Source organism: Larimichthys crocea, chromosome XI (genome assembly GCF_000972845.2).
Source record: "Larimichthys crocea isolate SSNF chromosome XI, L_crocea_2.0, whole genome shotgun sequence".
NCBI classification, from domain to species: domain Eukaryota; kingdom Metazoa; phylum Chordata; class Actinopteri; family Sciaenidae; genus Larimichthys; species Larimichthys crocea.
Window position 1 is genome coordinate 19,638,235 of NC_040021.1, and position 62,458 is coordinate 19,700,692.

At 45.0% G+C, this 62,458-nt stretch overlaps 3 protein-coding genes and 1 pseudogene across 3 annotated transcripts in view; 3 read left to right on the forward strand and 1 right to left on the reverse strand.

Moving 5' to 3' along the window:
- The window catches only part of cped1 (cadherin-like and PC-esterase domain containing 1), a 24,616-nt gene extending 16,489 nt beyond the window's left edge, over positions 1-8,127 (forward strand). Inside the window, exons 13-20 of the mRNA XM_027284301.1 lie at positions 30-1,451; positions 5,276-5,529; positions 5,633-5,769; positions 5,855-6,075; positions 6,150-6,251; positions 6,520-6,607; positions 6,691-6,837; positions 7,341-8,127. Coding sequence (XP_027140102.1) covers positions 30-1,451; positions 5,276-5,529; positions 5,633-5,769; positions 5,855-6,075; positions 6,150-6,251; positions 6,520-6,607; positions 6,691-6,837; positions 7,341-7,565 — 2,596 coding nt within the window. The 3' untranslated portion in view covers positions 7,566-8,127. The remainder of the gene's footprint in view (positions 1-29; positions 1,452-5,275; positions 5,530-5,632; positions 5,770-5,854; positions 6,076-6,149; positions 6,252-6,519; positions 6,608-6,690; positions 6,838-7,340) is intronic.
- Positions 8,128-8,433: 306 nt separating this feature from the next.
- On the forward strand, positions 8,434-11,678 carry wnt16 (wingless-type MMTV integration site family, member 16). The gene is made up of 4 exons (XM_010750253.3): positions 8,434-8,772; positions 10,094-10,320; positions 10,659-10,948; positions 11,041-11,678. Exons 1-4 carry the CDS (start codon positions 8,681-8,683, stop codon positions 11,494-11,496), a joined length of 1,065 nt encoding a protein of 354 aa, XP_010748555.1. The 5' UTR covers positions 8,434-8,680; the 3' UTR covers positions 11,497-11,678.
- A 2,484-nt stretch (positions 11,679-14,162) lies between these two features.
- Positions 14,163-52,924, forward strand: stab2 (stabilin 2). The gene is made up of 69 exons (XM_027284302.1): positions 14,163-14,240; positions 15,026-15,150; positions 15,282-15,397; positions 16,134-16,219; positions 16,561-16,627; positions 16,705-16,800; positions 16,955-17,077; positions 17,204-17,400; positions 17,520-17,647; positions 17,730-17,863; positions 18,006-18,085; positions 18,230-18,379; positions 18,467-18,610; positions 18,684-18,746; positions 19,169-19,285; positions 19,371-19,424; positions 19,535-19,615; positions 19,736-19,888; positions 19,961-20,020; positions 20,099-20,203; positions 20,293-20,379; positions 21,986-22,097; positions 22,187-22,367; positions 23,377-23,470; positions 23,547-23,705; positions 24,093-24,188; positions 24,267-24,359; positions 24,438-24,485; positions 24,618-24,754; positions 24,836-24,938; positions 25,065-25,142; positions 25,217-25,306; positions 25,411-25,518; positions 28,052-28,183; positions 28,327-28,455; positions 28,545-28,607; positions 29,235-29,333; positions 29,408-29,603; positions 29,684-29,779; positions 29,920-29,977; positions 30,094-30,167; positions 30,279-30,404; positions 30,709-30,782; positions 30,879-30,950; positions 31,263-31,382; positions 31,456-31,500; positions 31,576-31,668; positions 31,901-32,056; positions 32,154-32,282; positions 32,464-32,523; positions 32,656-32,832; positions 32,968-33,057; positions 33,130-33,276; positions 33,701-33,760; positions 33,837-33,960; positions 34,598-34,747; positions 34,830-34,934; positions 35,483-35,590; positions 35,783-35,976; positions 36,269-36,410; positions 36,659-36,792; positions 37,046-37,211; positions 37,724-37,830; positions 37,910-38,029; positions 38,112-38,258; positions 38,460-38,570; positions 52,414-52,543; positions 52,628-52,739; positions 52,867-52,924. The coding sequence occupies exons 1-69, from the start codon at positions 14,163-14,165 to the stop codon at positions 52,922-52,924; spliced, it is 7,647 nt and encodes a 2,548-aa protein (XP_027140103.1).
- A 1,610-nt stretch (positions 52,925-54,534) lies between these two features.
- Positions 54,535-57,108, reverse strand: LOC113746885 (transmembrane protease serine 9-like; annotated as a pseudogene).
- Positions 57,109-62,458: the final 5,350 nt, after the last annotated feature.

Genomic DNA, 62,458 nt, shown 5'->3' on the forward strand with positions numbered 1-62,458 from the left:
CTGACCCCTGATCTGGTTTGTTTTTTCAGGATGGCGAACTACCCGGTAGGCCTTGGCAACAGCAAGATCAGCATCCTGGTGACGGACGATGCCGAGCTGGAGCCTGTTGTCATGACGATCTACACGGTCCACATGTACCGCGAGAGCCGGCCCATTCTGCCCATGTTTGGAGATCACGTCATGTGCAGCTTCCTACAGGTAGGTCAGCTGTTTTCCTATTGGCTGCTGGGCTGTGGAGAGGCAATCCACTGCATGGACGTCTACAGTCACTGCGAGGATGTTTACTGTCACTGCAAGGACATCTACAGTCACTGCAAGGACGTCTGCTGTCACTGCAAGGACGTCTACAGTCACTGCGAGGACGTTTACTGTCAGTGCAAGGACGTCTACAGTCACTGCGAGGACGTCTACAGTCACTGCGAGGACGTTTACTGTCACTGCAAGGACGTCTACAGTCACTTCGAGGACGTTTACTGTCACTGCAAGGACGTCTACAGTCACTGCGAGGACGTTTACTGTCAGTGCAAGGACGTCTGCTGTCACTGCAAGGACGTCTGCTGTCACTGCAAGGACGTCTACAGTCACTGCGAGGACGTTTACTGTCAGTGCAAGGACGTCTACAGTCACTGCGAGGACGTCTACAGTCACTGCGAGGACGTTTACTGTCACTGCGAGGACGTCTACAGTCACTTCGAGGACGTCTACAGTCACTGCGAGGACGTCTACAGTCACTTCGAGGACGTCTACAGTCACTTCGAGGACGTCTACAGTCACTTTGAGGGCGTCTACAGTCACTGCGAGGACGTCTACAGTCACTGCGGGGACGTCTACAGTCACTGCGAGGACGTCTACAGTCACTGCCAGGACGTTTATTGTCAGTGCGAGGACGTCTACAGTCACTTCGAGGACGTCTACAGTCACTGCGAGGACGTCTACAGTCACTGCGAGGACGTTTACTGTCAGTGCAAGGACGTCTACAGTCACTTCGAGGGAGTCTACAGTCACTGCGAGGACGTTTACTGTCACTGCGAGGACGTCTACAGTCACTGCGAGGACGTCTACTGTCACTGCGAGGACGTCTACAGTCTCTGCGAGGACGTCTACAGTCACTTCGAGGGCGTCTACAGTCACTGCGAGGACGTCTACAGTCACTGCGAGGACGTTTACTGTCACTGCGAGGACGTCTACAGTCACTGTGAGGACGTCTACAGTCACTGCGAGGACGTTTACTGTCACTGCGAGGGCGTCTACAGTCACTGCGAGGACGTCTACAGTCACTGCGAGGACGTCTACAGTCACTGCGAGGACGTTTACTGTCACTGCGAGGACGTCTACAGTCACTGCGAGGACGTCTACAGTCACTGCGTGGACGTTTACTGTCACTGCGAGGACGTCGCCTGTCGCAACAAACTTGTGCTTTCTGGTCACTTGAAGTTGTCTGTTGGTTTGTTGTAGGTTTGTTGCTGGTTAGAGTCGGCTCTGTCAGCAGACATGTTGTTGACTTGAATACTGACTTTAATGTGAAACACACTTCATCTGGTTTGAATGAGCTCCATCTTGTTTTTGGCCGTGAGGGCATGAATCCTTTTCAGAACCTCTTCAGAACCTCTTCAGGACTGCCTCTGATTCTTTGATTCTTTCTGTTTCCAGCTCGCTCGTGCTGAGAGCAGTCATCTTTCACCTCTTTTTCTTCTGCTGCTGCATATTTTCATGTCTCCTCCTCACCTGTCCTCTGATCTACCTGTAGGAACAGAGTAGGTGTTGTCTCATGGTGCTGGGGGGTCGTGGGGCCCCTGATGGGCCCCTGATGGTGCACAGAGGGTTCATTGATGCGGTGTGGCGTCGCCTCTTTGAGGTCGTTCATGTGAGGATGAGATGAAAGCAGCTGTTGTGACTGAACTTTGACCTCCTGTGATCACATGATCACATGACCACTTTGGTTTGTACCTGCTCATGTTCAAGCAGCTCTGGGATCTGTTTGTTTGTTGTCAGGTCACACGCGTGTGAACACGTGAACATCAGAGCTCTGAATGTTGGTTTCAATCAGTTTTTTACAGACTCCAGCTTCTTGTGTAAACTTAGTTTTTTCAAACTTGAACCACACTGTGACAGAATGCTGCTCTCTGATTGGCTAGACGACGACGATGATGGATCTCGTCCAGCACTCTCGAGCGTGAAGAATCAAATCTCTCTTTGGTTTCTGCCGTTGTCATGGCAGCTCGACGTGACTTCACAGCGGCACAGAGAGGGTTAATGAGGCGTGGTTTCTATGGTAACAACACCACGGGTTCAAGTCAGGGATCGGATCTGAACACTCTGATGACAAGAAGACAAGTTCATAACATTAGCATTTCCTCCGTCACAGTAGATGATGTGCAGCTGCAGCACATGTTGAACGGAGACAGAATCGGGTCCGACTGGACTGTTGGCCTGAACCTCTGAATCATGATCTAATCTCTGCTGATGATGATCCAGAGGAACCCGGTCCAGATGGACCCGGTCCAGAACCTCAGGTCGCTGCAGCCTTCATCCTTCACCTCAGATAACTTCTGTCCTTCAGACTGTGTTCACTCTGACTACAGCTGTTAGCTCTGCAGACCCTGTTAGCCTGAGAAGCTAACACTGATGTTACCCTGCAGCGTCCTCGTTACCCTGCAGCGTCCTCGTTACCTGCAGCATCCTCGTTACCCTGCAGTGTCCTCGTTACCCTGCAGCGTCCTCGTTACCTGCAGCGTCCTCGTTACCCTGCAGCGTCCTCGTTACCTGCAGCGTCCTCGTTACCTGCAGCGTCCTCGTTACCCTGCAGCGTCCTCGTTACCTGCAACGTCCTCGTTACCTGCAGCATCCTCGTTACCCTGCAGCGTCCTCGTTACCCTGCAGCGTCCTCGTTACCTGCAACGTCCTCGTTACCTGCAGCGTCCTCGTTACCTGCAACGTCCTCGTTACCTGCAGCGTCCTCGTTACCTGCAGCGTCCTCATTACCCTGCAACATCCTCGTTACCTGCAGCGTCCTCGTTACCTGCAGCGTCCTCGTTACCTGCAGCGTCCTCGTTACCTGCAGCGTCCTCGTTACCTGCAGCATCCTCGTTACCCTGCAGTGTCCTCGTTACCCTGCAGCGTCCTCGTTACCTGGAACGTCCTCGTTACCTGCAACGTCCTCGTTACCTGCAACGTCCTCGTTACCTGCAGCATCCTCGTTACCCTGCAGTGTCCTCGTTACCCTGCAGCGTCCTCGTTACCTGCAACGTCCTGCAGTGTCCTCATTACCCTGCAACGTTCTCGTTACCTGCAGCGTCCTCGTTACCTGCAGCGTCCTCGTTACCTGCAGCGTCCTCGTTACCCTGCAACGTCCTCGTTACCTGCAGCGTCCTCGTTACCTGCAGCGTCCTCGTTACCTGCAGCGTCCTCGTTACCTGCAGTGTAACTGTAAACTTTTTGATTTGAAGTTTTTAGTTTTTAGTTTCTTTTCTTTCTTCATCTCTCATCAGGTTTCTTCTCTCAGATATTTTCTCAGTCAGTCTGATGTTTCTGTTTCACAGTTTGTTTCTGTCTCTCTGTCCTGAGGAATCAGTCTGATCTGATCTGATCTGATCTGATGTGTTGATCCGGATTATCAGCTCTGGTTTACTCAGACGGTCTCATCAGATCTGAGATCAGTTCAGCTCTTTGTTCAAACTCATTATTTCTCTGTTAACTGTCTCAGAGATTGAGATCAACTTTATTTTTAAAGTTTAAATCAAAATGAATCAAAATGAAAAGAATTACATTTCAAACAAAAGAGAAAGATTAAAACATGGAAATAAAAGTTTCACTTCGTTATTAATTTATAAAATGTTTCATCATTAATTATTAGTTAATTTATATTAACTTTAAAATATTAAAAATATGTTTGTGTGTCAGTTTGACTTCAACAATAAACACATGAACTGAAACTTGTATTTACTAATACTAATGATTTTTTGTTCTCCAAAGTTTGTTTATAAAAACATTTATGAAGTCAAATTTTCCTAAAAAACAAATATATTTATTTATACAACTTCCTCAAACAAAGATCAAATAATGTGACATAATGAAATTAAAAGAATTTAACTACACTAAAATAAACAATAAGGAGTTTGATTAAATCAAATAAAGTCATTTTGTTTCAACAGGAAGTCTACTGAACATCAAAGTCTGATCCTAAAAACAAACTCATTTAATATTTAATATTATTGTTATTATACAACATAAATACAATATAAATATTAAACTTTTTAAATAAAATCATCACAATTTTACACAATTTGAAACAAAACTTCTGGAAGTTTAAAATTAATTATTATAAACTATTTACTGCAGAGACTTTATTAATTTACAAAGGTTTTAAATAATTTTAGCACAAACTTAAAACGTTTGTGTTTATGTGAAAAATACAGATTTTTAAAGTTTAATACAGGAAGAATTATATTTTTATTTGTCTGTTTGCTGATTTTTGTCACAAATATTTGTGTTGTTTATTTATTTTATACATTGTATGTGTTCATAGTTTGTTTCTGTTTGTTTTCAGCTCATGTCCATGTCTGTTTGAACACTGAGAGTGAAACTAAGTCAGATTCAGATCAATGATCCTGGTTGTAATTCTGGTTCTGGTTCTGATTGTTTAAACTCAAACAATCAGACAAAAGGTTTCCAGTCGTCGACGTGGCAGCGAGCTCTGAGCCGGCTGCTTGTTGCAGGATGAAAGGTGGCGGCGTGTTTGGTGTTGCTCAGTGGGTGTCGTGTGTTTTCATGGTCGGCGGCGGCGGCTGTTCTCAGAGCAGCGTCCCGTCTGTTTGAGCGTTTACACTGAGCTCAGGTACGAACAAGAAAATCCCTGTTAAGTTTTCTTGTTGCACTTTGTCGTGAGCTGCAACGCCGGCGTGCAGAATGTGACGCCACCGCGACAAAACCTGCAGCCGAAGAAGAAGAGTGTGTGTTTGTGAGGACGTGTGTGCGTGCGCGCGATGGCGGCCGCTCTGAAGTCAAGGCCAGACGTGGCGGCTCCCACGGGGCCCCTGAACCGGGCCGGGCAGGTTTGTTTGACCTCTGACCTCTGAGACCAGCAGAGGATGATGGGACGACGCTCACCAGAGATCTGAGACGAGAGAGAAGACGAAGACGAAGACGACGTTTGACTGTGGCTTGCTGTGTCCTCGCTGTGTTCCTGCTGCATTCTGGGAAATCTCTTTACGTTTCTATGACGACACATTAAAAAAAGCTTTCATCATCACTAAAAAACATCAATCAGTTTAAACAGATTCATCAAAACTGACCAATCAAACTTCTTTTCTTCTTTTAATATAAAGATCCACCTTAAATCACAGAATAACAAACGTGAACACGTCAGCTCGTCTCTGTTCACTGGTTCTGGTTCTGACCTGACCCCCTTCCTGTTCTGGTCTCTGTTTCAGGACTGTGGTCTGCAGGTCCAGCCTGGTCGGTCCTGTGGTCTCCAGCCTTTCATCGAGTCCCAGAATTCATTTCAGACCTGCAGCTCAGGTCACGAACCAGGTGTGATGTCACTTCCTGTATCTCACCTGTGATCACCTGACTGCTACTACCTATACTTCTATACCCCATGTCTCACCTGTCTCACCTGTCTCACCTGTTTCAGGTCGGTGGGTGGTTCCGTGTCTCAGCTGTTCTGACAACAGGACGTGTGATTGGAGAGAGGTTGCCTGGCAACCAGACGGTTGTTATCACCCGTTAGTGGACCGCCCCCTGCTGCAGGACTGTATGACAGACAGGAAGGTGAGGTCATGGTACCTGTCCATGTTTCCTCTCACCCTCTGTCTGTCTCCTCTCACTTCCTGTCTCTCCTCTCACTTCCTGTCAGGTGTTGTTCATCGGCGACTCAACCAATCGTGGGATGATGTACTTCCTGATGGAGCGAGTGAACTCCAGTCTGGAGGACTGGGGCAAAGCCCACGACCTGCTGGTCTACAGGAACCTGAACCTGGGCCGGACTCTGGTCAGCTACTCGTACTATCCTCAGTTCTGGTTGGAGAAGAAGCTCCGCCCGACGTTCAGACAGGCTCTGATGCAGCTGCTCAACAGGTGACAGGAAGTGCTCTGATTAAGGTGTGTTTGATCACATGACCTTCACGTGCTGACGAGTTTCCTCTGTGAAGGTCACGACCTCTGCTGAACTCCAACCGGACGGTTCTGGTGGTCGGAGGAGTTCAGTGGCTCAACACCGCTCACCTGAGGACAGTCAGAGAGGTTCTGCACAGGTGAGCAGACACATCATGAATACATCACATCACGTGTTTCTACATGTCATGTGTCACATGACCAGTCTGAACGATTACATCAGTTATATATAAGTAAAGACAAAGAGCAGCTGAGGCTGATGGGAGTGTTTGTAGTCCAAAATCAAAGAGGATCAATAAAGTTTGAAACCTGAGCCTGACTTCATAGATCAGTGTCATCAGCGTACAGGTTTACATCACTGTCCGGTCTGTGGTTACTATGACAACACGTGTTGACTGTCGCCCTCAGAGAGTCTCTCAGTGAAGTTCTGGTTCTGGTGAAGTCTTTGGGGATGGGTTTCCATCTTCCTGTGGACGGGATCCGATCTCTCAGTCTGGTAAGTTTCATTTAATGACCCGATTAATGAACTGACGAGCAAAACGTCATTCTAACATTTGTTTTTGGTTCTCTGTCCTTCAGAAAGCGATCCAGGAGCTCTACAGGGAGAACCAGAACATCATCACCACTGCAAAGCACTATGGATATGAGGTGATCGACACGTTCAGCATCACGATGGGTCGATACAAAGAGTTCCTGCAGGGTCGATGCGCCTGCCACTTTCACGAGGTAACTTCACACAACACAAAGTGTTTTAGTGTTGAGCCTGACGTCTGATCATCACCGAGGTTTGTGTGAACCTGAAGAGGTCTGTGTTTGAAGATTCATTTAAATGTTAATTCATTATTTGAACGTTAATTGAACAGCAAGCAGCTCAGTTTGAATGAACAATGTTTAATCATGAATTCATTTAAAAAGAATCTGAACGTTTCAGTTTGAGGATGAAAAAACATTCTGATCTGTGATCGTCGGTGTCGGTGTTCCTCCTGGAAACATTCTGGATCTTCTTTTGTTTACGTCACCTCTGGAAACATTGACAGTCACATTATGTCACTTTATGCAGACGATGCTCTCCTCTATGTCACAGACTTTTTACATGCATGTTAAACATGTATATAAAACACGTATGAACGTATGTGAAACACACAGATGTTAACAGTGTCTTCATGTCATGATGTCAGGATCGACCAATCAGAGGTCTTCTTTTGTTGGTGTCTCTTCTTCGTTCACAGGTGGAAAAGCTTTGGTCTTCTACGGTGTCCACAACCAACAGAACCCGAACCACCAGGACCGGACCTGGACTCAGCAGCCAATCAGCCGTGCTGGACACGGACCAGGAGGCGTGGCCTAAAGCCTTGTCCTATCACGTGAGAGGACCAGTGAACCAGGTGTACTCTGAGATCCTGTTGAGCCGCCTGTGTTCCAGAACCAGAAAGACTGAAGACAACAGTCTTTAAAGACTGGTCTTTAAAGACTGTTGTGGTCTTTCTCTCCTGGACTGAACCAAGTGAACAGGAAACAACAATGAACTTAAAGTGACATAAAAGAAAGAAAAACTTATAAAAAATTATACATATATAATAACTTGAGCTGTTTCTAAAGAAATCAACAAAAATTTCAACATTCTCACGAGCTTGAGTCTGATGATGTCATGCATCAGTCTGATGATGTCATGCATCAGTCTGATGATGTCAAACATCAGTCTGATGATGTCATACATCAGTCTGATGATGTCACTCTCATATATATTGATATTTATATACCTCAGTCTTTGACTCTATCGTGTATATCAGCTCATATTCAGCACCAAAGACTCGATGATGACTTCATCACGTGAAACAAACGTCTTATTTCGTTCTTTGTTCATATTTTTATATTTTTCTACAGATGATCTCTGAACTCGTTTACACGCTGGACACAGAATATATGAATATTTATACAAATGTTATAAAATATAAAATGTGAAAACATGAAATCTCTTTTTATTTCAAACTTTTTTTTATTCCACAGAAATGTAAAAATATTTTTTTCATAAATTTGTATAAATCTGAATTTTCTGTATTTTTGTCTTTGAAATAAAAGTTTCATCAAACTGTTTGAACTCTTTTTCTGTTAGATGTGATAATATTTCATGTTGAACTGATGGACCGGTTCGGCTTTCTGGGCTCGGCTCGGTCCGCTCAGGTCCAACATCCTCAGCACCAGCTCAGTAATGAAACATTTGTGACGTCAGCGCAGACAGACACTCTGTTTGTCTTTTTCAACCTCCCGATCGTCCAATAAGAGTCCAGCTGTGACGTCATCTTCTGAATATGAATCCTGTGCTGGTCCAATCAGGATCCGGGACTTGGACTGGTCCACTCGGCCCCGCTTCTCCTCCTGCAGAACTCCAAGTGGAGTGAAGCTGAACTAACTCCTCCAGGAGGGTCTTCATCACGTCATCAGGGCCGTCGCGTGCTCCTCTTCACCCTGACCAGGACCGGACCAGGACCGGACCAGGACTAACCGACGTGCTCCTGGACCGGATCTTGAGACAGAGTCCTGCTGATGGTCAGACTGAGATGAAGAGGCCATGGAGAGACGGATGTGTGGAGTCCGACACATGTGCACCCTGACCCTGCTGCTGGTCTCCGTGTGTCCGCTCTGCTGCAGAGCCAGCTGGATGTGAGTATGAGTCCGGGTCACGGAGTCGAACCGAGCCCCTTTTCCTCACAGAATCAAACAATCAGATGAAGTTTAAAAAGTGGACAGCTGGAGGAGACCGAACCGAACCGAACCGACCTCTGTTTAAAAGCAGTTAATTTAAGGCTTCACGTGTGTCTGTATATAAACATCCGAATCAGGTCCGGTCCGGTACCAGAACCTCGGTTAAACGCCGTTTTAAAAACTGAATTTAAATCGGTTCTGTTTCTGCAGGCTCGACCCGCACCAGGTCGTTTAGTCCCGTTTTTAAGTGACGGGGTCCACTCTGATCCGGGTCTGAAATGCGAACCTTACATTCGGTACCATCTGTTTTTTATTGAGAGGAGGACGGTGACTCAGTGGGGCGTGAAGTCCGGGACGAGGAATGCAGAATTTCAGCGCCTGGAGCCAGATCCAATAAACCCAATTACCCTCCGAAAAAACGTCAATTTAAAGACTCCGAACTGAGACCGCCTCAGACCCGGTCCACAAGAACCTTTGGACTGAACAGAACCTCTTTACATCGGCCCTCAGAAACCTCCAGAATAAGACGTTCGAAATGAAATATGGACTTTGGTTCTGCTCAGTCCGCTTGCTGGATGTTTGCTGCAGTCATACTTGACTCAGTTAAGTTCAGATCCAATAAAGTTAATTTAATTGGATCAGATGTCACTTTGGGCCCGTCTGTGTCCGTTAATAGAATTCAGTGATTTAATTCGGTGCATGAGTTTGTTTCATATTCAGCTCATGAAAAGAAGTCTGATTCATTTCCTTCAGAACCGACCGGATCAGAACATCTGAACACAGAACGAAGCTTCACATGACACTTAAAGCCAAATGAATGAAACAGACACAGAAACCTAAAACAAACATTAAATAAACGTAATGATCCACAGTTCTGCCAGAGCCTCCGTCACTCCAATTATTACAGCTGTGTTATTTTCCTGACTGAGAGCTCCACCTGTACCCGTACCAGTGCCTGTACCTGTACCTGTGCCTGTGCCTGTACCTGTGCCTGTGCCTGTACCTGTGCCTGTACCTGTGCCTGTACCCGTACCCGTACCTGTGCCTGTACCTGTGCCTGTACCTGTACCTGTGCCTGTGCCTGTGCCTGTACCTGTACCTGTACCTGTACCTGTGCCTGTACCTGTGCCTGTGCCTGTACCTGTACCTGTACCTGTACCTGTGCCTGTGCCTGTACCTGTGCCTGTGCCTGTACCCGTACCCGTGCCCGTACCTGTGACTGTGCCTGTGCCTGTACCTGTGCCTGTACCTGTACCTGTACCTGTGCCACTGTCCTCAGGTGGTTGGGTGTGACCTCGGTGGGCGTCCCGGAGAAGCTGGGCTGTGCGAACCTCCCTCTGAGCCCCAAACAGCGCGACCTGTGCAGGAAGAAGCTCTTTCTGCTGCCCAGCATCCAGGACGGAGCCCGGCTCGCCATCACAGAGTGTCAGAGCCAGTTCAGACACGAGAGGTGGAACTGCTCCACCAGAGACCAACCGCCCGTGTTCGGATACGAGTCCACGAGCGGTGAGCACAGTCAATCCTTCACAAATCACAGGGTTTATTCTCTCTACGGTGGCCTTCTTAGGACATCTCCGGTTATCAGACATCAGACAACATTATCAGACTCAGCATCGTTCAGATTTCATGACTTGTACACATGATGGAAGACCATCATGCCTAAAATCAAGTCCAGAGTAACAAAGTAAGACTTGGGACTTGATTCGGAACTTGATGGTCTTGACTTGGGACTTGATTCTGAACTTGATGGTCTTGACTTGGGACTTGATTCGGGACTTGGAGCTCTTGGTGATCAGGCTGACCCTCTCTGAAGTCACACTGACTGCCTCCCTGTTGTCCTGTAGGAACCAAAGAAACAGCATTTATCTACGCGGTGATGGCAGCAGGGCTCGTCCACGCCGTCACACGCTCCTGCAGTCACGGCAACATGACGGAGTGTGGCTGTGACAGTCGGCTGCAGGGCACCGGCTCAACTGCAGAGGGTTGGCACTGGGGCGGCTGCTCAGACCACATCCAGTACGGGACCTGGTTCAGCCGCAAGTTCATTGACAATGGCGTCAAGAACATGTCAACAACCAGAGGAGGATACACGCTGACCACCATGAACCAGCACAACACTGAGGTCGGCCGACAGGTGAGGATGAAGCATCACATTATTTATCTCCTCAAATGTCTTAATGTCTTAAGTTAAGATAAACGCGTTGTCTCTTCTCCTCTGTCCATTAGGCCATTCACCGGACGATGTCCACACACTGTCGTTGTCATGGCGTCTCTGGCTCCTGTGCAGTGAAGACGTGTTGGAAGACGATGGCGGCATTTGAGCATGTCGGTGCGTACCTGAAGGAGCGGTACGAGCGCAGCATCCAGGTGTTGGACCGGTCAAGGAGGAAAACGAGGAGAAAGGATCAGCGTCGCCTCCCTGACAAACAGCAGCTCATCTTCCTCAACAAATCCCCAAACTACTGTCTCGAGGACCAGCGGCGAGGTGTGGCCGGCACCAGAGGACGCCGCTGCAACCGGTCCTCTACCGGCTCTGATGGCTGCAACCTGCTGTGCTGTGGTAGAGGATACAACACACATGTAGTGAGACACGTCGAGCGCTGCGAGTGCAAGTTTGTCTGGTGCTGCTACGTCCGCTGCAGGCGCTGTGAGAGCATGAACGACATGCACACCTGTAAATAAAGACAACAACACACCTGTAAATAGAGACGACAACACACCTGGAAATAAAGACAACACACCTGGAAATAAAGACGACAACACACCTGGATATAAAGACGAGAACACACCTGGAAATAAAGACAACACACCTGGATATAAAGACAACAACACACCTGTAAATAAAGACGACAACACACCTGTAAATAAAGACAACAACACACCTGTAAATAAAGACGACAACACACTTGGAAATAAAGACGACAACACACCTGGAAATAAAGACAACACACCTGGAAATAAAGACAATACACCTGTAAATAAAGACGACAACACACCTGGAAAAAGGACAACAATGCACATGGAAATAGAGACAACAACACACCTGTAAATAGAGACGACAACACACCTGTAAATAGAGACAACAACACACCTGGAAAAAAAGACAACAACACACCTGTAAATAGAGACGACAACACACCTGGAAAAAGGACTTATCTTGTCAGGTTTGGAGGGAGATGATTGGTTTCTTCTGTCGCTATTAGGAGCATTTCTATATCATCACTGGGGGTGAACAGTGTGAGGTCACAGGTGAGGTCACAGGTGCATACAGGTGTTGCCGCAGAGACTCATGGGTGATGGAGGATATTAAAACACAGACTGATTTCATTTGATGATGTCATTATCTCTGATGTCATGATGTCATGAATCCTCAGAGATCAGAGAAACTTCACGTTTAAACTTTTCTTCAAAATCTGCTGAGTCGTTGTTTGTAAATTCCAAACCTCTTCAGCTGCAGCGCCACCACCAGGAAACCTGCAGAACTGCATGCACAGACTGCACTGAAGTTTCACACTGAAATCCAACACACACTTCATTTTATTAAGCATTTTAAACCCAGATCATATCCACAGCTCATCAGCAGGTAATAAAAAAAATACTAATACTAATAATACTAATACTAATAATAATCATTATAATACTTAGAATAATAATTAATTATTAAAATTATAATAAAAATGTATTTCTTTGACCCAGACTCAGAAAATCATCTTCCTGTTAAATTATTATAAAAAATTAAATCAAATGTTTTGTATTTTATTTTTTGCAATAAACTTTTATTTTTGTGTAAAATTTTCACGTCTTATTTTTGAAAACTTGAATATTAACTGTGATCAGCTGTAATCAGACACCTGCAGACTCAACAGACCTTTGAAGGCAAACATTTGAATTATTCGATGTTTAATATCTCATGAATTAAGTTTGTTTGTCCAGAATATCAGAGGTCCCTGAACGCCTCCCTGTGGCTCACCAAAGGAATACATATAAAATACATTTACATACATATAAATACATATAATTATCAATGTACTTTTCAACATTTAAACTGAACGGGAAAATAATTTAAAACAAACGACTGTCAGTGTGTTATTACTACGACTCAGCACTCTGTGTGTGTGTGTGTGTGTGTGTGTGTGTGTGTGTGTGTGTGTGTGTGTGTGTGTGAAGGTTATCAACATGTGATGACAGAGCAGAAAGTTTCAGGAAAAAGAAACAAGCGACAAAATCTTATTTACAATCCAGGATTTCCTGCTATTCAATGAACACACACACACACAGGCCACATTTCAATTACATCAAACATTTCCACTCATTTGAATGACATAGTTTTAATATAAATTAACTGATGAAGTTAATGTGAGGCTGTAATAAGATTTATGTAACAGTAATAAACTTATTAATACTTTAGACTTTATTAATACTGAATGCATAAAGCTGATTCCTACGTCACTGCTATGTAGTGGAAGCACATTGAGTTCTTCTTATTTTTTGCTCACATTAAGTTCATCAGTTAATTTATATTAAAACTATGTCATTCAAATGGGTGGAAGATGCATAAGTCGAATTTTGGCCAAAAGTTTTTTGGAGTGCACACAAAGTTTTAACACTAAAATATTTTCAGATAGTTCAAAGTTCACTTTTGTTTTTGTGTCAATGTTTGTCACTATTTCACTTCATTCTATTCTATTCTATTATTGTTATTATATTATATTATGTTATGTTATGTTATGTTATGTTATGTTATGTTATGTTACGTTATATTATATTATGTTATGTTATGTTATGTTATGTTATGTTATGTTATGTTATGTTATGTTATGTTATGTTATATTATTGTTACTATATTATATTTATTAAACTGACTGATACATTTTATTTATACAAAACACAGCATGTGTTTACTATATTATTTACACACGGTGTGTGTGCTGTGTGGCTGTGTGGGTTGGTGTGTGTGTGTGTAAATCATATATATTTTTTTTTACATTTATTTTAATTCTGATTCTGATGCTTAATGTCACATTTAACCTTTAATCTAATTTGATATTTATAATTTTCCATCTGAAACAATCAGCTGAATTTATTTCACGTACAGAAAAACTGAATATTTGAAGTTTTATTTGATCCTTATGAAGTTTAAACATTTGATCACTTTTTCTTTTTCAAACTGAACCAGAATCCGTTTTAAAACGTTTAAACGTCTCCTCGTCTGATAAAATCATCTGACTCAGCAGATTCTCAGGAAACACATGGAGGAGGAGGAGGAGGAGATGGAGGAGGAGGAGATGGAGGAGGAGGAGATGGAGTAAAAAGCAGGACAGACTGAGAGTGAGCACAGATCAGCAGTCATGCAGGCGAGTTTAAAGCTGCTGTTTGTCTCTCTGATGATCATGATGATGAAGAAGAACTCGGCTGCAGCTCAGCAGGTACGGTGTCTTTACTGATTGATCGAGTTTGCAGATATTTCATGTTGATGTTGATCACATGACTTTGAGTTTAAAGACAAAAAAATTCAAATGAACTTTAAATATTTGAATGTTATTTCTTTATTTGATTAACTTTATTTAATTGTTCAACATAAACAAACATTTAACAAACATTTAACAGATAAAACTGCAGAACGCTGCACCAGAGTGCTCCAGGTCTTTTCCAGGTCTTTTCCAGGACTTTTCCAGAACCTGAGTGTTTCCTGGGTGGGTTCAGATTGAGCTGATAACCACTGCAGTCACTTCCTGTTTACACTCTGATGTTTGAATGTTTGTTTTATTTTGAAAGTTCACAGAACAGATCATGATGGTTCTGTTGGTTCTGTTTATTCTGATGTTTCTGTTTGTCCTATTGGTTCTGATGGTTCTGATGGTTCTAATTGTTCTAATTGTTCTGTTTGTCCTGTTGGTTCTGATTGTTCTGTTTGTCCTGTTTGTCCTGTTGGTTCTGATGGTTCTGATGGTTCTGATTGTTCTGTTTGTCCTGTTTGTCCTGTTGGTTCTGATGGTTCTGATTGTTCTGTTTGTCCTGTTTGTCCTGTTGGTTCTGATGGTTCTGATGGTTCTGATTGTTCTGTTTGTCCTGTTTGTCCTGTTGGTTCTGATGGTTCTGATGGTTCTGATTGTTCTGTTTGTCCTGTTTGTCCTGTTGGTTCTGATGGTTCTGATGGTTCTGATTGTTCTGTTTGTCCTGTTTGTCCTGTTGGTTCTGATTGTTCTGTCAGAACCTTTGCTCCAACTCGACGGTTCTGAGGACTCGGACGGCGTGTCACTCGTGCAGCATCAGCTTGTTGATTCCGTGTCCGTCAGGATTCAGGCAGACTCCCAGATCCCTGACCCAGGACTGCAAGTGAGGACCATGAAATTAAACTTAATGGAATTAAATGAAATAATTATTATTAACGAGCCTTTGAAGTCCTGAAAGTCATGAAATGAAACAAAGTTTGTTTTTATTAACCCGTCCTCGTGGTTCCCGTCCAGGTACTACATCCGGACCCCCAGTATGAAGCTGCCCCTCAGTGGCTGCTCCTTCGAGTGTTACAAAGAGGTGGAGGTGAGGACCTGCTGTCCCGGGTTCTGGGGTCCAGATTGTCTCGGTAAGTTCAGAACCAGAACCAGAACAAAAACTTTTTGAATTTATCCCTAAAATCATGAAATGTTTTCTGATTGGACGAAAGTCGTTTATGTACACTTTAACTGCGTGTATGACTTCCAGTATTAACGCTACATTAACGTTACATTACATTCATTGGTCCTGAACCAGAGGGGTCCTGTCTGATCTGAGGGTCTGGCTCATAAGTCAGGGGTTTAGGGGGAAAGCAGATTGGAGGTTTGGTCCCGAGGAGGTCTCCAGGTGACTCCTGTCACATGTTCAGGGTTCAGTCCTGCAGGATGCAGATCGTCCTGCAGGAACCAGAACTTCCTTCCTCGACAGATTCTCCGTCAGCAGGACAGAAATGTGCTGACAGTTACACATGGAGGACTGCTGGACTTCAAACACACAAACAGGTAGTCCTGACTCTGCCGGACTCAACTGGACTCTGCTGGACTCTGCTGGACTCTGCTGGACTCTGCCGGTCCTTATCAGACTCTGCTGGACTCTGCCAGTCTTTACTGGGCTTGTGATGACAAATAAAGGACAGTCAGATCTTTGTTCTCTGGAGTGACGGTACGATAAGAAAAGGACAGAAGAAGAAGGCTGATGGGAGGGAGGAGAACAGGAAGTGGAGGGAGGAGAACAGGAAGTGGAAGGATGATCTGTTTCCTATCAGAAAATGTTAAAACAACGCTGTCACAACGTTTTCTGACTGTTTCCTGTCGTGAATGTTTCAGAGTGTCCGGATCAGGCCGACAGACCCTGCAGCGATCGAGGAGTTTGTTCTGACGGAGCCGGAGGAAACGGAACCTGCAGCTGTCAGGTGACCGAACACACCTGGAGGTTTGATACCTCTGGACCAGGTTGTACTCATCAATGAAGAACTTCTAGTGTTCATTTAGAAAGTTCTAATGGTTCTAGTGGTCATTAAAGCCGGTTCTGGTGGTACATATCTGACTGTAGTCATCCTCAGGAGGTTCTAGTGGAACTTTACTTAACTTTTCTAGAGATCAGTGACGCACTACGTTTCTTTTAGGAGGTCTCTGCTGTGGTTCTGGATCAGCTCTGGATCAGCACCAGTCAGTTCTAGTTGCTTGGTTGTAGATTTATTTAGATTTGTGTGTGTGTGTGTGTGTGTGTGTGTGTGTGTGTGTGTGTGGTCAGGTGGGCTTTGCAGGAACTGCCTGTGAGGACTGCGCACCTGGTCGATATGGTCCCACCTGTAGCTCAGGTAACTTGGGTCACGTTGTGATGAAGTCGTCTTTGCGCTCAGGTTCAGTCCTCCTGATTCTTCTTCTGTGGTTTCAGTATGTTCATGTGTCCATGGCCTGTGTGACTCTGGTCTCAGAGGTTCTGGTTCCTGTACCTGTTTCTCTGGGTATAAAGGTCCAAACTGTGATCAAGGTCAGTCTACAGGTGATCTGTCACTTTTAACGCACCTGTCCAGTTACCTGTTATATTCTTACCTGTAATGTTAGCTGTTACTTTCACCTTTACCTGTGCTGATACTGTCATTAGAGCTACCTGTACAGTCCACCTGTTGTTCTACCTGTTTCAGAGTTACCTGAGTGTGCGGCTCTCAGCTGTCAGCAGAACTCTCGTTGTATGGAAGAAGCTCTGACGGGACACCTGGTGTGTCAGTGTCTACCTGGGTACCAGAAGTTCAGCGATCAGTGTCTGTGTGAGTCGTTCTTACCTGAGAAACAGTCACCTGACAGAAGCACCGCCTTCAGCCAGCAGCCAGCCAGGGACATGATTTCAAAGTTCACGTGACGTTGATTAAACATTATGATGTTTGTCTTCTCAGCCATAAACCCTTGTCTGCAGCGGGTCTGTCATGTCCGGGCCTCCTGCGTCCATACCGGTCCAAACCAGCACCGCTGTACCTGTAACGAGGGTTACAGCGGTGACGGACGGGTCTGCATGGCTATCGATCAGTGTCAGACTGGACAGGGAGGCTGCTCCGCTGAGTCCACGCGCTGTGTCTATGATGGGCCGGGGATGGTAAGGAAGTCCTGAGGCCAGAATCTGGGTCAGGATCTGGGTCAGGATCTGGGTCAGGGTCAGCACTAAGGGTCTGGACCTACCTCATGATCACGGCCTGTGTACCTGCTGTGTTTCAGTCTCACTGCGAGTGTCTTCCTGGTTTCCATCACCTGTCTAACGGCAGCTGCAGCCGGACGGACGTCTGTCGACCGGACTCCTGTGACAAAAACGCCAAATGTAGCACCGTGGGAACTGGACAAGTCGAGTCCGTGTCTTTATGTTTTCACTGTCCGCTCAGTATCCTCTGAACATACAGACGGTCTAACACCTGTCTCACCTGTCTGCAGGTGCACCTGCCTCCAGGGTTACCTTGGTAACGGTAAAGTTTGTTATGGGAACATCATCCAGCGTCTGAACAGCCTGAACACAGAACCTGGAGGACAGTGGAGCGGTCAGCTGAGCAACGCCATCAGTCTGTTCGGTACGACGACTTGTTCTGTTTGTTCATATATGACAAGAGTCTGTCCAAAGAAATGTATAAAGAACATATGAAGAACATACAACAAACATATAGAGAGCGTACACCAGTACGTCTGTGTTATCTGTGTGTTTTCTGATTTCAGGTTCTGTTTCGTGGTCGCTGCAGAATCTGGGTCCGTTCACTCTCTTTGTTCCAATCAATAAAGGCTTCAGAGGAACTTCAGTAAGAACCATGTCTCTTATTTTGAAACTCTCGCTTGTCCTTCCTGTCCTCTAATAGTCAAACGATAATTTAAACATTTTTAAAACACTGTGATCATGTGACCATGTGATGCTGTGATCATGTGATGCTGTCTCTGTTGATCAGGTGAAGACTCTGACAGCCGACCAATCCAAAGCTACGTACCTTTGTAAGATGCACCTGGTCGCCGGGGTGATGCCGTTTGACACACTGAAGAAAACTGACGTGTTCTACACGCTGACGGGAAAATCAGCTGAGACGGACACAACAGAGGGGGTGAGACAGGCAGAGTGGAAACACAGGCAGAAAGTCATGAGTTTATTGGTGACCTGATGACTTCTCGTGTCTCCTCGTCTCTTGCAGGACGCTCTTATGAAGATCCGTATCCATGGCAGCAGGAAAAAAGGTATGATCGCCCAGTCTGACATCATCGCGTCCAACGGGATGATTCACATCATCAACAAGCTGATGGACAGTGTTGCGGCCACAGTGGAGAGCAACGCTCAGGTGAGACAGGCGTCCTGTTTCGTCTTTTGGACTCACTCGTTTACTCGTTCATGACCTTCTTGTTTCCTCTCAGGAAAACCTGATGAAGATCGTCTCAGACTACGGGAAGTTCGACAAGTTCGAGTCTTTATTACAGGTCAGAGCTCATAAACATTTCAGATGTCTCTGCTAAGGGTCACCCTTCAGGGTTTAAAGGTCACCGTGTCTGAATGTCCAGACCATCAGGTGAAGAACGTGACAGCACCGAGGAGATTCACAGACGATGATGGAAACACTGATCAGCAGTGAAGCGCTAACTGTGTTAGCTCGGTCAGCTGTGTAGCTACCTGAACTGTCTCAGCCCGGGATGCCAGGATCCAAACCCGACTGCTGTGTTCACTGTTAGACTGGACACTGCTGGTTCAGAGGTTCTGTCGCTGTGTTCACTGTTAGACTGGACACTGCCGGTTCAGAGGTTCTGTTGCTGTGTTAACTGTTAGACTGGACACTGCTGGTTGTGTTCGGTCCTGTGATGTGAAATATTTTTTAAAAATGTAATATTTAAAGTTTTGTCTGCAGAAAACTGAGCTCGCTTCAGTCCTCGACCGGCCCGGTCCAATCACCATCTTCGCTCCCAGCAGTTCAGCCTTTGACGCTATGACTGAAGGACACCTGCAGCACCTCAGCAGCCCTGAAGTAAGAACCCTCAAAGAACCCTCAGAGAACACTTAAAGAACACTCAGAGAACCTGTGTGAAATATAATGGTCTTTGGTTCTTCAGGGTCACAACAAACTGGTGGAGCTGCTCAGGAACCACATCGTGCCGTCCACAGCGGTCAGTGTTTTATGACATCACTTCCTTGGAAAATGATTCTTCTTCCTGTTTGACGTCAGTGTTTTATGACATCACTTCTTCTGACGATAATTCTTCTTCCTGTCTTGAAGCTGGACGTCTTTAACGCCGTGTCGAGTCCCAGGATTGTGACGATGGCCAATCAGGTTCTGACAATTAATGTGACAGAAAATGTGAGTCTGTAACCGTTTATAATATTTTCTAATAAAGTTTGATTGATCTCACTTCAGTCAACACTTTGATTCGTAGTTGTATTGATGACATCACATGCGGTTACTGATTTCCTGTTTCAGGGTCAGATTTTAGTGAACGGAGCCGTCGTGTTGGAGGCGGCGGTTGAAGCTAAAAATGGACGTCTGTATGTTCTGGATGGAGTTTTGACTCCATCCTCCATCAAACCTGTGCTGCCCCACAGGTGTGACATCAACGAGACCAAAGCCATCAAGGTGAGTTAAGCCACGCCCCTGCACCTGGAACCAATCAGGAACAAGCTCAGCTTGACATGTCGTCTCTTTCAGGGTCCATGTGTCAGCTGCTCCAAACTCAAAGTGTCTCAGTGCTCATCAGGAGTCTTTACAGTAAGAAACAATATGTCTGTATGAATCATCAGAACCGAACCTGAGCAGAACCATGATAATCCGTCTCTTTATTATCAGGGAACCTCCATTTATGGATGTCTGTACATCATGCCCTTTGCCGGTTTAACTACTAATGGCTTCCCAGCAACGGGTTGCTCAGCTCTCTGCAACACGACGGTGACGGTAAGCAAACTCAAACCGGATCACAGATTAGACTCCAGCAGAACCAGCAAAACCAGCTGTGATCTGACTTACTGTCTCTGTTTGTTCAGACTCCAGCATGCTGTAAAGGTTTCTACGGTCCGGACTGCACTCCCTGTCCTGGAGGATACCTGGCGCCATGCTCTGGACGTGGTCAGGTCAGTTTTACAACGTCAACATATTTTCTGATAACACCTGACGACAGGTGAGCTACGAGGTCGAGGACGAAAGGGAGGCAGCGTATTTAAAAAGTTTTTTACACGTTCATTACATTTACATTTACATTCAGTCATTTAGTGACTTACAAAAACAGTCAGTGTACAGTGTGATGAGAACATGCAGCAATAAGTTCTGTTAGAGAATCAAGAACCAAGGTCCAGGGGTGTTGATTAGCTCAGTTGGTAGAGCATCCACCCCATGGACTCACAGCGGCCCAGGGTTCAAACCCGACCTGCGGCCCTTTGCTGCATGTCATTCCCCATCTTTCACTCTTCAGCTGTCTCTATCAAAAATAAAGCTTGAAAAAGGCCACAAAAATAATCTTAAAAAAAAGGGAACCAAGAACCAAGGTCCAGCTGTAGAGGGATGGATGTGTCATGTCCAGCTGCTAGTGTTGTAGAGGAGGTCCTCTCTGCAGAGCTGGAGGTCTTCAGGAGGTCTGTGAAGTTAGAGAGGGACGCCCCTGATCTGTAGGAACTGGTAGGACGTTCCACCAACGGGGACCAACAGACAGAAAAGTTTGGACTGTCCTGAGCGTACGGGTGGCAGAGCCAGGAGGAGGTAACATCTGTCTGTGTGAGGACGTTCAAGAACCGCAGACTGCTTTATAGTCAGCATTAGACATGTGAATTTAATGTGTGCTGCTACAGGTAGACTGTGGAGCTCCATGAGAAGCAGGGTGACATGTTGAAGAGCAGGCGAGCCACCATGTTCTGGATCATCTGAAGGAATTTCATTATGCAGGCTGGAAGCCCGTCAGGAGGACGTACAGGAATCCAGTTGAGCGATGAATACAGTCTGTATCAGGAGCTGGGTACCATGTTGTGTCAGGTAAAGCCTGACCGACCTGACCGGGCAACCAAGGCTGTTACGGGAATTTTTAAAGAAAAACTCTTGAATAAGGAGGACTGGATTCAAAGTATGAAAGTTTAAGTTGAATTTATTATTCTTGTACAAGAAGGAGCGTTTAACAGAGCAACACACACAGGGCTTACAGAGAAAAGGCTCCCTGAGGAGCTCTAACAGTTGGTTCTGTCTCGGACACCTCCCACCTGATACAGATAATGTCATAACATTCCTTTTTGGTTTTCTGCTCAGTAATGAACATTATGTATCAGAATGACCCTTCTCAGGCCTGTCTCTCACGTCCTTGTCTCTCCTGTCCTTGAACTACTCATGTCTCTCCCTGCCATCCTCAGCAAAGCACAGTACGAGAAAAACAGGAAACACACATTATATGAGTTAAAACATCTGAACCCCAGTATAATCCTAATTTTTAGAACAAAGGCGACGTGATCAGAGAAGGCTAGTTGGTCATGGATCCTGACTCCTACATTTGTCGCCACCCTGGTGGAGTGTTGATGTTGAAGTCATGGTGTATTGTAGGTTTGGCTGGGTGGAGCAGCACTTCAGTGTTTGTGAAGTTCAGCTGGAGGTGATGTTCCTTCATCCATGTGGATATGTGGAACCCATGCAGAGGCAGAGGGGTGGTCAGATGGAGCGTAGTGTCACCTGTATAGCAGTGAAGAAATGTTTCTGTTTCAGTGTTTGGACGGGATTGGAGGAAACGGATCGTGTCTCTGTGATTCACACTTCAGAGGCTCTCGCTGTCAGTACTGCTCCTCTCCCAACAAATATGGACCAAACTGTGACAGAAGTAAGTCTGAGTTGTGACATCATAGAGGTAGGTGTGATGTCATGATGGTGAAAGCTTACCTGTGTCGAACCTCACCTGTCTGTCCTCAGCCTGTCCCTGTATCCACGGACAGTGCGATAATCGTCCTGACTCAGACGGTCGGTGTAAACTGGACTCCTGTCAGACCGGTTTCACCGGTCGGTTCTGTGAGCGCAGGACGTCGGCCTGCGGCGTTCGGGCTCAGTTCTGTCACGCCCACGCAGACTGTGATTTCAGCGATGGAACTGTCAGGTGAGTTTACCTGCAGCCATCATCCTCAGGTTTGACTTCACGAGTCTAAATGAGTCATTTATTTTGCACAGCCATACTTCCTGTTTAGATGACAGGTAATCAGGTCAGGTCAGTGTACGAGGAAATCGACCCAGACTGGCTGAACCTGCAGCTCATGACTGAGCTCATGAAGTCCAGTCAAGGTCAGAGTTCATCTTCCAGACCTGCAGTCAAGGCCAACTCACACCGGAAGCGGAACGGAAGCGGAACGGTACCGCCGCGGTCACCGTAGCAAATAGAATCCAGTCTAGTCAATGAGAGCACTCACACCGGGCGCGGATCAGACGCGGATCAGACGCGGATCAGAAGCGGCTCTCCGCGCCACGGCGCGAGCTTTCCGCAGGATTTCTATTTCTTCCGCGAGCCGCGGCTAAACCTCGTAAATTTCAACAGAGCACTGCGCACCAGACAGGAAATCCGACAGAGAATCAACATAATAAACTTCCGCCCCCTTTCAAAATAAAACACAATACTCAGTTCATGTAGCTTTTTACAACTTCACATCAACGTGACGTCATGACCGGTGGCACCAGGTGATCGAAGATCGATCAAAGGGTCTCAACAAGAGACTAATTGTTTACGTGGAACAACACACAATCATTTATGACACAACAGATGCTTTTAATAATCTCCTCCACGTCGGAGAAGCAAAGTCAGCTGTTTGTTGTTGTTTTCTTTATACACTGTTTATCGCGGGGTCTCGGGTATGTCCAGGATTCTCGCGTGATCTCGTGATCTCGCGTGAATACGGCCGGCTCGCTCCGCTGCCGTTCCGCGTTCGGTGTGAGTCCCGTGTCAGTCTTCACCTCTTTGTGACCTTTGACCTCTGCCAACATGAACATGACTGTCAGCAGGCGTACAGAGAAAGTTTGGTTGGTCGTGATGCTGTCGAGGCTCAGCTGTTACCTGTGCACCAGGTGACCAGGTGAAGCCTGGACAGAGCTCGAATAATTTCAGTCTGTGTTTTCAGGTGTGTTTGTAAACCTGGTTTCCAAGGCGACGGTGTCACCTGTGTGGAGTCGGACCCGTGTGCTCCACCTCACCGAGGCGGCTGCAGCATGAATGTAAGTTGCTTCTTTAGAAAAACGTCTGATGTCTGCTGTGTCCTGACCCGTCAACACTGTATACTGCCCCCTGCAGGCCAAATGTATAAAGACAGGACCAGGTTCTCACTCCTGTCAGTGCCTGGCTGGATGGAGGGAGGACGGAGACGAGTGTCAGCCAATCAACAACTGCAATGGTCCTGACAGAGGAGGCTGCCACCCCAACGCCACCTGCATCTATGTGGGCCCCGGGCAGGTAATGTGACCCTGTGAACTGTCTCAGGTTCAGCAGAGTCTCTGCTGAGTCATTCTTTACGTGTTTAATAAACATACTCTGAAGTTTGGCACTACATTTCCCATAATGCGTTGGCTCATGAAAGCAGGAAGTCGGTGTTCTAAACCTTGTTCACATTTCATTGAATCTTGTAACACAAATATGCAGCGTGATGTGATGTGATGTGATGATATATGTATAAATATATGAGAACATATGAAGTTATGTACACATTCAATGTTCAATTTTACTTTGTATATTTTGTCACAGGTAATCAGGATTTGCTTAGTGTGTAGCCTGGGAACAATAGATGTAGTCTGAAACTGAAATAAAAGTGTCATCCACGTTCCGTGTTCTTCAAACTGACAGAGCGACTGTTCGTGTAAATCTGGGTACAAAGGAAATGGACGAATGTGTGAAGCGGTGAATCAGTGCGTGACGGCAGAGGGCGGCTGTCATTACCTTGTGAGTATAATTAACATGTTTAATTATCGGCTGATGAATCGTGACGATGAAGAAGCTGACGGAACGTTTTGTGTTCAGGCGAGTTGCCGCTTGCTGTCCTCGGGGTGGACGTGCATTTGTGATGAAAACACTGTTGGAGACGGACACATTTGTTACGGGACAGTGGAACAGGTGAGTCCTGAGCGGCCATGCTGTTGTTTGTCTGTAAAACGGTGTTTTTGTGTCTGTACTTACTTTTGATGCTTTCAGGAGCTCATGGCTCTGCCGGACGCCGGCGAGTTCTTCACATGGACAACTGTGAGTATCAGACTGGAGCTGACAAACAAAGACATGTACAACAATAAAGATCAATTCATCTTAACATGATGAAGTGTTAACAGGGAACTATACACAAGTCACCACAGCTACGTTTATTTCCATCTTTTAAAGCAGGAGTCCGGCCTGACGTGGTCTCTGGTGAACCAGAATATCACTGTCCTGGTTCCGTCCTCAGCTGCTATCGCTAAGATGTCTCCAGAGGACAAAAAGTTCTGGACCCTGAAGGGAAACCTGCTGAGTCTCATCAGGTCACATGACAGGAACTGGTTTTAACACGTCGTCATCTTTGGGTTTAGACTGAAATATAACTTTTCGTCTGTCTGTCACAGAAATCACATTATTGTCGGAAACTATCCGATATCCATCATGAGCAACAGTTCCTCTGTGACGTCACTTCTCAAGACGACGTTTCCTGTTTCAACAACCAATGAGGTGAGGGCACACACATTCTGGAACAGTTTCATTTGTTGAGGCGATGTTTGTCAAATAAATGTAAATCTGCTCATTTAAAAAGAAATCTGAGTTTTGTTTAAAGATTTGTTCTTTTGTTTCCATCAGCTGACGGCGGTTGGCGGAGCGACCATCACCACAACGAACATAGCAGCGACCAACGGACTGATCCACATCATTGATAAGGTACGAAGCTGATCCTGCTGACGCCGTCCTCGTCCGTCCTGTCTCTGACTGCTTCCTGTCTTTTTTGTCTCCAGGTTTTGGTTCCTGGCAGGAAGTTGAGTGAAGGTCTTCTGGCGACACTCGCTTTGCAGCCGGACTTCTCCCTGTTCAGATCATATCTCATTGTATGAACACGCAAACACGTGAACACGCCATCAGGCTGTGATTATCGTCTCAGCTCAAACTTTGTAACATTTGTTGACGGTCTGTATTTTTCTGTTTCGTTCAGGATTACAACCTGACAGACGAGATCGAAGAGGCGGACGAGTTCACAGTCTTCGCTCCAACAGACGCCGCCATCACGGATTACCTGAAGAAAATGTCTGCTACCGCCCTGGTAAGATGAGCTAAGCTCGTTGGCTAGTTAACCTGTGACTGTGTGTTTGTATGTTTGGTCTCCTGATGGGGAAATGTCAGCGGTTCAGTCAGGATTTCAGTTTTTTTATTACATTTTAAAAACCTCAGATCTAATTATAACGATATAAGTTGACTCCCATTATAACGTAAAGTTTGATCTACTCTAATTTTAGCATAAAACATCTTTTACATATGAAGAACTTTCTTTCCCATCATATGGCTGAGGGCGCCATGATATGACATCATTACGATTCATGACTATGGTCATGATCTGAGTGTGATAACATATAAATAAATGTAGAGACACGTTTGTGTGGACGAGCTCTGACTGCAGCTGCTGTCCTCTGAGGACGAGGATCATGTGGGTTCATTTTTAAAAAGGCATTAAAGGATTAAATTATGTAAGAAATAATGTAAATTTAATAGTTATGATCAGGACTGAAGCTGGTCAAAAGATTTAATGCAGGGAAAGAAAATAATAATAACAATAACAATAACAATAATAATAATAATAATAAGCATATATATAATATTAATATTTTAATAGCACTTTTTAGGAACTGAACATTTTTTGCATGAAGAGTAAAACATAATTTTCTGAACACAAGGGTTAAAAAATAATTGAATAAAAATATCTAAATAAAATTAATCACCACATTTATGATGAACATTTATTTACTTTAAATACATTTCTTGTATTTTCACTTTATTTTTGATATTATAGATGTATATATATGTCATGGTTTAGTGTTTCCTGTTTTATTTTGTAATTCTCCCTCTCCATGTCTTGTTGCTTCCTGGCCTTTGTGTTTCCCCTGATTGGTTTCCACACTGTCCGTCATCGTGTCTTCCTTTGTGGACTCACTGAGTGAAATGACCCGGAAGTATTAACATGTTCGTCATGTGAGAGCTGTTTGAATCCTCTAACTGTTAAAGAAAGGAGCTTCAATGCTTCCTTATCTCCTTCAGCAGAGGATACACGGAGCATCCTTTAGGAAAGGAAAGGAGGTGATGCCGCCCCACAATTCCTTGCAGCAGCAACAATCGGCGCAGGGTTCAGGTCATTCCACAACCAGAAAACATGAATGTGTTTAAACAGTGACAGCTGCAGAGAGAGCGTGTGGACATGAAACATACGTGTTGCGTGATGTCACTCTGATCATTGGTGTGTTTGTGTTGTTCCCTGTGTTCTCTGCTTTCACACCCAGAGTCCAAACTGTTTGGAACTGTGCCACCAGCGTCCTGCAGATCCTCATGAAGTTCCCGTTGCTGATTCCTCAGAGATCTTTGCCATAACTTCTAATATGTTTGGTTGTAGTGACAGGAGGTGAGCGACATGCACTAACAAACACTTCATCTGCTTCTGTGACAGCTGGACAATATTCATTATTACTGACACTCTGACTGATGAGGACGTCACAGTTTGACATTTCCTGCAGCAAACAACACGGTCAGAGCGCGGGGAGGATCCAGGAAGGATCTCAGAGGAGCGTTTTTGTAGTCCATCTTCTGGACTTTGTAGTTTTACCACAGATCACGTCAACAACATTCATTCACCGTCGCTTCATGACGTAGTAGAGTGAGAGCAGTCGACTCCTACGCCTCATCTCCTCTCCTTCACATCTGTCCTGCATCTCCTCTCCTTCACATCTGGTCCTCATCCTCACGCTCCTTCACATCCTGTCCTCATCTCCTCTCCTTCACATCTTGTCCGCCATCTTCACTCATCCTTCACATCTGTTTGTTTTTTACATCTGTCCTCATCTCATCTTCCTCATCACATCTGTCCTCATCTCCTCTCCTTCACATCTGTCCAATCCCTCTCCTCACATCTGTCCTCAGCTCCTCCCTTCACGCTGTCCTCATCTCCTCTCCTTCACATCTGTCCTCATCACCTCTCCTTCACATCGCCCTCAATCTCCCTCTCTTCACATCTGTCCTCATCTCCTCTCCTTCACATCTGTCCTCATCTCCTCTCCTTCACATCTGTCCTCATCTCCTCTCCTTCACGTCTGTCCTCATCTCCTCTCCTTCACATCTGTCCTCATCACCTCTCCTTCACATCTGTCCTCATCACCTCTCCTTCACATCTTTCCTTGACCTCGTGACATTTTCTATCGAGGTCAGGAAAAGTAGTTAGGAAAAGTGGTTAGGAAAGGACTTAGGAGCACTTCTTTTTACTATTTGACCGTACCCTGTGTTTCTCTGTCAGGTTGTCTTTTGTTATTTTCTGTCTTCCATATTTGTGCTTTTCTCTGTGCTCATTGTTCTGGTCCTGATTCTGGTCCTGGTTCTTGTTCTGGTGTTCTCTGTTCTGGTTTGAACTTTTATGACAATATATATCTGTACATTTAGATATTTAGATATTTGCGGTCACAACTTTATTCTGTTAATTTACATTTTTCTTGTCTCACAAAAATGTAATACTTTGTTTGAGCAGAATGACTCTTGTTTTGAACTACAAACAGGATGTGAATATGACTCTCTGTGCTTTTATTTTCAACTACAAACAGGATGTGAATACAACTCGTTACCATGTGGTGTCATCAGAGCGTCTGCTTAAGACCGACCTTCAGCCTGGAGGATACAAAGAGACACTGCTCGGATTCTCCTTCCAAATCGGCATCTTCCCCCGAGACGGAAAGGTCAGTCACTTATCAATATCTGATCACCTGACCTTCTGATCACATGACCGTCTGATCACACGACCTTCTGATCACATGACCTTCTGATCACATGACCATCTGATCACATGACCTTCTGAATCAAATCATTGTTTGTCTTGTAGCTCTTTGTGAACGACGCTCAGATCGACTCGTTCAACATCCTGAGTGGTAACGGCGTGATTCAGGGCCTGTCAGGTGTTCTTCGTATCAACAGGAACCGCTGTGATGAGGCCAAATACAACAAAGTCATGGTGACGTCAACAACACCTGAAGCTTCAGATCCACATTGACCCACATCGACCCAACAGAACCAAACTAACGTTCTCTTTTCTCTCCAAAGGGAACCTGCGTGGACTGTTTGTTCCCACAAGGCAAAATCTGCCCGAATGACACAATCGCAGATGTAAGAAATCAAACAGAACAGAAAAAATATAAAAACACGTCATGTAGAAATTTAAAAATACATGAATAACAAATTATCGAAACAGTTTAACTTGTTCCACAAAAGCTTTCATACTTTCTAACAGAGTTTGTCCTTTAAACCATAAAAACTCTTTGCAGACGACTTGACTTTATATTTACATAAAAAGATGAACACTGAAACTTGTAAAAATGTCAGTTATATTAATAGAAACTATAACTTTACCTGTTTATCTTTTATTAATATAACATCCTCATGATCTCATTTCTTTAAAACAATGTTTACTTTAATTGTAATTATAAAGAAACGCAGTTTTTCACAACAGATATGCAATCAAAGTTTAAATGTAGTAACTTTAATTTATTTATGTTTTAATTCCTCTGAAAGTTAATAGCTGCTGTTAATGTTTAGTTTTTTCTTTTTTGTGTGCAGCTACAGAAAATAGACATTAATTTATTTTAAATTAGTATTTTTGGTGTTGGTGAGATTTCATATTAAACTTTACTAAACCAGCTCACAGAGTTTTGAATCTTTTTGCCAAAAATACAACACAGAAATTAAACTGTGTTTTAAATTTATATCAATGAACTAACTTCCTGTCATCTACAGAAATCTGTGAAGAAGAGGAAGTGTATGTTCACTCGGATGTTTGAAGAAGAACGACTGCTAACCATCGGCTGCAGAGCAACCTGCCTCCAGAGAAACATCGTACGTCACTACTACTCTGAGACCATGACACATGTGATAAAGACGGACAGTCAGTGAATGTCTCTTGTTTTCAGGTGCCCAGGTGTTGTCCAGGATTCTTCGGGGAGCACTGTGAGCCATGTCCTGGGCCTGACGGTCAGCCCTGCTTTGGTAATGGACTTTGTTTAGACGGAACAAACGGGACCGGAGTCTGTCAGTGTAGCAGAGGTTTCAATGGGACTGCATGTGAAACCTGCCAGAGCGGGAAATATGGAGTCCACTGTGATCAGGGTAGGTAAACCTCACCCGACACACAGGACATCAAATCTAAACCTAACACTGTGTCTGACTCTGGTTTACCTGGTTTACAGAGTGTGGCTGTAAAAATGGCCGCTGTAATGAAGGACTGGAGGGTGACGGGACATGTGAATGTGATGTTGGCTGGAGAGGAGTCCTCTGCAATGAAAGTATGACAATAAACACAAAGTATGACAATAAACAAAGTATGACAATAAACATTAAAAGTATGACAATAAACACAAAGTATGACAATAAACACAAGTTCATCTTTATTGTTCATAGTACCTGAGGTTTGTTTGTTCTGCAGAAATTGAATCCACGGCTGATGAACTGTGCGGGTCGGTGAAGTGTCACACCAGTGCAAAGTAAGTCAACACAAACTGTAGCTCCGTCACCTTAGAACGTTGTTGTTATAGACAGGAAGTTTCAAGCTTCACTTCCTGTTGATGGAACTCGTCATCTGTTTCCTGTCCTCTGACAGTTGTGTGATTGAACTGTCTGCCGCGAAGTGTCTCTGTGCCGCTGGTTTCCAAGGAAACGGAACTTTTTGTGAAGGTAAGATAATGATGAAGATGATGTTGATAAGCTGGTGATGAACATGATGATGAAGATGATGTTGATGAAGCTGGTGATGAACATGATGATGAAGATGATGATCTGTTTCAGCTGTAGATCCATGCCTGAAGGCTAATGGCGGCTGCAGTCTGCATGCAGTCTGTAAGAGGACTCGACCTGGAAGAAGAGATTGTGTCTGCATCAGTGGTTACTCTGGTGATGGACTCGTGTGTATTGGTATGTTCTTAAATAACCTTTATGATCTTTCTTAAACATGCAAATAAGAACGTGAAAGTTCCTTCATGTTCTTCTTTGCATGTTTAAGAACCTTCATGTTCTTCATGTTTAAGAACCTTCATGTTCTTCACATGTTTAAGAACCTTCATGTTCTTCTTCACATGTTTAAGAACCTTCATGTTCTTCATGTTTAAGAACCTTCATGTTCTTCTTCACATGTTTAAGAACCTTCATGTTCCTCAGATAAATTAACAGTTTGTGTGATGTGTTTGAGTGCTGCAGGAGTTTTGTGTTTCTTCTTCAGAAATCAATCCGTGTCTGGAGGGAAACGGAGGTTGTCATGGCAACGCAGCCTGTGTTCATGTCGGACCAAACAAAGTAAGAACTGATTGGACTTCCTGATGTGTTTTACTGTAAACGGGAGTCTGATGTTGTGTTTCTGTTGTGTTGATGTACTTTTGTTTGACGCCGCAGACTTCCTGTGTGTGCAGTGAAGGTTACTCAGGCGATGGACGGATCTGCAACATGATCAACCTGTGTCGGAAGGTGAGTTTGGATTTAAACTTTTAGATTTCAGGATAGATTCAGGAATCATTAATAATCATCTCAGCCATGTTTCAGTTATTTGTTTCAACACAAGAACTGTAAAAGTATCCAACAGTTCTTATGAGGTAAAGGAAAAGTATCACAAGGTAAACGTATTGTAAAAATACACACAAGTACTGCAAGTCTGTGTAGATTATATTGTAGATCACACTGACAGTCATGAAGGTTCTTGAAGTACTGAAGAGGAACTTTTTTGTAGTTCAGTTTTCCATCTGTAATGTTTGACGGACCTTTTGCTGCTGATGCTTCCAGAAAAATGGCGGCTGTCACGAGTATGCCCGGTGTAACATGACGGGTCCAGGTGTTCGTACCTGCACATGTATGAGTAACTTCATCGGAGACGGCGTCACCTGCAGAGGCACTCTGGGGAAGGTGAGCAGCTGAACCCAACCCCTCATTAAAAATATGAACACAGGACTTTGAACTAACCACCGACTGTGTGCAGGAGATCCTGAAGAAACGGCTCAGAGACTTTTACCTCGCTCTGATGGTGAGTGTCCACACGTTTCCCTCCGTGGCCACCTGCAGGTAAAACATATAAACTGATGTCAAACTCTGTTTCCAGATGGTGGAAGTTTCTCTGAAAGGTCGTGGTCCATTCACTGTCTTTGTTCCCAATGCTGACGCCTTCGCAGCAGACAGGAATGGTGCCGGAAAGGTGACCAATCAAACTTCTTTAATTTATGTGTTTCAGTGTCAGGTGTTTCAGTGTCAGGTGTTTCAGTGTCAGGTGTTTCAGTCTGTCAAGTGTTTCAGTGTCAGGTGTTTCAGTGTCAGGTGTTTCAGTCTGTCAGGTGTTTCAGTGTGTCAGGTGTTTCAGTGTCAGGTGTTTCAGTGTCAGGTGTTTCAGTGTCAGGTGTTTCAGTCCGTCTTGTCTGTTTTTCTTTCAGATGAAATCGTTCATGGCAGATAAATCTCGAGAACAACTTGCCACCATCCTTCGCAGCCACATCGTGATGTGTCACACTCTGCTGCCCACTGACCTGAGCCGACCCCGAAACCTGACATCTCTCTCTGGTGTCGTCCTGACCACCAGGACCACCCAGGTGACCAATCAGAGAGCAGAATCAATGGACAGATAAATGAAGAGATGCAAGATGTCTCATGGTTTATAATGACTGTTTATATATTGGATGTTTTCAGGGCAGCATCCTCGTCAATCAGGCGAGCGTGACATACAGCGATGATGTCAGCATCAACGGGATCTTCTATGAGATCAACAAGATCCTGTTTCCTCCCAACATGGACAAAAATATACAGCCAGATGTTGGTGTGAGTGGACAACACTGAGGATCAGTCTATTGATTAGTTTCTGATTAATCAGTTAATCATGTCGTGTCATAAGTTTGAAGTCTTCAAACTGTTTGAGATGTTGAACTGGATGAACAACAAAGTTTCATGATCCACAAATCGTCTAACACCGTCATTGTTTATCTGCTGGATGTCACCACAGCTGAACCTGACTGATGTGGCTGAACGTAATGGTTATAAAACTTTCTACAAACTGCTCGAGGTACGTTAACACAGAAACAAGAAAACATTTAAACAGGAGTTCACATCAGGCATCGTTTAGTCATTTAGTTTAGTCTTGACCAGCTTAGTGCAGTTTACTCATATAATGATGATCCATGTTTGTATGTTTCAGGACACAGGTGTGATGGACCTAGTCAGTGATGGGATTCACCAGCCAGTGACCGTCTTCTTGCCCTCTGATGGCGTCATGGCGTCTCTGCCGCAGGAGCAAAAGGACTTCCTATTCCACCAGGACAACCGAGCACAGCTGGTGGAGTACTTGAAGTACCACATCCTGCAGGCCCAGAAGGTGAGAAGGATTCAAACATTAATGAACTTAAAAAGATCTCAGATCATTCCAGAAAATGCTCTGTGGTTTTCTGGAATCAAAAAGACTCTGTTTGTTCACTTTCTGTTTGTTCACTCAAGTCTTCTCTCTTTGAAGGTTTACGCTGAAGCTCTGATCCACGTGGACTCAGCTCGGACTCTGCAGGGTTCACCACTCTCGTTCCTCTGTGGAGGGACGGATGATATCGTAAGTACAACAGAGACAGAGAAAAGAAGACGACGGGTCTCCTTTTGATCTGATTGTGTCTTCTTTGAACAGGGAGAAATCTTTGTCAATGATGGAAAGTGTCGGATTGTTCAGAGACACCTCATCTTTAACGGTGGGATCGCCTACGGGATCAACTGCCTGTTGACTCCACCCAGCCTTGGAGGGCGCTGTGATGAACAGACGACCTTTGACTTTAAGGTAACTCCACCAAAGACAAACTGAACATTCATTTTGTCTTTGAATGTTGTCACGCTGTCGTGTCTCTCATACATTTACAATGATGATGGATCAAAATTCAGACCTTCATTTGAAGCTGAAACAAACAGAAGCAGCTTCAGTTTCCTTCCTTCCATAACGTCCTTGGCTGGCTGAAAGGCAGCGTGCAGCTGTTTCCTCATTTTCAGTCAGTCATCAAAATGTCAGATGAACAAACTGACAGTAAATGCTAATAGCCATGTAGATGCACAGATTTAATTAAGTGTAGCTACACTTAATTACATGATATGAAGCTCAAACTCAGCACTGTGAGTTAGCTTCATATCATTATAATTTACTTAGTGTCTCTATGATGATCATTAGCTGTGGTTTATAGTTACACCAGGTTTTTCTTCTTCTGTGGTAGATGACCTGTGGAATGTGCACGACATCGGCTACCCGCTGTCCCCGAGGCTCCAAACAGAAGGTGAGTCTTCACCTGTTCACAGGTAAACCCAACGTCTGTTCCAGGATCTGATCCTGTCTCTTCATTTTGTCTTCAGGAGGTTCAGAAGTGCGATCTTCCCACCGTGTTCGTCACAAGAAACTCCGGCTGTCTCAGCGTCTGCACCGTCAATTTCTGGCAGCCAAAGTGTTGCCATGGTTACTACGGACGAGACTGTCTGGGTGAGATAGACATTCATCAAACGTTACCATGACAACATTTCAGTTTACGACATCTGAGATACAGAATAAAGAAAAAAATGTGTTAAAAAAAAGAAAGTGAACGTTTTGTTTTACAATCAAACAAGTTATAACTACAAACATCATGACTACGTTAATGATCGCAGCGACATCATGACTACGTTAATGATCGCAGTGACATCATGACTACGTTAATGATCGCAGTGACATCATGACTATGTTAGTTATCGCAGTGACATCATGACTACGTTAATGATCGCAGTGACGTCATGACTACGTTAATGATCGCAGTGACATCATGACTACGTTAATGATCGCAGTGACATCATGACTACGTTAATGATCGTGACATCATGACATGAGCGTATGACATCATGACTACGTTAATGATCGCAGTGACATCATGACTACGTTAATGATCGCAGCGACATCATGACTACGTTAATGATCGCAGCGACATAATGACTACGTTAATGATCGCAGTGACATCATGACTACGTTAATGATCGCAGTGACATCATGACATGAGTGTATGACATCATGACTACGTTAATGATTGCAGTGACATCATGACATGAGCGTATGACATCATCATGACGCTGTTTATTGATTTCTCCAGTCTGTCCCGGCGGAGTCAGCTCTCCCTGCAGTAACCGTGGTAAATGTGATGATGGTCACCTTGGTAATGGTACCTGTACCTGTGACGTCGGTTTTGGGGGTGTGGCCTGTGAGCTGTGCAGTGATGGATTCTATGGAGCTTCCTGTAAAGGTAAGCATCAGTCAGACGGTTTTCTGTTTGACGTCTGCAAGTGTTCTGATCCTGACAGTTTGTCATCTTCTTCTGGTTTCAGCCTGTAACTGTTCAGAACACGGGTCATGTGACGCCGGCCGTAAAGGGACAGGTTTATGTTTCTGTGAGGCGGGCTGGACCGGAGAACAATGCGAGATCCAACTAGGTGAGTCTTCAAAGACTTTCTACCCTTTACTGACTAGCTTCAGACGGGAGGTGGTGGAGGTGGTGCAGTCCTCCTGAAGTGTCCTTGAGCAAAACACTGAACCACAAACTGCTCCCGAAACTTCAGCAGCAACGAGAGAAATGAAACCGACATCCTTCATGTCACGTGACGTTATTTACGTTACAAATGAACACAGATTATTATGAGTTAATACAGATTATTATGAGTTAATACAGATTCATATTAATGCAGATTATTATGAGTTAATACAGATTAATATTAATACAGATTATTATGAGTTAATACAGATTAATATTAATATAGATTATTATGAGTTAATACAGATTATTATGAGTTAATACAGATTAATATTAATACAGATTATTATGATTTACTATAGATTATTATGAGTTAATACAGATTAATATTAATACAGATTATTATGAGTTAATACAGATTATTATGAGTTAATACAAATTAATATTAATATGGATTATTATGAGTCAATACAGATTAATATTAATACAGATTATCTGTGTTTCGTCCAGCTGAAGTTTTTCAGTGTTCTCCGTCGTGTTCTCCAAAAGCGGTCTGTCAGGAAAACAACACCTGTGTGTGTCAGCCATTTTATGAAGGAGATGGATTCACCTGTACAGGTAAATACACTTCAACATTATGTGAGATTCAAACCACAACAACAACGTGACAATATATGTTACATGGTCTGCAGCAACACATGTTGGTGTGGTGGGTGTTGGTTGTTTGTTGATGTTAGTGGACTCCATTTCTACGATAACAGTATCTGCCTGTCCTTCCCTCCTTCCTTCCTTCCTTCCTTCCTTCCTTAGTGGTGGACATGTGTCAGATCTGGAATGGTGGCTGTGCTAAAGTAGCTCGGTGTGCTCAGAAAGGTGAGTCGGTGGTCTGCACGTGTCCTAAAGGTTACTCTGGAGACGGGTTCACCTGTCAGCCTATTGACCGCTGCGCCTCTGGAGACAATGGAGGCTGCCACGAACACGCCACCTGCACCATGACGGGCCCGGTGAGGACAACACGCTAACGTTTAACCCCTTTAGGACATGATGTTTAACCCCTTCATGCATGTTTAGTTCCTAAAAAGTGCTATAAAAATATTATACGTGAATATAATATAACTTTCACTGCATGAACCTCAGTCCTGATCATAACTATTAGATTGTGTGTGTGTCTCACTACATCAACAGGCAGATTTATTATTGAGTATTTTTAATAGAAAAAAGTATCAAAGGGCGTATGAGGGTTAAAGGTGTTGATGTCTCTTTATCGAGACATGTCATACGTGTTTGTGTGAACAGGGGAAGTCGCGGTGCACCTGTAAGGACAACTACCTCGGAGACGGAGTCACCTGTGACGTCAAACAGCTGCCAATCAGCCGCTGTCTTCAAGACAATGGACAATGTCACCAAGACGCCAAATGTACCGACCTCCATTCTGAAGGTAAAACATTTACGTTCACTCATTGGACGTTGATCCAGGTTAGTCTGACATGAGGTCATGACCTGATGACGTGTGATGACAGCGTCTGCATCCACTTCATTTATCCATAATTCTTTATTTCTGATCTGTTTGAAGCTGCTCATCATTCATTTTTCTGTATGAAGACACAATGTGATTTCACTGCAGCAGAAACAAACAGTGTGTTATTGTGTGTGTGTGTGTGTGTGTGTGTGTGTGTGTGTGTGTAGATGCGTACCTCGGTGTGTTTCATTACCGCTCAGTTAAAGGTCAGTACAAACTGACGTATGCTGAAGCCCAGCAGGCGTGCTCTGCAGAGGGAGGCAGCCTGGCTACATATAATCAGCTGTCCTACGCTCAGCAGGTCAGTGAACACAACACGGCCTCCATTTTGTAACTAGTTTGACATTTGTAACTTCCTATTTGTGTTTTCCTCCCATTTGTCCTCTATTATAAAATGACTTAAAGCTAAAGTAGCTAACTGCTAATTAACTGCTGCTTACAGAACCGGGCTCAGCAGCCGGACCGGACCGGGTTGGAGCACAGCCTCTGAGACAACACGAAATAACTCCACACTGGTCCTCCTGATGAGTTAAAGTTCTGTCTTGTCTCTGTAGGGCGGGTTGAACATGTGTGCGGCCGGCTGGTTGGACCAGGCCCGGGTGGCGTACCCCACAACCTATTCCAGTCCCCAATGTGGCTTCGGACATGTCGGCATCGTGGACTACGGCACCCGCAAAGACCTGGAAGAGACCTGGGACACCTTCTGCTACCGGATGAAGGGTGAGAGACGAAGAGGAGGAACGGTCCAACCATCACTCAGAGATATGATTTATCTGCATCTCATTAATTATTAACCACTTTAACCACTTCTAAACATGATTAATGTGCTGTCTGCTGGTTCTGATGTTCATCTGCCCGTCTGTGATCCTGACGATCACCTGACGATGACCTGACGATCACGTGTGATCCTGACGATCACGTGTGATCCTGACGATGACCTTACGATCACGTGTGATCCTGACGATCACCTGACGATCACGTGTGATCATGACGATCACCTGACAATCACCTGACGATCACCTGTGATCACCTGTGATCCCGACGATCACCTGACGATCACCTGACAATCACGTGTGATCCTGACGATCACCTGACGTTCGCCTGTGATCACGTATGATTCTGACGATCACCTGTGATCCTGACGATCACCTGTGATCACGTGTGATCCTGACGATCACCTGACAATCACCTGTGATCACGTGTGATCCTGACGATCAGTGGTGTTGTTTCAGAGGTGACGTGTGAGTGTAAACCCGGTTACGTTGGAGACGGGTTCAGCTGTACTGGAAACCTGCTGCAGGTCCTTCAGTCCACTGCGACTTTCTCCAACTTCCTCACTGTGAGTCCAACAATGTTTCTATGAAGTAAAGAGCGAGTGATGAAACCTTCATGTGAACTTCAGATTCTTTCTTCTGCAGCAAGTCCTGAACTACTCTCAGGTGTCTGAGTCAGGGAAGACCTTCATGAAGCGTCTCAGTAACTTGACGGTCCAGTCGACGCTGTTTGTACCTGACAATGACGGCCTACCTGACAACCAGGTGAGCCACACACACACAGATGTTATGACGAGTCCTCTACTTGTTAGCATGTTCTCACCTGCGTGTCTACGTGTCTCTGCAGACTCTGTCTCAACGAGACATTGAGTTCCACCTGTCAGAGGGTCAGGCGCTTCCTGTCAGCCAGCTGAAGAACGGCAGCAGGATCCGGACTCGTGCTGGCAGCCTGAGTGTCCTCGGCGTTGCCGACCTGCTCAACCCGTTGGCTCTGGTCAGATTTATTACAATTGCTGCACACTAGATGGCGCCCCTGTCACTTCACCAACTACTAATATCTGATCAGTTTTACTTTAACATGTGACTTTTGTTTATGAGCATGTCACAGTAGCTGACTGTGATTGGCTGTTCAGTTTAACGCTCTGGTGATTATGTCATTTTATTTCCAAAGTTTAAATCTTTATTTTATCTTCAGTCATCTCGTTACATCAACGACCGCTTCGTCACCGAGTCGGACATCCTGGCTTCAAACGGGATAATACATGTTCTCCAGGGACCGCTGAAAGCCCCGCCTCTTCGCCAAGAGGTGAGTGATGTCATAACAACATGTTATTAAAGACACAGGATATGGGGTACGGTCGAATAGTCAAAAACATTAGCTCCTAAATCCTTTCCTAAACACTTTTCCTTGACCTCGATAGAAAATGTTACAAGGTCAAGGACAGACGTGAAGGAGAGGTGATGAGGACAGACGTGAAGGAGAGGTGATGAGGACAGATGTGAAGGAGAGGACATGCTAATGTTAACATGCAATGCTAACATGTTAATGTTAACTGCTAGTCCATTATTGTTCAAATGCTAATGGGGTTAACATGCTAACTGCTAGGCTAAAAATGCTACGTTCATTGATAGCACGTAACGCTAGTGTGTGTCTAAATAAAACCTGTTAAAAATGACTGTTTGCGGTGTGCTTTTGAATACAGACCCCAGCCACAGCCCACTCGTCACTATCAAAATTCTTTTCTAGACTGAATTTGCTGAGCAGTGCGTAAGTATTGTATGGGGGACGACGGGGCCAGAGTCAGGCACACCAAAATTTCTTTAGAAATATTTATCCTAGTTATTCCTCTTCCGTTTCTTCCGTGTTTTTTTGGTTGATTTCTCCTCCCAGATGTTTTGTCGCCACATACACAAACAGGGTCATCAAAAAACGGACCCTGGCTCGGCGGGAATCGATGGCTATGTTCTTTTCTAAAGAGTTTCGGGAAAAGGTTTGCCAAAAAAATCAGGAAACACGAAGCCAACAAATGAATGGGTGTGTATTCGAGAACTTTCCAGAGTACATTGAGTGTGTCATCTCTCGAGTGCGAGAGGGGAGCGAGAACAATCAGTATAACAAATAAAACGGATTTCACTTTACCGTGGCCTCAAATGCCCAACTACAGGACACGATTCTACATAGAACCGGTAGAAAATTTGTTGTATCACTCACATTCGCTGCCACAGCTGTCAGACATTAAGTTTTGGCTCCTGTGGGCTAATTGATCAACACTTCAACTTCCCGGCCAACAGCCCATAGACTCCAATGTTAAAAAAGGAGCGAACTTTTCTGGAGAAAGGCATAAATTAACGTTTCTCTCTCTTGCTCCTGAGGGCCACATTTCTTCATTTACGTACACAAAAAGAATATGTAAACGATCAGGAAGGTCTCATCGTGCCTCAGGTTAAGCTGTTCAATGATTGGAATTACGGTTTGGCCAAATAGGTCCTTCCTTTTTGAGAGGAGTTCTCAGCATTTTCTCTCAGTCTTAACTGACTTCTAACAGGTGCAGATTCAAGCTGCTGCTGGATTAGGTCCAGGGTTGCTTGGCCAACCTCAGCCTGCGTGAAGGGAGAAGAGGGGACGGGGGCCACCAGAACGCCGAGCGGCAGCCATATTTAGTAGTCTTGGCACTTAATTTGAACTTGGTCTGTCTAAAATGGCAGACAGAGACCGCAGGTAGCAAACTCGCTGTTACACCCTGCTAATGATAATTACCATTTAGCCAAATGCTAACTGTTAGCACATCAGCGCTAACATGATATACTAAACATGCTAATGCTAACCTGTAATGTTAACTGTTAGCCATCAGCGCTAACATGCACTGTTACAGTTAATGTTAACCTGTAATGCTTAAGATTGCTAATGTTAACATTTAATTTTAACATTGCTAATGCTAAAATGCGAATGCTTAAAATGCTAATGTAATCATGCCAATGCTAACATCCTAATGTTAACCTGTTAGCCCATCAGCACATCAGCGCTAAATGCTAATGTTAAACATGTTAATGCTTAACATGCTAATGTACCATGACAATGCTACATGCTAATGTTAACTGTAGCCTCCATTAGCGCTAACATGCTTAATGGTAAAACATTGCCAATGCTAACTTTTAGCCACATCAGCGGCTAACCTGGTACTTGGTAACCTGTAAAACTTATAACATGCTAATGTTAACTGTTAGCCATCAAGCGCTCAACATGCGAATGTTAACATGTTAATGCTAAACATGCTAATTTTAACTGTTACCTACAGCACCATCAGCGCTAACATGCCTAATGTTAACATGCTAATGTTATAACATTGCTAATGCTAACATGCTAATGTTACACATGCGACGCTAAAATGCTATGTTAACATTGTTAATGCCTAACATGCTAATGTTAACTGCTAGTCTCCAGTTGGCAACTTGTTTATGCTAAAATGCCAATGGAATGTAGCCCAGGACGCGTTAACATGCGAATGCTAAACATGCTTTAATGTTAACTGTTAGCCTTCAGCACCAAATCCGCGCTAACATGCCATGTTAACAGCTAATGTTAACATGCTAATGGTAACTGTTCGCCCATCAGCGCTCACTGCTTAATGTTAACCATGCGGAATGCTAACATGCTAATGCTACATGCTAAATGTTACACTGGCTAGCCCATCCGCGTAACATGCTTATGTAACATTGCTAATGCTAAATGTTTAATGTCAACATGCTAAGTTAACATGTTAATTCTAAACATGCTAATGTTAACTGCTAGCCCATCAGTGTTAACATGCTAATGCTACTGCTAGCCATCATTGTTAACATGCTAATGCATAAAATGCTCATGCTAATGCCTAGCATGTAAGCGCTAGCTGCTCAGTGTCTAAACCAAACATGTTAAAAATGATGTTTGAGGTGTGCTTTTTGAATACAGGACCCCACGCAACAGCCCACTCGTCACTCTCAAATTTCTTTTCTAGTACTGAATTTGCTTGCGCAGTGTCTGCTAATAATTGTATATGACGACGGGCCAGAGTCGGCACACTCCAAAATTTCTTAAGAAAATTTTTCGGTTATTATTATTGAGTGTGCGTGCAAATAGCGCACACTCTATGTTATTCACCGCGCCTTATTCTTATTTTATTATTCTACCTTATTATTTATTTCTTACGCCCTTTTTTCGGTTCGCCTACTCCTCCCACGAGTTTTTGTCGCACATACACAAAACGGGTATCAAAACGGACCGGGCTCGCGGGAATCGATGGGCTATGTCTTTCTAAGAGTTTCGGCAAACGGTTTTGCCAAAAATCCAGAAAAACGAAGCACACAAAATAATGGGTGTGTATTGCGAGAAACTTTTTTTTTCCAGAGCTACAGTGAGTGATTGTCATCGCTAGGAGGGAGAGGCGTAGAGAAAAATCAGTGATGAAAAACATATAAAACGAATTTCACTACCGTGCCTCAAATGCCCCATACAGACACGATTCTACATAGAAACGTAGCAAAATTTGTTGTATCACTCACATTCGCCTGCCAAAGCTGTCAGACATTTAGTTTTGGCTCCTGATGGGCTTAATTGATCGGACTTAACTTCCCGCCAACAGGTCCTCCTAGACCTCCATGTTAAACAAGGCGCGACAATTTTCTGGAGAAAGGCAGAAGTAACGTTCTTCTCTCTTGCCTCCTGAGGGGCACATTTCTTCATTTATCGACACAAAAACGCATATGTAAACCGATCAGGAAGGTCTCATCGCTGCTAGGTTAAGCCGGTTTCAATGATTGGAATTACGGTTTGGCCAAAGTCTCTTCTTTTCGAAGAGGGAGTTCTCAGCATTTTCTCACGTCTCTAACTGACATTCTAACAGGGCAGCTTCAAGGCTGCTGCCTGATTAGTCCTGGTTGCTTGGAACCTCAGCCTGTGAAGGAGAAGAGGGGGAGGTGGCCACAGCCAAGCGCGGCAGCCACTTTTAGCTAGTTCTTGGCACTTAATTTGAACTTGTCTGTCTAAATGGCAGACAGGAGACATCAGCAGCCGTAGCTCGTTAAACAGCTATGTAATGATAATACCCATTAGCCATAGGAATTAAATACATGCTAATTTAACATGGTAATGCCAACATGGGTAATGTTATTCTAGTGCATCAGCTTGTAACCTGCTAATGCTAACATGCTAATGCCTACATGCTTTAACTGCTTAACATGCATAATGTTAACATGCTAATCTACATGACAATGAGCTACACATGTTAATGTTAACTGTTAGTCCACAGCGTTAACATGTACTGCAACATGCTAATTGCAACATCTAAGTTACTGTTAGCCCATTCAGCGCTAACATGCTAATGTTTAAAATGCGGAATGCTAAACATGCTTAATGTTAAAACATTGCCTACTGCCAACCATGCTAATGCTAACTGCTAATTTGAACTATGTTAGCCCATTCAGCGCTAACATGCTAATGTTTGACATGCGAATGCTAACTGCTAATGTTAACCTGCTAATGCATAACATGCTAATGCTAACTGCTAGCCAATCAGCGTTAACTGCTAAGTTACATGTAATGTATATGCAATGTTAATTGTTAGGCTAGCAATCACCGTAAAATGCTAATGCTTAACATTGCTAATGTTAACATGTTTAATGCTAACATGAGTAATCTAACATGGTAATGCCAACATGTTAATGTTAACAGGCTAAACTAACCAGCCAATGTAACATGCTATGGTTAACTGTTAGCCCTATCAGCGCTAACATTGCTAATGGTACATGCCAATGTTAAACTGGTTAGCCATTCTAGCGCTAACATGCTAATGCAAATTGCTACTGTTTAAACTGCTAGTGCATCAGCGCTAACATGCTAATGGTGAAACTTCCAATGGTAACTGCTAGCCCATCAGTGTTAACATGCTAATGGTACAATGCTAATGCTAACATGCTTAATGTTACACTGGTTAGCCTATCAGCACATCTAAGCGCTAACATGGCTAATGTTACCATGGCTAATGTTAACTGGTAGCCCATCAGCGCGTAACATGCTAATCTCAACATGCGAATATAACGGCTATATTAACATGCTTAATTTTAACAGTCTAATGTTAACTGCTAGCCCATCCGCGTTCACATGTTAATTGTTAACATGCTAATGCCTAACATTAATGCTTACACATTATGCTAAATGCTATTGTTAACATGTTAATGGCTAACATGCACGGTTAACTGCTAGCCCATCAGTGTTAACATCTAATACAGACCTGCTAATGCTACATGCTAATGCTAACTGCTAGTCCCATCCTGTTAACTGCTAATGCTAAAATACTAATGCTATTGCGAGCACGTAAGCGCTAGCTGCTCCTTGGTCTCAATAAAATGTTAAAAAATGACTGTTTGAGGTGGGCTTTTTGAATACAGAACCCCAGGCCAACAGCCCCACTCGTCCCTCTCAAAATTTCTTTTCTAGTACGAAATTTGCTGAGCGTGTCGACGGGGCCAGAGTCAGGCACCTCCAAAAACTTTCTTAGAAATTTTTTTGTGTTCTCTCTTGCTCCTGAGGGCACATTTCTTCATTTATCAACACAACACTAGAATATGTAAACATCGGAAGGCCCGCGATGCCCCAGTTATGTCGGTTTCATGATTGGAACTACTGTTTTGGTCAAATCCTTCCTGTTTGAGAGGAGTTCTCGCATTTTCTCTCAGTCTCTAATGACATTCTTAACAGGTGCAGAAGCTCCTCCACTGATTACAGTTGGTAACCTGTTGCTTGGAACCCAGCCGCCTTGAGGAGAGGAGGTGGGGAGGCCAGCAGAACCTGAACGGCGGCCATTTTAGTATTCTTGGCCACTTAATTTGAACCTGTCTGTGTTAAAATGGCAGACAGAACAGCAGACCGTTGTCGCCAGCTGTAAAGACATGCTATTGCAAACATTAGCGACCATGCTAAGATTTGTGCTAAATTAACATTAGCCCTAGGAATTAACTACATGTTGATTATAACATGCTAATGCTAACACGCTAATGTTAACATGCTATGCTAACATGCTAATGCTAACTGCTAGGCCTCAACGTTACCAACAGCTTCATTTTAACATTCAAATGTCTAACTGCAATGTTAATGGCTAGCTGTAAGCGCTAGCTGCTCCTGTTCTAAATAAACCATGTTAAAAAATGACTGTTTGAGGTGATGCTTATTTTTAATACAGACCCCCAGCAACAGACCACTCGTCACTCCAAAAATTCTTTTCTAGTACGAATTTGCGTGAGCAGTTCAGTAATAATGCATGGGACGCGGGCCAGAGTCACGCACACTCAAAATTTCTTAGAAATTTTTCTAGTTCTTTAATGCTTCCGTTTCTTCCGTGATTTTTCGGTTCGCTCTCCTCCAAGAAGTTTTGTTTCGCACATACTACAAAGACGGGTATCCAAAACGACCGGCTCGGCGGGAACGAATGGCTATGACTTTTCAAGAGTTTCGCATGTTTTTTCGCGATTTTTTTTATTGTCGAATTTTTGCGGAAAACTTTTCCCTAAGGAATGACTGTGGCGGCCCGAGAAAAAATACATTTCAACATACATTTTTAAACAATGAACTGACTCTGGCGTTTACTTTCAGCCAGAGACTTCGTTGATGACCTTTAAAAAAACGCAGGTGTTGCTTCCCTTATCTCTCAGGCGATTTACACTACACTCATCCCAGCTTTTTACGTTTTTAAATCTATCAATGCTCAAAGTGAGCCAGGTTTTTTAGTCAAATTTTGGGTTTAGACTGGGTGTGTATGTGGCGGACTGTTTTCTGCTGAGTGGATGAAATCACTAGAGTGAGGAAAGCAGGGAAAAACTCAGTGAAAAAACATTAAACGTATGACTACGTGGCCTCCCCATGCCCCACTACCAGACACGATATTTCTACATAGAAAACGTAGCAAAATTTGTGTATCACTCACATTCGCTCTGCCAAAGCTCGGCAGAATACATCCCCTCGAAATGTAGGAAATTCGAGGTGATCGCAGTGATCACACTGTTGAAGCTGTCTCTTTTATGTTTTGGCTCCTACAGGCTAATTGATCGAGTACCCCCCTCCACAGCCTACTTCACTCCCATGTTAAAAAGGGGGCAAATCTTCTGGAGGAAGGCAGAAATAACGATCTCTCTCTTGTTCCTGAGATCAACGTTTTCTTCATTTATCGACACAAAAAACAACTATGTAAAAAACGATCAGAAGGGCACGCGATGCCCCCAGTTATGTCGGTTCAATGATTGAAATACGGTTTTGGTCCGAAGTCCTTCCTTTTCGCGAGCAGTTCTCCCCATTTCTCTAGTTCTAACTGACATTCTAAAGGTTCAAACTGCCTCCCCTGATTACCAGTTGGTCCGGTGCTTGGCAACTCAGGCTGCTTGAAGGAAGAGAGGGGGAGGGGCCACCAGAAGCCGAGCGGCAGCCATTTTAGTAGTTCTTGGCCCTTAATTGAACTTGTCTGTCTAAAATGGCAGACAGAGACAGCAGAGCAGCTAGCTCGTTAACATGTTACATGATAATTACCATTAGCCACGGAATTAAATACATGCTAATGTTAACATGGTAATGCCAACATGGTAATGTTAATTGCTAGTGCATCAGCGTTAACATGCTAATGTTAACATGTTAATGTTAACATGCTAATGTTAACTGTTAGCGCATCAGCGCTAACATGCTAATGCTAACATGCTAATGTTAACTGCTAGCCCCTCAGCGCTAACATGCTAATACTAACATGCTAATGTTAACATGCTGGTGTAACCCAGATAAAAAAACATGTGCATTAAAAAGATATATTTCATTGTGCATTAAAAACAGGCCGACAGTAATTAAGCTAAAAAATGTGTTTAAAAATTTATAATTTCATATCTAAAAAAAAAAGAGAATATGTGAGTTAACAGACTGTCAAATTCAAATTTCTGTCAAAAAAAGAGTATTTGTGTGGTTATTCATTTGGAAAAAAAACTAGGGGAACTTTAATTTGAAAGGGATGAGTTGTGGTCCCGGTCTGTCATACAGTCAGAGGAGCAGACGCAGTCTGTAATCCCACCTGACGCAGGTTCACTTTTCGCGAAGCCTCTAGAGAGGAGCAGAGGAAGCATGTTCTGGACACGGTCTTGAATGTCAGGACGGAGAAAAACAGAAACAGTGGATAAACTGGAAAAAAAGTGATTAAAAACTCGGAAAAAACTAAAGGAGGAATCTCCCCGACGACCACGACCTGCAGGAGTGCGTTGGAGGATTCGCTCGGGTGAAGAATTGCAGCGGTGGAGGTCGTCCTGCTGTGCTAATGCTACATGCGAAACGCTAATGTACAAGCTAAACGGCTAACTCCGTGAGCTCAACCTCTAGCCTCAATGCTAATATCGGAGCGCTAGCTCCGGGGCTAATCACACTGCTAGTCCACACCAAGTATTGAGAATAAGCTCATGACAATTTTGTCTAGCTTTTACTGTAGTTATGGTGTGCTATGTGTGTGACTGTGACCATATTTGTTATTTTAAGCACATTAAGTTATGTTTTTTACGGTGAACATACAAAGAGTTTACATTTTGGGTTATTTGTTTAATTTAATATGTTAATTGCTATGTAAATAGCATAATATATATATGTGATGGTACTTGGTTAGAAAAATATCATTTGGTATCATAATATACTTATAATATTCTACCTTTTGCTAATCGAGAAATTTGTGATCTTATTTTGCAATACAAGTTTAGTTAAAGCCACTTATTCTCTACGAATATGAGACAATTTAAAGTGATTCATAGTTTTTAGATCTGAGGAAATTGAAGAAATATGTTCTGATCCTACTTATTGTAGAGTCAGGTTTTTGAGGAACCCTTGAATTTCGATAGGAGCCTGTCTGGAGGATGGAGCCAGAGTAGAGACGGTGATGTGAGCGACCCTGGAGGATCGTAGACGTACACTGCGGAATTGAATCCTTTGCCTCACGTTTACACATACACCACCACCCACACAATCGTGTGGCTGGACTGCCACCTAAAGGGTGCAGATATAGTGAGTGAACAGAACATAAGAAAAAACACGCGCAGCTGCGAAAACTTTTTATTTTGTTATTATTTCCTATACTTACCCGGGTAAGGCTGTTGTATGTATTTCATGTGGTTTATTATTCTCCCCAGCTTCTATTAAAATAGGGGGAATTGTTCTCATTAACAAAAAGAGCCACAGTGTCGTGTCGTCATGTCATCGGTTGGTTACCCTGGGCTCCGTAGCCGAATTTAAATCTTCTGTTTCTTATTCTGGCCATTAGTTCAGATTAAATTTTAATCATTACTAATACTTTTCTGCTTCAGAAGGGTTATATTATATAACTGTTTAGCCCCTCAGCGTTAACTGTGAATGGTAACATGCTACTGTTTAACATGCTAATGCTCACCATGCTAATGGTAACATGCTAATGCTAACATGCTAATGTTAACTGCTAGCCCATCAGCGCTAACATGCTAATGCTAACATGCTAATGCTAACTGCTAGTCCATCATCGTTAACATGCTAATGCTAAAATGCTAATGTTAACATGCTAATTGCTAGCACGTAAGCGCTAGCTGCTCCTGTGTCTAAATAAACATGTTAAAAATGACTGTTTGAGTGTGCTTTTTGATACAGACCCCAGCAACAGCCCACTCGTCACTCTCAAAATTTCTTTTCTAGTACTGAATTTGCTGAGCACGTGTCAGTAATATGCATGGGACGACGGGGCCAGAGTCAGGCACACTCAAAATTTCTTTAGAAATTTTTTCTAGTTCCTCTTCCTTTTCTTTCCGTGTTTTTTTGGTTCGCTTCTCCTCCAGAGTTTTGTGCGCACATACACAAAACGGGTATCAAAACGCCCGGCTCGGCCGGAATCGATGGCTATGTCTTTTCTAAGAGTTTGGCAAACGGTTTGCCAAAAATCCAGAAAACCGAAGCCAAAAAATGTGGGTGTGTATTGCGAGAACTTTCCAGCGCTAGAGTGAGTGATGTCATCGCTAGAGTGGAGAGGGGAGAGAACGATCACGGATTTGACTACCGTGGACTCAAATGTATGGGAGGCCGTTTAGGGTGAAAACATTGAAATATGTACACACACACATTGAAAACGTGCACACACACATTGAAAACATGCAGAGAACGATCACGGATTTGACTACCGTGGACTCAAATGTATGGGAGGCCGTTTAGGGTGAAAACATTGAAATATGTACACACACACATTGAAAACGTGCACACACACATTGAAAACGGCACACACACATTGACAATGTGCAAACTGAAAACTGCACACACACATTGAAAACGTGCACACACACATTGACAATGTGCAAATTTGCATTGAAAACGTGCACACACATTGAAAACGTGCACACACGCACATTGACAATGTGCACGTACCCATTCAAAACGTGCACACGCACATTGACAACGTGCACACACACATTGAAAACGTGCACACACATTTACATGATGTGCAGACACGCACTGAAAATTTCCACACCCTACCACCTTTTCACACAATATGTGTGTGTGTGTGTGTGTGTGTGTGTGTGTGTGTTGTGTGTGTATCTGGGTGTGCGTGTAAAATGTCAGTGCGCCCGGAAGTTCTTTCATGTAACCGGAAGGCACCTTGGACACCTCTTCCGGTTTTTCCACGGTGTCAAAATACACATAAATCATTGCATATTGTAGAGTATAAAGCGAAGTATAGAAGGTTTCATGTGACATGTGCAATAAATATCTCTCTCCATAGACTTAGGGATGTCCCAACTAATATTATTCCTAAATCTTGAGCACTAGATCCACAATCTGTCACTACAAGGCACATCACCTGCTCATAAATCTTATTAATCATTCGCCCTGATTTTATTTTGAAAATTAGGACAGGAAGTTGTGGGTTTTGACCGCGGACGACCAGGACCATCAAGTTCGTTGAAGAAAAAAAAAAATGTTTGGACAGCAGCGATGGCGGGCAACCACTGGAGGATGCTATCGGTATTTTGAGGCGGCTTCTTGGTTCACCAAAACTCATTAACCTGTCTTGTGGAACCAGAAGCCTCTGGAAACACGAGAAATCCCGTCAACAATGAGAATAATGAGATAAGCGTGTTGTTTAGGCCAAACCAATGGCGTAAATGTTAATATGGGGAGCAGCGCCGGTCCTGGCACATTTGCGCCCTGGGCGAAACCCCATCGACTCCCCCCCCCCCCCCCCGAGGCGAACATTTCCTCCGTGCGCCCTCACGCCGCCAGTGCGCCCCTGGGTGGCCGTGCGCCTCCATCAGTCTGTCCACCGCCCCCCTCTGCCTTGTCCAACACCCCGCCTCCCGGGGGCGCCCGCTCCGCTCATTAAGAGCGGTATCGAAATTTCGCGAGGTTTTTTCTTTTTCCAGGCGCTCGTTGCGCCCCCCACGGAGAATGCTCGCCCTGGGCGGGCCGCCCACATTGCCTAGTAGGGGACCGGCCCTGAATGGGGACAACAGCCCCCCCTCCCCCCGTGGCTCAACGGTGGCAGACACCTCTCTTTCCAAGCCAGGCGATTCAGCAACTGGGCGGGCCGAAAGAAAGAGAAAGGTGGGTGACATGCATAATTTCTTTATTATTTCCATTGGCCTAAATTCAACATAATAAATGACGCTGTTCATTTGTCCACTTTCCAGACCAAAACCATCGTCCCATCGTGTAATTACATTTTATAAGGACGTAATATTGCTCTGCAGCCCCCAGGACAAAAAAGTCCCAAAGCAACAAATGAAGGCCGTGTTACATGAAAAGGGCCACATCGTGAGTGCACTGGAAGTGGATAAAACATGGGACCACACGACCCTGCTACTCCAACTGCGTCAGGCGTTTGATGGGAAGATTCCTTCAGGAGCAAGGTATGTCGCGTCTGCATGCTAGCATAGCTGGCTCGATAAAGCTAATGTTACCTAGTTATCTCGTTAGCTCAAATTAGACAGCTAGACCGCTACAGCTACATTAAGCAAACCTTACGTTAACTAGCTAACGTTCATACTGGCAGCTAAAGAGTAAGGGGAGCGTACGTTCCCCGATCGCGGCTAACTCGGTTGCTAGCTCTGCAAAGCGGGGAACATCGGGATGGTCCCAGAGTAAGCGGTACCTGTTAGCCACGAACAGTTAACGTTAGTTTTGCCTGTGTTTAAAATATTATGAAGTAACGGTAATATTGTTTTAAAGTGTTTAGTAGGGTGTGGTTTGATCTAAATATTTGTTTGTGTGTGCTGAATTCTTGCTTTTTCCAGTCTGGAGATGCTTATGCCGTGTGGGAACAAACTGTTTACACCCAAGCTTAGCAGAGGTAAGCAGTTAGACGCTTCTATGGTGCACAAGATCTTCAGAAGAGCTCCGCTGTATATTAGGCCGTCAGTAGCCCTGGAGGTAAGCAGCAGAGGACAGATCAGTGAGAGCCTGACCTGTCCCACGAAGCGGGACCTTTAGACAGATAACTGATCTTAAACCTGGGTTTCCGATCTCACGTCAGTGGCTCTCTTTCCATGGGATTGTATGGCCATGGTAACTAATGCTGTGAACGCCATCATCTCAAAACCATGGTTAGTTTTTTGTTTGTCCTCTAGGCATTTCCTTGCTGACTTTGAGGCATACCGGTAAATAAAAGTGAATTGGGCGTGTACAATATAATTTATTTATTTTTTTTGCGTTTTATAACCTGTTATATGATGAGGAAGATGTGAAGGAGAGGAGATGAGGACAGATGTGAAGGAGAGGTGATGAGACAGATGTGAAGGAGAGGAGATGCTGACAGACGATGTGAAGGAGAGATGATGAGGGACGATGTGGAAGGAAGGAGATGAGGACAGAAGTGAAGGAGAGGAGATGAGGACAGATGTGAAGGAGAGGTGATGAGGACAGATGTGAAGGAGAGGAGATGAGGACAGATGTGAGGAGAGAGTGATGAGGACAGATGTGAAGGAGAGGTGTGGGACAGACGTTGAAGGAGGAGATGAGGACGACGTGAAGGAGAGGTGATAGGACAGACGTGAAGGAGAGGGATGGGACAGACGTGAGGAGAGGAGATGAGGAGACGTGAGGAGAGATGAGAAGGAAGAGAGGTGATGAGGACGCGTGAAGGAGGGGATGGGACAGACGTGAAGGAGAGGAGATGAGCAGACGTGAGGAGAGGAGATGAGGACGACGTTGAAGGAGAGGTGATGAGGACAGATGTGAAGGAGAGGAGATGAGGACAGACGTGAAGGAGAGGAGATGAGGACAGACGTGAAGGAGAGGAGATGAGGACAGCGGTGATGAGAGGAGATAGGAAGAGTGAAGAGAGGAATGAGGACAGAGTGAAGGAGAGGTGATGAGGACAGACGTGAAGGAGAGATAGGACAGACGTGAAGAGGAGATGAGAGGACAGCGTGAAGGAGAGGAGATGGGACAGATTGTAAGGAGAGGAGGGATGAGGCAGATGTGAAGGAGAGGAGATGAGGACAGATGTGAAGGAGAGGAGATGAGGACAGATGTGAAGGAGAGGAGATGAGACAGATGTGGAAGGAGGAGAGGTGATGAGGAGTTAGGAGTCGACTGCTCTCACTTACGTCATGAAGCGACGGTGAATGTTGTTGACGTTCTGTGATAAAACTACAAATTCCAGAGATGGACTACAAAACGCTCCTCTGAGATCCTTCCTGGATCCTCCCCGCGCTCTGACCGGTGTTGTTTGCTGCAGGAAATGTCAAACTGTGCGTCATCAGTCAGAGTGTCAGTAATAATGAATATTGTCCAGCTGTCACAGAAGCAGATGAAGTGTTTGTTAGCTGCTATGCTGTCACCCTCCTGTTGATCAATGATCAGAGTGTGAATCACGTCAACACGTATGTTCATGTCCACACGCTCTCTCTGCCGCTGGCTCCTCCTTTCCTTTCCTAAAGGATGCTCCCTGTATCCTCTGCTGAGGAGATAATAAAGGAAGCATTGAAGCTCCTTTCTTTAACAGTTAGAGGATTCAAACAAACTTATCATGACGGACATGTTAATACTTCCGGGTCATTTCACTCAGTGAGGAAGCTTCCTGAGACAAATTCAACCAATCGACCGCGCCCATAGTCTGGTCTCTAGGTGTGACCTCTGACCTCGTCCACAGATGCACGTGGCCCATAAGGCGGGGATGGGCGTTGGCGTGGTGCTGCTGATCGTAGTGGTGGTGGGAGCCATCTTTGTTGGATATCACTTCTACTCCCACAAGACAAACCTTCCAGTTCCACTACTTCAAGGTAAATATCAGAACAACCAACGATTATCACAATAAACGTCTCGTGATGACATCATCACTGATGTCACCCTCGTCACTTTGACAGGAAGACGAACTGGAGAAGAAGAAAGTCCACCTGCAGACTGCACTCGCAGCATCTGTAACCCGTTTATGAAGCGGCACCAGAACCAGCTGAGCTCGACACATGTGATGTCACGGTGAGTCATAGTTTGATTTCAACAGATCTTAATCGTTCATTCAGATCAAACTGCCTCCAGCTATTCAAGTTTACATCAGACTAAAGATAAAGGATCGCAGTGGTGTTAACTTACTGTGTGTTTGCAGACAGACGACAACACGAGGTCGTGAACGGAGGCTTGTACGACTTGCTGAGGACAGCTGAGCACAAACTGCTCACTGTTGGACTGGAACTTACAACTTTTTTATACCTCTGTGGATTCAAAGTCCTCTGATCAGCTTCAAACTGTGTTACCATCACAGACTCTGAGTCTTTGTCTCCTCGCTGTGAAAGAGACATCTGTGTCGTGTTCAGGTTTGTGTGTCTGAGAACTGAACCAGCCGTGATGGAGGTTCATTGAAGCATCTTCAGTTATCAGCCTACAGAAAACACTAATGATGTGTGTTCAGGTGCTCAGGCTTCAGTCCGACATCTCCAGAAGTTAATGAGAAATCCATTCGGTTTGATACGTCCAACTTTCAGTTCCATCAGCTGGAAATTTAAAAAAGTTAAACTTTGAATCATGTAATTGTGAAGTTAAATGTCGATTAAAAGAATATAAAAACTCTAACGACAAGTTTCAGATTTTTCAGAGACTCAAAGAACTTTTAATCGTTGGTCAGTGGCAGATGTTGGTCCCCCATGGTCCTCATGTTCAGTCTGTAAATAACATTATCAACGAGTCGATCTGACCTGAGTCAGCAGAGAACCTGTTAGGATTTGATGCCATTAATGAGACTGAACTAATCGTTTCTGCTGGTTTAAAAGACTATCCTTCATCTGACTTTGGAAACAAACCCAAGCTTACCCTAAAAACAAGTGTCTTAACTCAAGTTTAACTCAAGCTTTTCTGGAGCTTCATTCAATACAAACCATCATCAGACGGTCAAACCACAGGTTCACACTCTGAAGTTTTTGAGTTGGAATGTCAGAAAGTTTAAAGAGCTCAGAGGACAAACAGCTCAGATCACTGAGTTTATTTCAGCACGTCTTCATCACCTCACTGATCCATGAATGATAATCTGAGATTCTGGTGAAGATGGCCGGTTTGTCCACGTCACACCGCCTGCTGCCCCATGTGAGCACGCCAAACAGGAAGTAGGCACCACCCTTCCGACACAACAGCGGAGCTCCTGAGTCACCCTGCAGAGAAGACAAGAAAGATTCATTACTCTGGATGTCCACAGTCACACTATGATGTCACAAACGGTTACCATGCAGGAGGCGGAGCCTGCAGGATGTGAACAGATGTGGTGTCACGATGAGTCCTCCTCCCCACTTCTCCATGCCGGTGGTGTCTGATTAAGCAGAGTCAGTCCAGCGTGGTGGAGCCGGTCCGGATCGATGTCTGCTCACACAAACCAGTCAGACAACCACAGCTCAGTCTGGGTTTGTTACAGGAAACCTTCAGGTGTTTCTGAACACTGAGAAGCCGTCATGACGGCTCAGAGTTCAGATGTTTCACCTCACCTGTGTTAGTTACAGGAAACCAGAACTACACAGTCTACCAGAGACTACCTGTTGCTTTGTGGCTCCCCAGCCAGTTGTGACACAAGACCAGCTGTCATCGAGGTCGTGATCCTCATCGGGGACACAAACTGGAGACACATTAGAGCCTGGAGAGACGACCAGAGGAACAACTCAATAAAAACCTAGAACAGGTAGAGACTAAGACTACAGGTAAAATGTTTAGTGTCCTACTGAATCTGGTGGGCACGCTGAGGCGGAGCAGCGAAAGGTCAGATTTTGGAGGGGAGCTGCCATCATGAGGCGGGTTAAAGACCTTGTCCACTGGGACAGTTTGAGAGATATGTGAAGCGGAGGTCATGAACTCCCAGAACCACCACGTCCTCTTTAGGTCTGCAGGGACAAAAGACAGAAGGAGAGTCTGACTCAAGCAAAGATGACGCAGGACGTAAGGGACTGTAAATATAGTAGTGTAGTAATGCCTTTAGTAATCCTTCAGATTAGTAGTATTATTTGTAGTAGTGGTAGTAGTACCTGACGTTGCAGTGTTTAGCAGTGAGGACCCGCGGTGGTGGATCAGTGCTCCGCTGCAGTAGTGGCGTCTACCGGACTGCAGGCTGACCTGCCAGGGGCCAGAAGAAGGGCAGGACTCCGTCACATTCCTCACAGATGCTCACCGTCCTGGGACACTGAGAGGGCAGCAGGCCTGGAGATGTCTACAGCTGGAGCTCTGGTGCTTACCACACCTGTCCTCTGTGGACCAGGTGTACGATCAAACAGGGTGTACAGAATAATACGAACACCGTGTACGGTGTCTTTCAGGCATTTTGTTGCAGATCAGGATAAAGAGAAATTTAAAGAAAAACTTACCTTCAGGAGTGACATCATCTGCAGACATGATACTCTGATCACCTGTGAATGAAACACAAGAAGAAGATTCTTCTACGTGAACAGCACCATCTACAGGTGAACGACAGACGTACTTATGACGGTGACATCCACTCGGTGTGTTGTTGGACTTTGGTATGACTCCTGGTTTTCTGGCTCGTCCACAGCCAATTCCCCAACTCACCACACCAAGCGAGCTCATACCTGCTGCCCGTGAAGCAGGACAGAGGACCTCCAGAGTCCCCCCTGAGACACAGAAGAACCATGTGACAAAGACTCGGACAGGATGAGAGGTGAGGACCACGAGATAAGACGACAAAGACAAAGTGATGAATTTCTCCTGGATTCGGTCAGGTTGACTCTAAAGTCTCAGGTTCTGGACTCTGATGGTCCCTGTTCATTTCAAAGAGGTGTTCAGGACTTACCTGGCAGGCGTAGCTCCGCCTCCATCCTTGCCGGCACGAAACATGGACGTCGTATCCTCCCGAGGTAGTACTGGTTACAGACATCGAAGGGCAGGATGGTGACGTTCACCTCCTGGAGCTGTGAATCCGAGGACCATCTGATGAACCAGAGAACAGAATCAGATTCAGCCTCAACATGCTCTTTGTATTCTACACTGGGTCAGAACCTGCCCTCACTTCTCTGGGTGGAGCCCCAGCCAGTGATGGTGCACTCCTGAGGGAGGCAGTGGGGTCATCCAGATATTAATGGGTCTGATGAACTGATTGAAGATGAGTGGGTGCTGCAGCTTCAGCAGAGCCACGTCATTGTCTTTGGTCCGAGTGTTGTAGCCATGATGGTTGATGATCACCAAGACTCCGACCACTGGAACAAGAACTGGTCCAGTTACTTTTAAACTTTAGACTTTTTTTATGATCAATATTTTTTGTATCAAGTCTTCCGTCTCTGTTGAAGTGAAGTTTGTGTTTCTGACTTGTTGTGTGGGTTCTTCAGGATTATCCAGGTCATGTTTTCCAGCCGAAACCGTCCAGAACGAAGCCTTGTTGTACCTGCAGACAGGAAACACACCTGGCCTCTGACTGCCTGAGAAGTGGAGTAGCAGACAACATCAAGTCCTGGTCAGTCAAGCCCTGGGGGGGTCGAATAGTCGAATTTGCTTTGGAAGCTTCCTGAAATGAACGGACAGTAATTAACATGTTCGTCATGTGAGAGCTGTTTGAATCCTCTAACTGTTAAGAAAGGAGCTTCAATGCTTCCTTATCTCCTTCAGAGGGATACACGGAGCATCTTTAGGAAAGGAAGGAGGTGATGCCGCCCCACAATTCCTTGCAGCAGCAAACAATCGGCGCAGGGTTCAGTCTTCACAACCAGAAACATGAATGTGTTTAAACAGTGACAGCTGCAGAGAGAGCGTGTGGACATGAACATACGTGTTGACGTGATGTCACACTCTGTCATTGTGTGTGTTGTTGTTGTTGCCTGTTCTCTGCGTTCACCACAGCAGTCCAAACTGTTTGGAACTGTGCCATCCACGTCCTGCAGATCCTCATGAAGTTCCGTTGCTGGTTCCTCAGAGATCTTTTGCCATAACTTGCTAATATGTTTGTGTGTGAGTGGACAGGAGGGTGAGCGAGCATAGCACTAACAACACTTCATCTGCTTCTGTGACAGCTGGACAATTTCATTTTACTGACACTCTGACTGATGATGACGTCAACAGTTGACATTCCTCTCCTTCACATCTGTCCTCATCCCTCTCCTTATCTGTCCTCATCTCCTCTCCTTCACGTCTCATCTCCTCTCCTTCACATCTGTCCTCATCTCCTCTCCTTCACATCTGTCCTCATCTCCTCTCTTCACATCTGTCCTCACTCACCTCCCTTCACATCTGTCCTCATCACCTCTCCTTCACATCTGTCCTTGACCTTGTGACATTTTCTATCGAGGTCAAGGGAAATGTAGTTAGGAAAGGACTTGGAGAATTTTTTTTTTGACTATTCGATCGCACCCCTGGTCCGACTAGTCCTCATAAGTCAAGTCCTCGTCGTGACCTCTGACCTCTTGAAACAGTGGGCAGCAGAGATGACCCACAGCGGCCCGATGATGGCTCCTCACAGGCCGGCCATCGCGGCGAATCTCAGTGAGACCTGCCAGGCCACGAGTGCCGCCCGGACTCCTGCCCCGATGATCCTGGACTCCATCTCCTGGTTCCGGGACAAAGGACCTGGCCCCCGAAAGGTCTACGGATTGGATTTTACCAAGTTTGATTAAAGTGTAATATATTTAAAAAAAAACATTTTAATATAACATTTAAATTACGTTTACCACTGTATCCGAAACGTTCAGAGAACTTTCATGTTCCTGCGAGTTTCATTTAAAGTCACATTCAGCTGATTCAACTTAAATCTGAAGAGACAACACCAAAGAAACGTTAAAACACGATCTAGAACGTTTCATTTGTCTAAAATCTGTTCACCTAAAATCAGAATGTTAGAAACATGAGACAAACGTTAAGAACGTGATAAGAACGTGTTGTACCATCAGCTCTGTCCTGTCATCACAGTGACGTGTTCAGTGATTTCAGACTGAATTCACCTGAAACAAAAAAACAGACAAAAACCCTGAATCTGGTCTCAGACGGATTGCTCTCAGACCAGTTCTGGTTCCTCACCTGTGTGACGGGAAACAGACTCACTGACAGAAGACAGACCACGAGACAGCATCCTGTCTCTCGACCATCGACACTCTCTGATCCACAGATACTGAACTCCTGATGAGTCTCCACTGTGTCAGTCCACCTGTGTATCTCACCTGTGTCATCTCACCTGTGTCAGTCTCACCTGTGTCATCTCACCTGTGTCGTTAGAAACTGAACTCAGGTAGTGACATTCCTCCCACACAATGAGAATCAGAATCACGTTATTGGCCAGGTGACATGAACATAAAACATGATCGTCAGTCTGAGTCTAACAAATAATCAGGACTTCTGTTTGCTGGGTTGTGATTGGCGTGCTTTTATTGTGACAGTGTGTGTGCGGAAGTGGACGCTGTGGTGTACTGTGGGCTCGCGCTCGGCAGGCAGCAGTAGACAGAGACGTCCCGCACGTCCCGCATCATGTCCGGATATAAGCAGAGAGGTTCTGCTGGCCACCAGCGTGTTGTGCGGGGCCGCGGGGCCGTGCAGGCGCGGGCGGAGCTGCACCGGAAGCTGCTGCAGCACTGCGACGTCAGCAAAGAAGAGTTTGACTTCATCAGCAGCGGTGCCCGCGCTTCTGCTCTCCCCGACCCGGCGGGGGGGGCGGGGTCCGGCTGGAGGACTGCACGGTGATCGCCAGAACTCCCTGCGGCTGTGCGGCAGGTACGGCGGGAGAAGGGCGCCGGGGCCGGCCGGGAGGAGTGCACCGGGGCCGGGCCGGGCCGGGGGCCGGGGACTGTCAGGACCTCCACCTCTGCAAGTTCTTCATCTACGCGAAACTGCAGGTTCGGGAAGGGCAGGTGAGCCACGCGCACGCGCCTATCTGTGTCAAACCGAACCGAACCTGTTGGTTTCCGGTGTGAATGTGGACTATTTCCTTGCCGCGGACTGATCGTGAAGACACGAAACGAAACTTACAGAAACAGGAAGCGAATCATCTGTAATTAAACCAGATGTTTCTGGATCAGCTGATCGATAATTAAAAAACTGATTGATCATCCAGCTTGATGGCGTCACGCCACTCAGCTGTGTGTGTGTTGTTGTGTGTGTGTGTGTGTGTGTGTTGTGTGTGTGTGTGTGTGTGTGTGAGAGGTTGATCTTGAGTGACAGCTGAGTTCAGTCTGTTTCTGTCAGCTCTATTAACATTAACCTGTTCATGACGGCATCAGTGACGTCATCAGTCTGTTTAAGTCTCATTAATTAGTTAATTAATTGTCCGATCAATCATCTGATTGATCTCTGATCCAGTCGACTGTATTGATGATTAAACGAAGGAAAGCACGTTATGACCTCGTTAACGTTGTCTTCTGTCACAGGAAGTCGTGTGTAAAATTCTCCCACGACATTCGTTCAGATCACAACTATCGACTGCTGAGAGAGTTTACGACGCACGAGCTCAACGAGGACAATGTTTGTGCTGCTTGCTGCAGAACGCACCCCGCCCTGGCTGCCAGAGTACACCCTGAGGCACACCGTGAGGCCACACCGGAAATACACCTGTGACACACCTGAGACACCTGACATACGCCTGTGAGACACTGACATGACGCCTGTGACACACCTGACATACAAGAGACAACTGACTACACCTGGTGACCACCTGACATACATCTGTGACACACCTGCATACACCTGTGACACACCTGACATACACCTGGACCACTACTGAGACACACCTGACATACGCCTGTGACACACTTTGGACACACTACACACAATGAGACACCTGACATCACCTGAGGACACACCTGACATACGCCTGTGACACACTTGAGACACACCTGACATTACACCTGGACACACCTGAACACAATGGTGACACCTGACAATACACCTGAGACACACCTGACATAACCTGAGACACACCCTGACACACAATGAGAAACCTGAACTTACACCTGACTGACCTAGCCGTGACAACCTTGACATACACCTGACACACCGTGACACACCTGACACACAATGGACACCTGACATACACCTGAGACCACGCTGACTACACCTGAGAACGCCTGACCATACACCTGAGACACGCCTGACATTACACCTGTGACACACTCTGAACATACACCTGCGCCACCACCTGACATACGCTGTGACACATCTGTGTGACACACCTGACATTACAATGAGGACACTGACATACACCTGACCTACAATGAGACACCTGACATAACAAGCGACACCTGACATACACTGACATACGCCTGTGCACCACCTGACATACACCTGTGACACCACCTGACATACGCCTGTGACCACACCTTGACATACACCTGGACACACTGAACCACAATGGAGACCACCTTGACCTACACCTTGAGACACGCCCTGACATACACCTGAGACACGCCTGACATACACCTGTGACACACCTTACATACACCTGTGACACACCTGACATTACACCTGGGACACACCTTGACATACGCTTGGACCACATCTGTGACACACCTGACCTACAATGAGACACCTGACATACACCCTGACATACAATGAGAAACCTGGACTAACAAAATGAGCCACCTGACATTACACTGACTACGCCTGTGACACACCGACATACACTGTGACACACCTGACATTCCGCCCTGTGACCCACCTGTGACACACTGAACCATACGCCTGTGACACGCCTGTGACACACCTGACATACGTCCTGGTGACACACCTGACATTCCGCTGAGGGACAACCTACCTACGCCTGTGACCACACCTGACATACGCGTGACACACCTGTGACACCACCTGACATAGGCCTGTGACACACCTGACATACGCCTGTAACACACTGTTATTCTACAGTTTGTTGTTTCTGTTCTGAGTCGGTTCTGTCCTGGTTTCAGTTGATGGCCAGCGATGAGATTCGTGCCAGTCTGATTGGATGAAAATGTGAATCACGGCGTTAACGCTGAGACGAAACGACGGCTGAAGAACCTCGCGCAGAACCCGACCCACCGAAACAAGAAAAACAAAAAGAAACAAAAAATAAAGAAATAAATAAAAGTAAAAAAAACAAAAAAATAAAACGAACCGATCAGTGTCGGGGTTCCTTGGAGTGTGAAAACCTTCGGAGGTTCGTCTGTCTCGTTCTTTCCTCGTCATGATCGGCGTCTTCCTCGTTAGAAAAGACTCTTCATGCTGAGCTGTGACATCATAGCGCCTGTCCTCATTGGTCGTCAGTCCGTCAGGTGTCTTGCTGTTTCTGGTCCTCATGTGTGTCTGCACTCCAACAAAGGTTCTGCGTCCTCACGGAAGGCTGGCACTTCCAGGGAAAACTGTACCAAGGTGCACCTGTGTCAGCACTTCATTCAGGGCGACTGCATTGTTCGGACTCCAGTGTAAACGCCGCCATGCCGTTGACAGCGAGGCCGCCGCCCGGTTGAGGAGAGAGGGACTGAGCGGAGAATCATCGAGGAAGCTGCCCTTCATCTCCAGGAAACATCACCACTCGCAGTCGCCACCGCCTCCACAGGTGACAGGAACACACCTGTATCTAGGTTATAGTTAAAGCTTCACACGGCTCGATCCAATGACTCTCTTTGTTTCAGATCGTCGGAGATCTTTGACATCGAACCTGCGACAGATGACAGGAAGACATTTGTCTGCACTTTCCATGAGGCACGTTGCATGTCAACTGTGAGTTCTCTTTTTTAATTAATTAAATAATTCAGAGTATCAGGCTGATGTAAACAGCAGTTTTTTAATGGGAAGTCTGGTGTATTCTTTTCGTCTCTCGGCGTAGACGAGTGCCGCCGGTTCACTTCCACCTGCCGTATAAGTTGGAGGTGTGTGATGGCAGCACCTGGGGACAGACCTGCCGCACATGGAGGACATCGCTCGAGACTTCTGGACCGTCGGAAGCGCAGATGTCAGAGGTCACTTCTCACATTTCTCACGGCAGTTTGAAGATCGTCCATCGGACTGAACCTTTATTTTTTCCGCTGCAGCAGTCGGCGTCGACTCTGACGATGACTCGGATTTTCAGCATGTCCGCAGCTCTCCACGGTTTCTGTGTGTGTGTGTGTGTGTGTATCTGGGTGTGCGTGTAAAATGTCAGTGCGCCCGGAAGTTCTTTCAATGTAACCGGAAGGCACCTTGGACACCTACTTCCGGTTTTTCCACGGTGTCAAAATACACATAAATCATTGCATATTGTAGAGTATAAAGCGAAGTATAGAAGGTTTCATGTGACATGTGCAATAAATATCTCTCTCCATAGATTTAGGGATGTCCAACTAAATATTATTCCTAAATCTGTGAGCACTAGATCCACAATCTGTCACTACAAGGCACATCACCTGCTCATAAATCTTATTAATCATTCGCCCTGATTTTATTTTGAAAATTAGGACAGGAAGTTGTGGGTTTTGACCGCGGACGACCAGGACCATCAAGTTCGTTGAAGAAAAAAAACTGTTTGGACAGCAGCGATGGCGGGCAACCACTCGGAGGATGCTATCGGTATTTTGAGGAGGCTTCTTGGTTCACCAGAACTCATTAACTGTCTTGTGAACCAAGAAGCCTCTGGAAACACGAGAAATCCCGTCAACAATGAGAATAATGAGATAAGCGTGTTGTTTAGGCCAAACCAATGCGTAAATGTTAATATGGGGAGCAGCGCCGGTCCTGGCCACATTTGCGCCCTGGGCGAACCCCATCGACCCCCCCCCCCCCCCCCCCCG

Bases quoted from the DNA above. Each gene is read 5' to 3' on its own strand.
- wnt16 (XM_010750253.3), top strand. From the start codon at position 8,681: ATGGAGAGACGGATGTGTGGAGTCCGACACATGTGCACCCTGACCCTG. The intron at 10,321-10,658 runs GTGAGCACAGTC...GTTGTCCTGTAG, and splicing joins CGGATACGAGTCCACGAGCG to GAACCAAAGAAACAGCATTT. The intron at 10,949-11,040 runs GTGAGGATGAAG...TCTGTCCATTAG, and splicing joins ACACTGAGGTCGGCCGACAG to GCCATTCACCGGACGATGTC.
- stab2 (XM_027284302.1), top strand. From the start codon at position 14,163: ATGCAGGCGAGTTTAAAGCTGCTGTTTGTCTCTCTGATGATCATGATG. The intron at 18,611-18,683 runs GTGAGACAGGCG...GTTTCCTCTCAG, and splicing joins CAGTGGAGAGCAACGCTCAG to GAAAACCTGATGAAGATCGT. The intron at 29,978-30,093 runs GTAAGTCAACAC...GTCCTCTGACAG, and splicing joins AAGTGTCACACCAGTGCAAA to TTGTGTGATTGAACTGTCTG.